This window comes from Cervus canadensis, chromosome 3 (genome assembly GCF_019320065.1).
Source record: "Cervus canadensis isolate Bull #8, Minnesota chromosome 3, ASM1932006v1, whole genome shotgun sequence".
NCBI lineage: Eukaryota > Metazoa > Chordata > Mammalia > Artiodactyla > Cervidae > Cervus > Cervus canadensis.
The window spans coordinates 1,025,026-1,097,114 of NC_057388.1; the positions used below are offsets into that span (position 1 = coordinate 1,025,026).

A 72,089-nucleotide genomic window follows, 5' to 3' on the forward strand; every position below is an offset into this window, starting at 1 on the left:
ATAAGAATACACAGCAGGAAAGGACAATCTCTTCAACAATTTGTGCTATCTCTAAATATAACTGAAGTGTATAGTGTATTGATATTTAATATATTGATACATTAAGATTCATGTTTATCATTCTGCTAAATGTTGGTATAATTTTGCTCCTCTTTTGTTGGATTTCCTGCCTTCTTCTGAGTCAATTATGCAGTTTCCTAGCATTTTAGTTTCTCTAAGTATCTTTTCTGTTTAAAATTTATTTTATAATTTAAAATATTTTATAAATAAATCTACTTTGTTTTCTGTGTGTTTTTAAAAATTCATAATGTTATAAACCAACCACTATGCTCAAAATACAATTTCATAAAAAAAAAATACAATTTCATCATTCTCCCTCAAACCTTTTATATTACATCTTTGTGTGTACCCTCTGTTAACCTCCATTATAACCTCTGATCTAGTCTTTATTTATCTTAATTGAATTATTTGTTTGTGTGATGTCGAGTTGCATGCACTGTATATTCTAATTTCTTTCTTCTACATGTATGTGCCTGTCCAGGTCTTTCAGCACCACTAATTGAATAGACTATCTTATCTCTACCTTATACTCTTGCCTCCTTTGTTGACCAGAGGTACACGAGTTTACTTCTGGCCCTCTATCCTGCTCCATTCCGTCTGTTTTTGTGCATGTGGCCGTTCCACACTGTTTTAATGATTACAGTTTTGTATTACCGTCTGAATTCAGGGAGCATGGTTATATGCAAATGATGTGATTGATAAGGGGTTAATAGCCAAATTATAGAGTCCATTCATTTCAATATCAAAATAAAACATCTGATTCAAGTCAATGTATGGCAAAACCAATACAATGTTGTAGAGTAAAATAGACAAATAATTTTTAAAAAATGAGCTGAAGAATTGAATAGACTTTTTTTTCCCAAAGAAGGACATGTAGATGGCCAACAGGTATATGAAAATATACTCAAGCATCAGAGAAGTGCAAATCAAAACCACAGTGTCACCTCCCACTTGTTAGAATGGCTCTCATCAAGAAGAACACAAATAACAAGCATAGGGGAGGTTGTGGAGAAAAGAAAACTCTTATGCACTGTTGGTGAGAAAGAAAATTGGCATAGCTACTGTGGGAAACACTGTGGGGGTGTTTCTCAAAAAAAAAAACTAAAAATAAAATTGCCATGTGATCCAGCAATTCTACTCCAGAGTATATGACCAAAAGAAACACATACAGTAATTTAATAAGATACATGCACCCCAATATTCATAGCAGCAGTAGTTACAATGGCAGAGATATAGGAACACCTAAGTGTCTGTCAACAAATGAATGGATAAAGAATATGTGGGGCATATATGTGTGTGTGTGTATATATACACACATATATATACACATATATGTGATGGAATATTACTTAGCCATAAAAAAGGCAGAGTTTTTATGTAACTGATTGCTAATCCAACTGAAAGAACTGAGATCTGTCATCTCATGAAAACTATACAAGCATTATTCTTACTCAGTGTTATTCCTTTAGCTGTCTAATCCCTTTCAATTTCTTAATGTGTTGTTAGCTTTCTAGCATTTTCATGTAGGTATTTTTCAAAAACACACAATTGATGTTAATTAGAAATAAGGCATATTTACCATAACATCTATTGTCAAATCTCAAAATAGAACCCCTGCTGCTAAAATTTACAAATCTAGGTTCAATTTTCAACCAGTCTGTTCTGTGTCTTTTTTGCTACTTTGCTTATGTGATCATCCCTATAGACTAAGTCTGATAGGCAGTTATAGACATCTTGGATCACATCTCATATTTCTGTGGGATTGTTTATTAATTGACCTATTTTTTTTCTTGAGACTAGACACCCAAATGAATACTAAGTTCTCTGTAATTTCCAAACCAGATTCACAGATGGAATAACCACTTGGAACTCTAAGCAGTACAAGTAGGAGCATGGCTATGCCTCCTTGAATCTACTTGCATCTAGACTCTCCTGTACTCTTTAAACTGCTTTATGCTACACAACAGGCACTTCAACTATGCAAACTTTCTCATACTGACCCTTAAAGCCAACTGGCATAGCTAATGGATAAAGGAATAACTTCAAATAAGAAAAAAATATATTAAAATGTTGTATCATTACTTTATCTTCTAATTATTACTGATATCCAATTCACAACTTTACATAATGGAAAACTGATGACAGAAATTGATTTCAGACATGTCACTTGAAATATAATTTATTAGAGGTAGAATGTATACAAAGCAATCCGTGTGAATGTGTGTGTGTGTATGTCACTTTTATTAAGGTATAGTGTAGTGGCCTGGTTATACCATTGGGACATTAACAAGACTATTGGTCCTGAAAATATACACAGAATAGATGCCAAAGCATGATGCATTTGAACTTTTGCACCAAGACATGATGCATTTGAAGTTATTTTTTCTTTGAATCTACCTAAAAATCATGTGGTTTTGAAATCCAATGTTAAAGGAGGTGCCATACCAGTCAAAATCTTTCTAGTATACTGTATAATAAAGAATTTCAGGGATAGGATGAGTCCCTTCTTCATGCTGATAGCATTTGGAAAATGGCTTAACATCAGAGCTGTTTTCTGTTTTCTAAGGTTCACTGAGTTATTAACCAACAAAATTCCTGGATGATTTATCATTATTGCTTTGTTATATAGTGAACTCGTCCCATGTGAAAACTACAAAAAAAAAAAAAAAAAAAGACTTCTTCAATAATATACACAGTATGCAGTTCCAGGGAGGATTTGTGCCTCCATAGATCACACAAGCCACCCTCAGAGCCACCTGAACTTGATTTCACTATGAGTGAGTGAGTGAGTGAAAATTGCTCAGTCGTGTCCAACTCTTTGCAACCTCATGGACTATACAGTTCACGGAATTCCCCAGGCCAGAATACTGGAGTGGGTAGCCTTTTCCTTCTCCAGGGGATCTTCCCAACCTAGGGATCGAACCCAGGACTCCCGCATTGTGGGTGGATTCTTTTGAGCCACAGGAAAGCCCTTCACTGTCTATATTGTTAGTGCACATTCTAAGCCTATACTTTCTTCTTCATTTAGTAAAACTGGAGAGTGATAAGACTATGAAATTTTGTAAACCAGCTGTTCATTTATGTTTATGAATTTTATTCAAGCATTTATGAGGGTGGTTAATCTGTGCTGTTTATAAAATGAAGCTTAAAGCATCTAACCACCCAAAAGCCGAAGCTAGACTTCCACCCACTCTTACTCACAGAAATACAAAGAAACAGTTAGTTATCTTTAATGGTTTTATTTTCTCCTGTCTAGAATAACCAATAACCTTGATGACTGCTTTTATTCTGGGAAAAATAGTTAATAGTACACAGAAGCAGTAGGGAACAAGAATTACTCAGGCAAACCCATCTTCTCAGAGGCTCTTAAGGGAATGAGTTTTCAAGTATCTCTCTGGTTATTTCAAAGGTCAAAGTTTTATGTGTGAAAACTCTTCTGCTACCTTTTTCTTACTGAAATAATTTTGCACAATTCCTGTCTACTTTTACCCATAGTAAAACTGTTTTGTCCATTCAAATATACTGATTTGAAATGCAGATAAAAATGCTATTACAACACTTAATTCCAAAATTAGTAAAAGGTATTGCAATTGTACATGATAATGCAATTATTTTGTAGAATAATTCTAAATTCTTATTTATACAGAAAATATTTTTTCTCTTTGATCATCTGTGACTTTGTAGCTTTAAACAAATAACCAAACAAGACATATACTTTTCCATTCTGATCATCTTTGACTTTTCAACTACTCTACTCAATGAGTGTGAAACATCTCAATGTTAGCCTTACTCTTCATAGCATATAGTATTTTTTTTTTTTTTGGCTTCTACCTTTTTGCATATGTCCAGCGCACATTTTGTGTACTATATCTCTATATTTTTTCCTTAGAAAGACATACTGTAATTATTTAATTTATCTATTGAGGACATTTAGAAATCAACCCCTCCTCTGTGTTTTACTTATTTCCTTCTTTTTGTCCTTCTTTCCCTCTGCACTTCTGACACACACACAAAAAGTTTTAATCAAGTCCAAATTCTTGTTCAGTTCACCCAAATTAATTTGGATGAAGAAAGCAAAGAAAATACACACTCACACAAACTTTCTCAAGAGCATGAAGGACAAAAAAGTAGTTTATTTAAGGTGGAAGGAAAAGTCACACACTTGGAGAAGAGTGCGAGCCATCTCATGAGGGTTGGTCAGTCAGCAAGATTTTTTTATCCTCCTTTAATCTTATTTTTAGCCCTTTGAATGGGTGGAGTCTTTCTAACTATAGACAATTAAGTTCACTGAGGGAAAGATTGAGGTGTGGTCTGCATTGCACCAGCTTTCAAATCCAGGTCATGTACATTTGGCTCCTGGAGCCACTTAGAGCTGTTTTTCCTTAAAATTTTCCCTTAATAGTTGAGTGCCACATTTGGCACTCAATAGTTGAGTGAAAGGTTATATAGAATCATCAACCTTCTGTGCATTCTTGTTGCACATGCTCCATTATTTTCATGGTCTGAGTTTCTTGTTCAGATGCTGCAAGGTTTGTTTTAGATGCCATCCCTCCATGCATCATGGCCTCATTAAATGCAAATCAAGGAAGTGGCTTTGGCTTCTGCCTAATGCCTATGCATGAAGAAGCTATTCTCTGGCCCAGCCCTTTCTTTTCTGCCTCACTTTATTTTATCTTCAAGGTTTATTTCCTTTCAGAAGAAATATGCTATGGGAAATATATTATGTTAAGGAAAGAGTAGAAACCACCCAAATCACCACTATTGGTAATGAAAAATTTGAAACTTGTAGGTATCCTTCTCTCTCACATCTGTATAATGGTACCTTATGTATAATATGACAGCAGATTGAAATCATAAAGGAGTAATCATAATTCAGGCATACAAATGGAGTCAGGTGGCTACTGAGGATTTGGTCTGACTGACATCCCTGCATCAGTGAGGACTTGATTTTTCTGAGAACTGTGCTAAATCCAAGTGAGATGGAAGATAGATTGGCCTCAGACTGAACAGCTACAACTGTTCTCCTACTGATACTTTGAAATAAGATAACAGCAGGAGCGCTGGAGCCTGATTAAGCAAAGACAAAGCAGCCATTGTGTCCTCATTCTTTTGGTCAAGGGAATTTCTCAGCCTGACAAATGTGCAGAACAGGTCTAGAAGGGAAAAAAGGAGGAAGGAGGTGCAGCCCATATTATGTCCTGCCAACTTCCTAGAAACCTTTGTCCTGAAATCCATCTTGGTTGAGAGAGACACGCACACCAAGAAGGACCCTAAGCCTGACCAAATATGGGCACAAGTGAGGTGGCTGTCCAGAGACAACCTGGGACTATCTCCCTTTTAAGCAACTTAAGCTACTCCCACTGCACACAACTCACTGTGAATTCACCTGTGTGCTCTTTCACATGCACTCATTACTAATAAGCCCTGTCTTTATTTCACAATCTTGGTCTCTTTGCTGAATTCTTTCTTCAAAGAAGATAAGGACCAAGGTCCTTCTCCCAGCTATTTCACTCCCAGAATCAAAAGAACGCCAGCTACTTTTAAAATAACAACTGCTAGCTGCCACCTAGCTTCTTGAACCTGTATCTCTCAGGCTACAGTCCTAACAAATCCCAAACAAATAACTTTACATTTCAATCAAGTCTTCAATTCTGAAATTTTTGTTTACACACAAATGCATACACACACAATGATATAAAATTATATTTATATTACAGCAGACTACAAAAAAGAAGAGGTTTATGAAGGAACAAGTCACAAGATTATTGTTACATGAGGTGTTTATCTAGAATTATAACTGGAACTGTAAGAAGGAAGGGCACTTATTAAGTAAGGATAGGTTGAATCAGAAACATTTGCATGGTTAAAAGGAGAACAGCCTTAAGACACAAAGTTGCAGTTAGCAGAGGTTGTTTTGAGTATGAGACGTGTCCTTGATTTAGGGATAATTAACAGGAAGCCCAAGTTCTCACTGGTGCAGAAACATGTCTGAGATCAGATCCTCAGTGGCTGCTAATTTCATTTCCACATGCCTGAAATACGATTACTCCAATGTACTTCTGATTTGCCATCAGTGGCTATGTTTAATACTGTATTGTGTTTTGAAAATTTACATAAATGGTGTGACATTGTATTACTATCTTCAAATAAAAATTAAAAAAAAAAAAAAGCTTAAAGGTATCTATTTGAGTCTCTTAACCTAGTTCTACCATTTTAGATGATGTCTATATTTATTGACTATTCCAAAGCATTTGACTGTGTGGATCACAATAAACTGTGAAAAATTCTGAAAGAGATGGGAATACCAGACCACCTGATCCACCTCTTGAGAAACCTATATGAAGGTCAGGAAGCAACAGTTAGAACTGGACATGGACCAAAAGACTGGTTCCAATTAGGAAAAGGAGTACGTCAAGGCTGTATATTGTCATCCTGCTTATTTAGCTTCTACGCAGAGTACATCATGAGAAACGCTGGGCTGGAAGAAGCACAAGCTGGAATCAAGATTGCCAGGAGAAATACCAAAAACCTCAGATATGCAGATGACACCACCCTTATGGCAGAAAGTGAAGAGGAACTAAAAAGCCTCTTGATGAAAATGAAAGAGGAGAGTGAAAAAGGTGGCTTAAAGCTCAACATTCAGAAAACTAAGATCATGGCATCCGGTCCCATCACTTCATGGGAAATAGATGGGGAGACAGTGGAAGCAGTGTCAGACTTTACTTTTGTGGCCTCCAAAATCACTGCAGAGGGTGACTGCAGCCATGAAATTAAAAGACGCTTGCTCCTTGGAGGGAGAGTTATCACCAACCTAGATAACATATTAAAAAGCAGAGACATTACTTTGCCAACAAAGGTCCATCTAGTCAAGCTATGGTTTTTCCAGTGGTTATGTATGGATGTGAGAGTTGGACTATAAACAAAGCTGAGCACAAAAGAATTGATGCTTTTGAACTGTGGTGTTGGAGAAGAGTCTTGAGAGTCCCTTGGACTGCAAGGAGATCCAACCAATCCATCCTAAAGGAGATCAGTCCTGGGCGTTCATTGGAAGGACAGATGCTGAAGCTGAAACTCCAATACTTTGGCCACATCATGCAAAGAGTTGACTCATTGGAAAAGACCCTGATGCTGGGAGGCATTGGGGCAGGAGGAGAAGGGGATGACAGAGAATGAGATGGCTAGATGGCATCATCGACTCGACAGACATGAGTTTGAGTAAACTCTGGGAGTTGGTGATGGACAGGGAGGCCTGGCGTGCTGCGATTCATGGGGTTGCAAATAGTCGGACACGACTGAGCGACTGAACTGAACTGATAAGCAGTGTTCAAACTGTGTTTTGTAGATAGCATCAAAGAAACATGTTTCCAGATCTTCAATATCATTGTATGTCCTTCTTAGAAGTAATCCTCTTACAAATAAGTCTTTGATTAAGGTCAAGGTGTTCTCTTTTTTTGGCCATTTTGCTCTTATTTTACAAGATTACACATGGTTATGTAGGAAAAAATATACTCGTTTGAATCAGCTTCATTTTTTGCTTTCAACAGCATTGAAAAAGTAACTAATCAAGCTGTCATGTATTCATTTGTTAAAAGTGATGAATGGTAATAAACCACATTGTCACTTTTGGCATATGACTCAGAAGAAATTCAAAAAATCAAATGGCAATACTCTCCACCTGCCAATATATTGCTCATTTATTAATTCATGTCAGCACAGATACAGTGTCTTTCTCTAAGGAATAATGATGAATCTTCAGTCAGTGCAGCACAAACAGTATTCACTAAGAGGCACAGCAACACAACTGAAACAAATTAAACAGCTGCCCATTGGGATATGCAGGTATAGTTAAGTGATGCTTCTATTTTTATGTTTAAGACATTAAAATTTACAATACATTTTTCCTCTAGTTTCTGGTCAACTTTTAATATTAGCATTGCAATAAATCAATCCAGATCATTTATTAACTTAGAGACATATAATTAAAGACTTTTTAAAAGTCAATTTTCACATATAACTTTATAGTACATATATGATGGGGAATTAATAACATAAATTCAAGTATATTGGGATAAAATTCTGTGAAATAAAGAAAATTGACTCTTTAGAGGAGAAAACATGCAATGTAAAGTTGTCAAGAATGTACATTGTAAAGAAATGTTTGCACATTATAGAGGGTAGCAAATCACTGTACTATCTAGATTTTTTTGGAAATATTTCAAAGAGCCATCTAACAGTTCTACTGATAAATGTTAATCAGGTTGCAAATTTCATCCATTGTGACTCTGTAAGCTTTGGATGAAATAATATTACCTTTTAACTGAACAAAAGCCCAAGAATAGAATAGAATATAAAATCATTTCTAAAAAACTGAGGAAATTTTATATAATATTCATTTTTATATTTTTAATATATGTCAAAGATTAGGATATAGTTTATCACTTTCCTGCTCATTATAAAATTATTTTCTATTATATTTCAAGTTCTCATATTGAAGTGATTTCTTTCTAGGCCCAGTAGTTTTATTTGGCCTATTTGTATATTTTGGTATCAAAATATGCTGTTTTATTTTTAAGTCTCACTACCTAATGGGTTAGACTCTCTTTATTCTTTTTTTGTAGCTTCAATTATACCTTCATGGTGACTGAAAACATTCAGAATGTTTTTTATAGTAATGTGGAAAAAATAGCTCTCAAATTTTGATTTAATTTTAAATATATTTTTAGAAAGAATGTAGCTCTGTTATTATACTTTTTTTTTTTTCCCTCAATGGGCATAATATACCTCTCTAAATTTTATATACTTAAATGATATTTAATATATATTTCCTTTAATGTTCTTTAACTTTATTTATCTGATTCATTCCTAAAAACCTTAGAGTTTGTTTGCAATTGCTAATAAGGCCTCCAAAATATTAATGCTACCTCGTCGATTTTTCTTGGTTACTGCAAAGTTGATTTTCATTTACTTTTGTACATCTAGCAATCTTGCTTAGCTAGTTAGTTTGAATTGCTTGATGTTTTTTTTTTTTTAGTTTCTCTTGCATTTTCCCTTTAAAAAAATATTATTAGGCAGAAAACTTTACTTTTTCTGTTTTTAGACATATCTTTCTTTTGATTGTGCTTCTTTTCCAGTTTCATTGAAAAAAAAAAAAAAAGATATTTGTTGTTGTTCAGTCACTAAGTCATGTCCAACTCTTTGCAACCCGATGGACTGTGGTATGCCATGCTTCCCTGTCCTTCACTATATCCCAGGGTTTGCTTAAACTCATGTCCATAGAATAGGTGATGCTATACATGATTGTATAAGATTAAGATGTACAGCATGAAAAAAAAGAAAAAAAAAAAAAGATGTACAGCATGATGTTTTAATTTACACATGTTGGTGAAATGATCACCATGATAGGTTTAGTGATCGTCTATCTTATTGTATAGGTACAAAGAAAAAAAAAAGAATAAAGGAAAAAATTCTTCTGATGAAAACTCTTCTGAAAGTTTATTTTCTTAACTACCTTTCTATACATGCAGCAGTTTTAGCTATAGCCTTTACAATGTACATACACCTTTAGTCCTTAAATACTTTATAACTGGAAGTTTTCACTTTTGACCACATTCTTCCAAATTCCCCTTTCCACCCTCTACCTCTGGTAACAACAGGCTATATCTTTTTATAAGAGATTTTCACAATTTTTAGACTCCACATATAAGTGAGATTGGGCTTCCCTGATGGCTCAGCCCTACTTGCCATTGCCCTTCTTTGGGACTGGAATGAAAACCGACCTTTTCCAATTCTGTGGCCATTGATGAGTTTTCCAAATTTGCTGACATATTGAGTTCAGCACTTTCAATTTTCTGCATTAATGTTTTTATTTCCTTTGGGCATATTCCTAGAAGTGGAATTCCTGGATCATGTAGTAATCTTATTTTTAATTTTTTGAGGATATGTGATTCTGTTTTCTAGGGCTCCCCTATTAGCTCAGCTGGTAAAGAATCCCCCTGCAATGCAGGAGACCCTGGTTCGATTCCTGGGTTGGAAAGAGCCCCTGGAGAAGGGATAGGCTATGCACTCCAGTATTCTTGGGCTTTCCTGGTGGCTCAGATGGTGAAGAATCTGCCTTCAGTGTGGGACACCTGCGTTTGATCCCTGTGTTGGGAAGATCCCCAGGAGAAAGGAATGGCTAGCCACTCCAGTATTCTGGCCTGAAGAATTCCACACACTGTATAGTCCATAGGGTCACAAAGAGTCGGACACGACTGAGCGACTTTCATTCACTCACTCATTCACTCACTCACTCATACTATTTTCCACAGTGGCTGTACCAATTTATACTCTAAACAATAGTGCACAAAGGTTCCTTTTTTTCCACATACACACTGTTTTCTTTTGGTTTTTGATGATAAACTTTAAGCAAGGTGAGAAGACAGACTTCAGAATGGGAGAAAATTATAGCAAATTAAGCAATGGACAAAGGATTAATCTCAAAAATATACAAGCAACTCCTGCAGCTCAATTCCAGAAAACTAAATGACCCAATCAAAAAATGGGCCAAAGAACTAAGCAGACATTTCTCCAAAGAAGACATACAGATAGCTAACAAACACATAAAAAGATGCTCAACATATTAGAGAAATGCAAATCAAAACCACAATGAGGTATCATTTCACGCCAGTCAGAATGGATGCTATCCAAAAGTCTACAAGCAGTAAATGCTATAGAGAGTGTGGGAAAAGGGAACCCTCTTACACTGTTGGTGGGAATGGAAACTAGTATAGCCACTATGGAGAAAAGTGTGGAGATTCCTTAAAAAACTGAAAATAGAACTGCCATGTGACCCAGCAATCCCACTGCTGGACATATACACCAAGGAAACCAGAATTGAAAGAGGCACGTGTACCCTAATGCTCATCTTAGCACTGTTTATAATAGTCAGGACATGGGAGCAACCTAGATGTCCATCAGCAGACAAATGGATAAGAAAGCTGTGGTACATATACACAATGGAATATTACTCAGCCATTAAAAAGAATACATTTGGATCAGTTCTAATGAGGTGGATGAAACTGGAGCCTATTATACAGAGTGAAGTAAGCCAGAAAGAAAAACACCAATACAGTATACTAACGCATATATATGGAATTTAAAAAGATGGTAACAATAGCCCTGTATGTGAGGCAGCAAAAGAGACACAGATGTATAGAACAGTCTTTTGGACTCTGTGGGAGAGGGTGAGGGTGGGATGGTTTGGGAGAATGGCATTGAAACATCTATATTATCATATGTGAAACGGATCACCAGTCCAGGTTCGATGCATGATACAAGTGCTTGGGGCTGGTGCACTGTGATGAGCCAGAGGGATGGGATGGGGAGGGAGGGGGGAGCGGGGGTTCAAGATGGAGAACACATGTACACCCGTGGTGGATTCATGTCAATGTATGGCAAAACCAATACAATATTGTAAATTAATTAGCCTCCAAAAAAAAAATGTCCTAAGTATTTTATCATTTTGATGCTATTATTAAAGGGATCAATTTCTTCATCTTTTTCATAAATGTTGTTACTAGTATATACAGTTATACCTTTTTTTGTGTGTGTTAATTTTTCATCAAGCAAATTTGTTGTTTTTCTGTTGCTCAGTCACACCTGACTCTGTGACCCCATGGACTGCAGCCCGCCAGCTTTCTCTGTCCTTCACCATCTCCTGGAAGTTGCTCAAACTCATGTTCATTGAGTCAGTGATGCCTTCCAAACATCTCATCCTCTGTCATCCCCTTCTCCTCCTGCACTCAATCTTTCCCAGCATCAGGGTCTTTTCTAAAGAGCTGTTTTTTCTGCATCAGGCAGCCAAAGTATTGGAGCTTCAGCTTCAGCATCAGTCCTTCCAAAGAATATTCAGGATTGATTTCCTTTAGGATGGGCTGGTTTGATCTCCTTGCAGTGCAAGGGTCTCTCAAGAGTCTTCTCCAACACCACAGTTCAAAAGCATCAATTCTTTGACATTCAGCCTTTTTTATGGTCCAACTCTCACATCCATACATCCATACAAATTTAATGAGATAATTTTTTCGATCTGAGAGTTTCTTGATTGAGTCTTTTGGATTTTCTATATATAAAATCATTTTGTTTTCAGTTGAAGACAATTTTTACTTTCCCTTTCCAATTCTGATAACATTTAATTATTTTTCTTGCTTAATTGCTCTAGCTAGGCCTTCCGGTACTATGCTGATTAGTAGTGGTTAGAGGGCACTCATGTCATATTTCTGATCTTAGAAGAAAAATTTTCACTTTCACCATTAAGTCTGATGTTAGCTGTGGGTTTGTCATATATGGACACTAACAAGTAGACCTAGGTTTTTTCTTTGCCACATTTGTTAATAATTTTCATCATATATGGAGGTTAGTTTTTTGCTGAGTGCTATTCTTCCATCTATTGAAATGAATGTATAATTGCTTTCTTTCATTCTGTTAATATCATGTATCATGTTGATTGATTTGTCTATGTTGCACTGGTCTTGCATACCAAGACAAATTCTATTTAATCATGGTGAATGATTTTTTTTAACTGGGCTACTGAATTTAGTTTGTGGTTAATTGATTGAGAATTTTTCCATCTGTATTTATCAGTGATACTGATCTGTAGTTTCCTTTTTTGGAATGAGCTTTTATGATTTTAATGCTGACCTTCTTAAACAAGCTTGGGTTTATCTCCCAGTTTTCTATTGTGTTCCATATTTCTGTTTTTGATCCAGACCATTCTTTTTGTTTGTTTGTTTTTACTTTTATTTATTTATTTTCAGTTGCACTGGGTCTTCACTGCTGCTTGGGCCTTTCTCTAGTTGTGGTGAGCAGGGGCTACTCTTCGTTGCAGTGTGTGATTTTCTCATTGGGCTGGTTTCTTTTGTTGTGAAACTCAGGCTCTAGGGCACATGAGCTTTGCATAGTTGCACATGAGTATTTGCAGCACATGAGCTCAACAGTTGTGGTTTCTGGCCTCTAGAGCACAGGCTCAGCAGTTGTGGGGCATGGGCTTAGTTGCTCCATGGAATGTGGGGTCTTCTCCCGACCAGTGATCAAACCTGTGTCTCTTCACTGGGAGGTGGCATATTTACCACCGAGTCACCAGGGAAGTCCATACTATACTGTCTTGATGACTGTAGCTTTATAGTATGGTCTGAATTCAGGAAGGTTTATTTCTCCAGCTCCGTTTTTCTTTCTTAAGATTGCTTTTGCTATTCATAATTTTTTGTGTTTCCAAACAAATTTTAAAATTTCTTGTTCTAGTTCTGTGAAAAATGCCATTGGTAATTTGATAAATATTGCATTGAATCTGTAGATTGCTTTGGATAGCATACTCATTTTAACAATAATGATTCTTCCAATTCAAGAACATGGTATATCCCTCCATCTGTTTGTGTTGTCTTTGATTTCTTTCATCAGGGACTTACAGTTTTCTGTACACAGATCTTTTATCTCCTTAGGTAGGTTTATTCTTAGGTATGGACACCTTATCTTTGACAAAGAAGGCAAGAATATACAGTGGAAACAATACAACCTCCTCAATAAATGTTACTGAGAAAACTGAACAGCTATGCGTAAGACAATGAAATTAGAACCCTGCCTAACAATAAAGAAAAATAAGCTCAAAATGGCTTAAAGACTTACATGTAAGGACACAAACTGTAAAATTCTTAGAAGAAAACAGGTAGAATAAACTTTGAAATAAATGAAAGCAAGATTCTCTTTGATTCACTTTCTAGAGTAATGGAAATAAAAACAAAAATAAACAAATGGGATCTAACTAAACTTGAAAGCTTTTGCACAGCAAAAGAAACTACAAACAAGATGAAAAGACAACCCTCAGAATAGGAGAGAATAACTACAAGGAGAAAAACTGACAAAAGATTAATCTCCAAAATCATCTCATACAATTCAACAAAATCAACTCATACAATTACAAATAACCCAATAATAAAAAATGGGCAGACACTTCTCCAGAGAAGAAAAACAGATGGCCAATAAACACATTAAGTGTTTATGCTTAACATCACTCATTATTAGAGAAATGCAACTCAAAACTAAAATGAGGTATCACTTCACACCAGTTAGAATGGTCATCACCAAAAAAAAATTTACAAATAATAAATTCTGAAGAAGATATGGAGAAGAGGGCACCCTCTTGCACTGTTGGTGGTAATGTAAACTGATACAGTCACTTTGGAGAACAGTATGGAGATTCCTCAAAAGTTAGGAATAAAATTGCCATATGACCTAGCAATCCCACTACTGGGTACATGCCCTGAGAAAACTACAATTCAAAAAGACATATGCACCCCAGTGTTCACTGCAGGACTATTTACAATAGCCAGGACATGGAAGCAACCTAGATGTCCATCAACAGATGGATAAAGAAGATGTGCAGCACATATACAATGGAATATTGCTGTCATTGTTCAGTTGCTAAGTCATGTCTGACTCTTTGTGACCTCATGGATTGCAGCATGTCAGATTCCTCAACTTTCTCTCAGAGTTTGCTCAAATTCATATCCATTGAGTTGACAATAATTATCTAATCATCTCATCTTCTACTGACTCCTCGTTTTGCCTTTAGTCTTTCCCAGCATCAAGGTCTTTTCCAGTGAGTCAGCTCTCCACATCAGGTGGCCAAACTATTGGAACTTCAGCTTTAGCATCAGTCCTTCCAATGAATATGCAGGGTTGATTTCCTTTAGGATTGATCTCCTCGCAGTCCAAGTGTCTCTAAAGAGCCTCCCCCAGCACCACAGCTTGAAAGCATCAGTTCTTTGGTGTTCAGCCTTTTTTATGAGTGAACCATCACAGGTGTATATAGATGGAATATTACTCAACCATAAAAAAAGAATGAATTTGAGTCAGTTGTAGTAAGGCAGATGAACCTAGAGCCTGTTGTATAGGGTGAAGTAAGTCAGAAAGAGAAAAACAAAAATAATATATTAAACCATATGCATGGAATCTAGAAAAATAGTACTGATGAACCTAACTTCAGGGAAGGAATGGAGACACAGGTGTACAGAATAGACTTGAGAACACAGTGGGGGATAGAGAATGTGGGATGAATTGAGAAACTAGCATTGACATATACACACTACTATGTGTAAAATAAATAGCTAGTAGAAAGCTGCTACATAACACAGAGAGTCCAGCCTGGTGCTCTTTGATGACCTAGAAGGGCAGGATGGAGGGAAGGCCCAAGAGAGAGCATATATATATATATATAATTATATATAATTTATATATATATGAGAGAGCATATATATATAAGCATATATATAAAGCATAAATTATATATATAATAAAGCATAAATTATATATAATCATAATTATATTATAATTATATAATTGTATAATTATATTTTAATTATATTATATTTATATATTATATATATTATAATTATATAATTATAAGCATAAATTATATATATATAATCAGTTATGACTGATTCAGAGTGTTGTACAGCAGAAAACTACACAACACTGTAAAGCAATTATCCTTCTTTTTTATTTCAAATAATGTGTTTGGGAGCCTTTCTTTTTCATTGACTTTTTGAAAGAGATTGAGAAGAAAAGGTGTTAATTCTTTTTTTCAAAATTTGGGTTAAAGTCACCATTTTTGGTCCTGGGATTTTTTCCTTGGGAAATTTTTAATTACAGATTCTGTTTTTATTCTAATAATTGGACTGTTGAGATTTCTTATTTAATTTTTATTCAGTTTTTGTAAATTGTATTTCTAAGAATTTTTCTATTTCTTCTATATTTTCCATTTGTTGGCATACAGTTGTTCATAATAACCTCTTATTTTCAATTGAATTTCTGTGCTATCAGTTGTAATATCTTTTTTTTATTTGTAATTTCATTGATTTGGCTCCTCTTTCTTTCTTGGTTAGTCTAACTATGGTTTTCTTTTTTTCTTTTCTTTTTTTTTTTTTTTAATCTTCTCAAAGTAGCAATTCTTACTTTGGTGAGTTTTATTCCCTTTTTTTTTCTATATTATTTATTTCTGTTCTAATCTATATTAATATATATATATTACATATAATATATATATATACATATATACATACACACACAATATATATTCTTTATCCATTCATCTGTAGATGGATATTTAGGTTGCTTCCATATCCTGACTATTGTAAATAGTGCCACAGTGAATATTGGGGTATATGTATCTTTTTGAATTATGATTTTTGGATTTATTCCCAAGAGTGAGATTGTTGGATCATATGGTAACTCTGTCTTTTGTTTTTTAAAGGCCCTTCATACTGTTCTCCATAGTGACTGTACTAATTCACATTCCCAAAAACAGTGTAGGAGAGTTCCCTTTTCTTCACATCCTCTCTAGAATTTATTGTTACAGATTTTTCAATGATGGCTACTCTGACTATTGTGGGGTGATACTGGCATAAAAACAGAAATATAGATCAATGGAACAGTATAGAAAGTCCAGATATAAACCCATATATCTATGGTCACCTAATCTATGACAAAGAAGGAAAGATTATACAATGGAGAAAAGACAGTCTTTTCAATAAGTGGTACTGGAAAAAACTGACAGCTACATGTAAAATAATGAAATCAGAACACTCCTTAACACCATACACAAAAAATAAACCAAAAATTGATTAAAGACCTAAATGTAAGGCTGGATACTGTTACTCTCTTAGAGGAAAACAGGTTGAATATTCTTTGACATAAATCTCACCAATATCTTTTTCAATCCACTTCCTAGAGTAATGACAATAAAAAATAAATAAATGGTAGCTAGTTAAACAAAAGCTTTTGTACAGCAAGGGAAACTTAAACAAAGCAAAAAGACGACCCTCAGAATGGGAGAAAATATTTGCAAATGAATCAACAGACAAGTGAGTGATCTCCTAAATATATAAACAGCTCATGCAGCTCAATAAAAACAAACAAAACCCAAGCCAGTCAGAAAGTGAGTGAAAGATCTAAAGAAACATTCCTCCAAAGAAGACAAACAGATGGCTAAGAAACCCATGATGAAATGCTCAACATGAGTAATTATCAGAGAAATGCAAGTCATTCAATGTCTTCTGACTAGATAATTTAATCCATTTAAAGTAGTTACTGAAAGATATGCCCTTTAATTGTCTTTCTGTTTACTGTCTCCTGGTTATTTTCTAGATATATATTTTTTTTTTCTTTTCTTCTTCTCTCTTTTCATCTTGGAGGTCTTTTGATGTCAGCATGTTTTGACTTCTTTATTATGTTCATTTTCATTATTACTACAAAATTTTCTCTTACTATTATCATGAGGCTTACATGAAATATCTTAAAATTATATCACACAATTTTAAGCTGAAGACAATTTAGTATAAATCAGATTTATATATTTTACACTTATACTTCTCCACCCCCTCATTATTTAGATTATTGCTGCCATAATTTACCTATTTTTATACCATGTTACTGATAACAGTTTATCATATTTATTATCTTTTTTTACTACATTTGTTTTTTAAGGTCTAATATAGAATTGTGAGTTATGTACCACTAATATTATATTGCAGATGTTATGACTATGAACTTACCATTATCAGTGAGATTGATGTCACATTTTTTATGATGTTAATTAGTGTTCTTTTAAGAATCCCTTTTAGATTTCTTATAAGGAATGTCTGGTGGTAATGAATCCCTTCATCTGAATGCAGAGTTTCAGAGAAAAAGCAAGGTGAGATAAAAAAACAATTCTGAAGTGATCAATGAAAAGAAATAGAGAAAAACAATAGGATGGGAAAGACTAGAGATGTCTTGAAGAAAACTGGAAATATCAAGGGAACATTTCATGTAAGGATGGGCATGATAAAGGACAAAAATGACAAGGACTTAATAGAAGCAGAAAAGATAAAGAAGAATTTAAAAGAATACACAAAACTATACAAAAAAGATCTGAATGCCTCAGATAACCACTATGGTGTGGTCACTCACCTAGAACCAGACATCCTGGAGTGTGAAGTCAAGTGGCACTTAGAAGGGATTACTATGAACAAAGCTAGAGGAGGTGATGGAATTCCATCACCATTCCATGAGCTATTTGAAATCCTAAAAGATGATATTGTTAAAGTATTGCACAGAATATGTCAGCAAATTTGGAAAACTCAGAAGTCATCACAGGACTGGAAAAGGTCACTCTTCATTCCAATCCCAAAGAAGGGCAAGGCCAAAGAATGTTCAAACTACCATACAATTGTGCTCACTTCACATGCTATTAATAGCAAGATTATGCTCAAAATCCTCTAAGCTAGGCTTCTGCAGTCTGAGAACCAAGAACTTGCAGATGTAAAAGCTATTTTTAGAAAAGGCAGAGGAACAAGATATCAAATTGCCAACATCTACTGAATCATAGATAAAGCTAGATAATTCCAGAAGAAAAAAAGAACATCTATTTCTGCTTTATTGACTATGCTAAAGCCTTTGTGTGGATCACAAAAACTGTGAAAAATTCTTAAAGAGATGGGATTACAAGACCACCTTACTTGCCTGTCAGAAAACTGTATGCAAGTCAAGGAGCAACAATTAGAACCAGACATGGGAAAAAGGACTGGTTCAAAATTGCCAAAGGAATACATCAAGGCTGTATAACATAACACTGCTTATTTGACTTATATGCAAAGTACATCATGTGAAATGCTGGGCTGGGTGATTCACAGGCTGGAATCAAATTTACCAGGAGAAATATCAACAACCTCAGATACACAGATGATACTACTCTAATGGAAGAGGGTGAAGAGTAACTAAAAAGTCTCTTGATGAGGGTGAAAGAGGAGAATGGAAACGCTGACTCAATATTCAAAAACTAAGATCATGGCGTCTGGTGTCATCACTTGATGGCAAACAGAAGGGGTAAAAGTGGAAAGAGAGACAGATTTTATTTTGTTGGGCTCCAAAATCACTGGGTGGTGACTACAGCCAAGAAATTAATAAAACACAAGCTTCTTGGAAGGAAAGCAATGACAGACCTAGATAGCATAATAAAAAGCAGAGATATCACATGCTGACAAAGATCCATACAGTCAAAACTATGTTTTTTCCAGTAGTCATGTACAGATGTGAGAGTTGAACAATAAAGAAGGCTGAACACTGAAGAATTGATTCTTTTGAATTGTAGTGCTGAAGAAGGCTCTTGGTAGTCCCTTTTACAGCAAGGAAATTAAACCAGTCAATCCTAAAGGAAATCAATGTGGAACATTCATTGGAAGGACTGGTGCTAAAGTTGAAGCTCCAATACTTTGGCCACCTGATGTGATGAGCCAACTAACTGAAAAAGACCCTGATGTTGTAAAGATTGAGGGCAGGAGGAGAAGGGAGAGACACTTGAGATGGTTGGATGGCATCACTGACTCAATGTGTATGAGTTTGAGCAAATCCAGGAGACAGTGAGGGATAGGGAAGCCTGACAGGTTGCAGTCCCTGGAGTTTCAAAGAATCAAACACTACTTAGCAACTGAACAACAATGAAAACATGTCAATGCTGACTTTTATTTTGCTGCTTTCAAAATTCTTTGTCTTGAAGTTTGGTAAGTATAACGTGTCTCAGTGTAGCCTTGTTCAGGGTCAACTTATTTGGGTTCTTTGGCCCTCATACTTTTCGAGGTCCATTTGTGTCCCCATATTCAGGAAGAGTTCAGCCATTATGGCTTTAAAACTATTTTCTGTCCTTTATCTTTCTCTTTCCCCATTTGGAATCTCCATAAGGTGAACATCTTTTCTCTTCCTTGTGTCTCACAATCCCCATTAGCTTTCTTAATTGTTTTCCTTTTTTTCCCCATTTTCCATCTTCTGAATAGGCAATTTCTAACATTCTGTCTTCTTTTTCTTTATGGTAGACTCTACTTTTGGAGCTTTCTTTTAAATTCTTTAGTTCAGTTATTATATTTTTTGCCTTTAGGGATTCTGTTTTTATTGGTGGTGGTATTGCTGTTTTCTTATCAAACTTATTTTATTCATATATTGTTGTTTTCTTAATTTCATTTTGTTGTCTGTCTTTTAATTCACTGAACTCCTTTAAAAATTATTCTGAATCTTTGTGTGTTTGTAGATTTTCATTTCTTTAAGGTCAGTTTTATCAGATTTATTTTCACGTTGTCACATTTATTTTTCCTGACTTGATTTCTCCTGTTGGTGTCTGTGTATTTGAGTAATCAGGGTCCTCTTTCAGACTTCCAGAGGGTTGCTTCAGCAGAGACTGCTCTGCCTCAGTAAGCTCAGTTTGGGTTTCTGAGTTGTAATCTGGTCATGCATTTGGGCAGTTGGGGACTGCGATTAGGTATAATTCTGAATCAGGCAACTGATAAAGCTCTGAGAATGGGGACCAGTGGGGTTGAAGCTTGAACCAATGGATGAGAATAGTTGGGTGGAATTGCCAGCTTGGTTTCCTACCAAAGCGAGGCTTTATGATGTCTGGATTCTTAGTAGATGGTTAGGACTGGATGCTATACTCAGTAGGAGACAGGGTGTAAATGAATCCTTCCCTGATGGGACTGTAGGATATGACCTACAGTCTGCATGGCTTATTATTTGGAGGCCCAGATCAGGCCTAAGTGTCTACTCAGTTCTCTGGTTAGGTGAAGCCACTGCTTATGTTCTGAAGATGGAGGAGACACAGGTTGTATTATGTGTTCGAATGTCACTGTATGAAGGGCTGTTGGGACAAACAGAATCCATGTACTCTGGTTAGGTTCCTTTATGAGATAGGCTAAAGGCAATATTCAGTGATGAGTGGGACTAAGAATTAGAGTCCCTGCTCAGCAACAGCAGAAACAGCTCTAAAGCTGGTAAGTCTTCTTGTATTAATTCGAGCTGACCTGCATCCCAACTTCCTTGGCCAAATAGGGTTGCTTGCTTTAATCTTCAAACTATTGACTCTGTTGGCCCTTCTCTTGGCTCCCCCAATGACTCAGTGAAATGACTCAAAGAATCTGCCTGGAATGCAGTGATACAGGTTCAGTCCTTGGGTTAGGAAGATCCCCTGGAGGAGAAAATGGCAACCCACTTCAGTATTCTTGCCTGAAAAAAATCCCATGGACAGAGGAGTCTGGCAGGCTACAGTTCAAAGTGTTACAAAGAGTTGGACATAACTGAATGACTAAACAAGCCCATTTCTTAGCTCAAGCATCTCTGGGCCCACACTCAACCAGGAGTTGTTGTCAGCTCTGGTCAGATTGGTCTGGGAGGCATTCTCCGGAGCAGATGGGGCTATGATTCAGCTCCTTGCCTAGGCATAGGCTAACTGGGTTTTAGGGCCAGCATAATTACTTATTTGAGGACCCAGCAAAGCAGATCTGTACCCCTCCTAGCTCCATGATCAGAATCCACTCCTTACTTGGTTCTGCAGATGAACAAAGCTTCTGGTTAGGATTAATACTTGGGCACTGCAGGTGTGAAATCAGTGTGTTGAGATTACTATGACACTTTTGAAAGCCCCTCACCACTTTTCTGTCACAATCAGTTTCCTAGTAACTGAGCCTTGCAGAGTCCCCAGCAATTCTTGCAGTGCAAGGTCAGAAATAGGGGCTTATGCAGAGTGATCCACAAAGCTGGTGTGCTGCTTCCCTGGGGTCTCTTTTCCAACTGGGGGCTCAGGGGTGACCTTTCCACATGGTTCTGTGCTGTCCTGGGGAAGGGAAAATGGAGTCAATATGTAACAGATTCTCTGACTTTCTAGTAACATTTTTGTCTCTGTGGTGCATGCGTTGCTTTTGTCTCATCCTTCTTTAAGATTCTCAGTGGTGACTTATTCTTGAATAGTTGTTAGCTGTTCTTCATATGAGGGGGAATAAAATCAGAAATGACTGGTAATTGCCATTTACAGCACAAATTTATTTATTTATTTTTTTAATGTCTGGACTGAGTAATTGGAAAGAAAACCCTTTGAAATACCAAACATGAGATTTTTGAGGAGATGTGATAAGCAGAAGCAGGATCAGCCTTCTATGTCATCACACTAAAGACAAATTTCTTGCCCAATCCCAGCCTTTCTCCCCTGCCTTCAAATCATTTTTATCCAGAAACATGGAGAAGTCTTGGTTTTGGCCATGTGACTCTAATTAGGATGTGGATGCATGGACAACTTGTCAAGCTGCAGAGGTACATGCTGTGACTTTAGTTTACAGAAACCATAGAGCAGCATGCTACCAGCTGAGACTGAGGATTCTGGCAGCCTTTTACAATGTTAAGGGATTTGAGAAGATCTTGAAAAAAAATTACCAAGAGTTGGTAAAATATATGATGAATCAACCACAGAGATGAAACAAGACCTCTTGAGGGAAAAATAATCACCAGAAATGTGATGAGTCTCTAGAACCCCAGGTTAAAAAAAAAAAAAAAAAAAGTCAGAGTAAATGCTTATTTCTGGAATTGTTCATGTAGATAAAAAGATTAAAAGTGATATAAGGCCAACCTTTATTATTTTCTCAGATTGAAAGAGGAAAACTACGAAAGAACTGAGAAATAATATTAAAAAAAAAACAAAACACTAAATCCAAATGATCCAATAACGAGTAAATAAGGTTTTGGTAAGAAAGAAGAGAATATGGGAAAGTATTGATCATCTGAAAGAAATTTCAGCTAGTTGAATAAAGACTTTGATTCAAGAAGGTAAACTAACTTATGGACACAGTGTTTGAAACAAAACAGCCATAATAACATACATCCATGACATTTCTAAATATCATGATAAAAACTCATGATGCTTAAGTACATTTAAGGAGAATCACATTTACAATATTTTCATGTAAAAAATAACAATGCTATAATAAATTAGAGCAGCATATACAGAAAGCAGAAACATTTTGCAATGTTTGAATTATAATTCCAGTATACTTTTATATTTTAGGAAGACAGAAGTATGTTTTTAGGTAAATGAACACTAAGACAGTATTACTGTTATAATACTTTAACTTACAAATAAAAATAAGACAATACTGTTTATGTTAAACAAAAGAGTATTCTTAAAAGTTAAAGAGGAACTATTAAATGTCTTTTCTTTAAACTGGGAAAAAAATTCAGGGTAATTAATATAACCACTTCTAGTCAGAATTGTTTTAGATGTCTGAATAAGAAAATAAAGCAATCAAAAATAGCAAAAAGGATAATACAAAATTGTCACTGATGGTGGATGATGTAACTGTATATCAATAACATCCAAAAATAAACTACTGAAATAAATTATTAGAATGAATAAAAATTATAGCAATTTTGTTATATGGAGTGTCAGTAAAATAAGTCAATTGCAATTCAGTAAATGAGTAAAAAAGAATTAATGCTTTTTAAAGAAGTTATTTATAATAGCAGCAAATTAAATATTTTGAAACAGATATAATAAAATATGTAAAAGATCTGTATGTAATAAGCTACAATATAGTATTGGCATATACTGAAAAAGGCAATACATAGAAAACATTATATTTACATGGATTAGGAAACTCAAGTTAATTTTCTCCACATTAATCCAGATTAGTGACAAATAGTTGAAATTCCAAATGAATAGTTTTTCAAAAATTGGACTAGCTAATTTTGAAGCTTACATGGAAAAATCAAAGGGAAAAGAATAGACAAACTCTGTTAAAAAGACAAAAATGTAGAAGTAGCTACAATATACCAAATTTATTTCAAACACTACATTTAAGACTTCTAGTTCTGCCGAGATGTGGTAATTCCATTCTTCTTAGGTTCTCCCCTACAGCTAAAGGGCCCTGGAGGTAAGACAATAAAGACACAAGTCTCTGAATCATGGAAAGAAGGAAGAGAGCTATCTAGGGATCTTGAACCTTGAAGATTTATGTTCTTGTTCCTCTAATATATCCTGAGAAGTTTCTCCAGAGGCTTCTGGACTCTCCAGCAGGAACAGACTGGAAGACTAAAAAAAAGCCTGATCATTGAACCAAAGGGTGAGGAAAAGAATGGCCTGATGACAAAATTTTTATGGCAATGCCAGCCATCTTTTATTCAATCACCAATGGAAGAACTACCCCTCTCAAAGGTTTCAGAGAAACCTTGTGGGAAACTGACTTAGCACCATGTGTCACTGATCCTGTTCCCAGTGCCAATTCTCTTGCTGTTCACACTGTTTGCTGAATCCAGGGTGGGCAAGGCACAAACTAAGAGGCTGGAAGAAGATGAGGAGCCAGAGGAACTGCAGGCCTGTTTATTGTCTCCTGGCTGGAGCAGCAGCCATACCATAACCTAACGAACACAACATCTCTCCTGGCTGGCACAGCAGCCGTAACAGCATTCTCTCCCAGCTGGTGCAGCGGCCATAGCAGCAGAAACACTATATTCTCTCCTCTCCTGGCTGACACAGTGGACACAGCCATGATGCAGCAGTAACACTGCCACTTTTCTAGGTGGAGCTCATACAGGCGTACCATACACAGTAGCCTGTGACCAAGCGAGTGCCTTGTGATGCACATGTGTGGTGCTATAAGTCATCTCAGCTGTTATACAATCATTATTTACAAAACATGAGGCACGAGCGAGAGGCAGTGGGGTAAGAGAGCCTGACTGTGCCATCTTGGCTAATTTGCTTTCTGTACACACCAACTCCCCACCTGCCATTCCACCCCATCCTGAAGGAAGCAGTCAGTGGTGCTCTGTCCTGCAGGTGGTGTCAGCTAGAGAGTAGACAGCTGATCTTCCAACTCCTATCCAGTGGAAACAGGAAGTGCACCAGTTGTCTGCCTGGGACAACGTTGGTGGGTCTAGCAAGAAGTTGATTTTCCACCTAAATGTGAAGGAAGCAGATGGCTCTCTGATTATCCCAGAAGGAAAGTATTAGCAGAATCCAGTCTCAAGCTGGACTTCCAGCTCCAATTAGTTACAAGGAGACTCGCCTCAGGAAGAGTAAGCTCACTCTAATTGCCATGAGGATTCCCTACACCCCTCCCAGCCCACTGAATGTCATCCAGTTCTTATGGATAAGAGCCTCAGCATACATGGCATCAGCAACACTGAACAAGGTGCTGCAAGTCAGGACTAGAAAACATTCCAATATCCCACCCAATTCTATCCTTCATGTCACTGAGACTCCATGAAGCTGAATGTCTACCTCCTGCTGACAGCAATGACTAAAGAAGGCAACACAAAACAATGGGTGCTGTTTCTCTGTCCTCTCCTTCAACCCTTGAGTTTAGCAGGGCCATAAAGGAAGCTAAGAACCTAACCCAATCTGTTTTAAATCAAACATAATGAGGTGGACAATAGTGAGATAATCAACATTCAGCTTCCAAGCTTCCTTCATGGGAGCAGGGCCCAAAATGAAGATGTGCCTGACCTCCAACCTGCATTAATGAGATTGATGTGGTGGATGGGGGCACTTGTCGTTTTGGGGAGTCAGAAGGATACAAAGGGTAGCTAAGCTTCTGGTACCACATTAGAGCAACAAATCAGTTGAGTACTTCCTATGATTTACCCTCCCTTGTGACACTGGGATCCAGAAAAGTACTGGTCTTACCATCTCAATTGGAGGAGAAGAGATGGAACTAAGTCAGTGTTCTACATTTGAGATGCTGTTTGTGGGGCCCAGAGAGAAACTCATAAGCTCACACATACACATGACCCACATGCTACATCTCAACAGAGATTCCAAATTCTTATAAGATAGCCTGAATGTCTAGGATACAATTAAAAATTACTTATCATATCAAAAACCATACAAAATGAAAGAATGAGAAAAAGACAATTAACAGATGTCAGCACAGAAATCTATTAAATGCTGGGATGATCTGAGGTAGACTTTGAAGCAATTGTCGTAATAGTGTTTCAGGAAGCAATAATGAATTACCTTGAAATATAAAATACTCAAAATTACTAACCCACAACTCTCAAATGTACTAACACTTAACAAATGTACAATACTCACAGTTATGCAGGGTGTGCTTTTTCACCGAAATATAATCAAATTTAAAATCAGTAACAGAAAAATAAGAAAATCTTCAGAATCTTGGAGATTAAGAAATATCCTTCTAAGCAGTCATGCATCAAAGAGGAAGTTAGAGAGAACATTGAAAAACACATAAAAGTGAATGAAAAAATCAAAATACAAAATACATCAGATGTAGCTAAAGCAGTATTGGGAGGAAAATTTATCACACAGAATGCTTACATTAGGGCTGGAGCCCGGATGCGGCGTCGTGAGACAGGCCCGGGGGCACGACGCGGATGGATCCAACATGGCGGTGCCGAATCTGAGCCGAGAGAAGAGACCCGGGCAATTAAGTTTCCTGCAGAGTACAGTGGGGACTGTGGCTGCTGAGCGGGGATTCTGGGAAGCACTGTGTGCCTGAGCCCCCAGCATGGCGGGCCTGAAGCGGAGGGCAAGCCAGGTGTGGCCCGAAGTGCACGGTGAGCAGGCGCACGGGCTCTACAGCCTGCACCGCATGTTCGACATCGTGGGCACCCACCTGACGCACAGGGAGGGGACGTGTGCGTTTTCTCCTTCCTCTTTGTCGACGTCATCGACGACCACGAGCGTGGCCTCATCCGGAACGGACGTGACGTCTTACTGGCGCTGGAGCGCCAGGACCGCTGTGAGGAGAGCAACTTCCGCCAGGTGCTGCAGCTGCTGCGCATCATCACCCGCCACGACCTGATGCCCTACGTCACTCTCAAGCGGAGACGGGCTGTGTGCCCTGATCTTGTAGACAAATACCTGGAGGAGACATCAGTTCGCTATGTGACACCCAGAGCCCTCAGCGACCCAGAACCGAGGCCTCCCCACCCCCCTAAAACAGTGCCTCCCCGCTATCCTGTGGTGTGCTGCCCTACTTCGGGCCCTCAGACGTGTAGCAAGCGGCCAGCTCGAGGGAGAGCCACACTTGGGAGCCAGCGAAAACACCAGATCCCAAGGAAAAGCAGACATGCGACATCAGACTGCGGGTTCGGGCTGAATCCTGCCAGCAGGAGACTGCTCTGCAGGGCAACGTCTTTTCTAACAAGCAGGACCCACTTGAGCGCCAGTTTGAGCGCTTTAACCAGGCCAACACCATCCTCAAGTCCCGGGACCTGGGCTCCATCATCTGTGACATCAAGTTCTCTGAGCTCACCTACCTCGATGAATTCTGGCGCGACTACATCAATGGCTCGTTACTAGAGGCGCTTAAAGGTGTCTTTATCACAGACTCCCTCAAGCAGGCTGTGGGCCACGAGGCCATCAAGCTGCTGGTGAACGTGGATGAGGAGGACTATGAGCTGGGCCGGCAGAAACTCCTGAGGAACTTGATGCTTCAAGCCCTGACCTTTTCCCTCTCACTTCTCTGGGGACTTCTCACCACCCACCTCTGGAGCTTACATGCTGTGCTGGGGTTTGTTCTCTACCCTTCCAACCAATCACACCCCTGCCTTTGTTTTTTTTTTTTTTTTTAAAGGGAAAGACAAAAGAAAAATGGAGGGGTGTCCCCCACCCCTCCCTGCACCCATGTGCCTGGGCTTCCCCTTTTCCACTCACCCCCTCATGTGTCTCTACAGTCATCTTGCCTCTGAGCCATAAGACAAATGTGTAGGGAGAAGCAAAGGCTGCAGACCATAGTCTTTGTAAGGGATTGAAGTCATCACTGCTTTTGGGTGCATTGAGGGGTTATCAGTACTTCTGGCTTTATGAGGGCTCTTAAGCTCTGTCTGAGAAACCAAAGGGCTGTCAGTAGGGAGCTGTGTGGAAGGTGGGACTCTGAAGTGTATTTTGGAAATTAATCACCACCCTCTCCCAAATTATAGAATTTTTAAAAAACAAAGAAGCTGTGGCCCTTTCCACTCTCTCCTGGCCTCTGGTGCTGCTCCTCTCTGCCTCGCTTCCTCCATTCCATGGCTTGAAACCTCTGGCTGGTGTGGCTCCTTCCTTTTCCCTCTCTGTCAAACCCTCTTCAAAGGAACAATAGGTAAGAGGACTAGGTCAGCCTAGTCACTGTCCCAACTGTGGTGTGTGTGTACACACACACACACACACACACACACACACACTCACTCTCTCTCTCTCTCTGGATGGAGAAGCGGTTGCTGATTAAAATACACTCCCCCTGAAAAGGGGAAGGGGGAGTGTGACACTTCTTTCCATGTTCAAGTGAAAATAAATAATGTACCCTGCAGCCCTTTCCCCTTTTGCTTTCTTCTGGTTTGGGCAAAGGGCATCATAGGTGAGAGTGAAGTGATTCGGTATCAATGCCTGCCTTCTTTTTCTTTCCCCATCTTCTGCCCTCACGCCCACTCCCACACTTGGGAGCAGGGCTGGGGCGTGCACTGGTAGAATTTTTAAAAAACAAAGAAGCTGTGGCCCTTTCTTTAGGTAGGGAGGCGTGTTGAATAAGCCAGGAGGCCTAGAGCTGGAGCCTAGTCCAGCTGGTACAATACCACCTCCCCTTTCAGCTCGGAAAAGAGAGATTCAGACACAGACTTTATGATTATTATATTTTTTTCAATGCCAGTGCTGCTCAGCCCTCAGCATAACTTCAGTTTTCATGAAATAAACAGTGACTATATTAAATTCCACCTTTCTGAAACTGAAAAAAAAAAAAGAATGCTTACATTAGAAAAGAGGGAATGTCAAAAACAGATCATTGAATTTTCCTAGAGAAACTAGAAAAAAATACAACCCATAAATCTTTAGCAAGACTAATAAAGATTAAAAGAGAGGGAAAAATCATCAAGCTTTTTTTTGGAATGAAATAAGGGAATCCAGCACAGATCCTGTAGTCTTAATAAAGTTAATATGCAAGCAACTTTATGCTCAAATTTGAAATTTTAGAGTATATGGATCAATTTCATGAGAACAAAGTACCAAAACTCATTTTTGTTAGAAGAGACAACATGCCTAGTTCTATAAACATTAAAGAATTACTTTTGTAATGAAGATTTCCCATGAAAGACATAGCTAGGCCAAAATTATCTAATTGAAGAATTTAAATATTTAAAGAAGAATTAATGCCAGTTTTACACAATATTTTCAAAAGTAGAGGAAGAAACATTCCCACCTAATTTTTTAAAAGCTAATATTACCAGAAGTACCCCAGAAAAGAAAACCAAAGACCAATATCCTTCATGAACTTAGAAAATCAAATCCAACACTACATAAAACAATTATATACAATGACCAATGCCTTTTTCTTCAAGGTTATGAGACTGATTAGCCATTTGAAAGTAAATAGGTCTAATCCAACATATCAACGAGATTAAAAATCACATCAATTAATAAAATGTTGCAGGAAAATCATTTGACAAAATGCAAGAATTATAAAAACTCTCAACATAGGAATAGAGTGGAATTTCATAAACTTCATATGCAACATTTAAAAACAAATAGAAAGCTACCATTAATACCACATTTAACAGTAAAAGACAAGATAAAAAAGTGAACGTGGTGACTTCCCCTGTGGTTCAGGGGCTAAGACTGCACTCCCAATGCAGGGGGTCTAGATTTGATCCCTGGTCAGGTAATTAGCTCCTCCATGAGGCAACTAAGTCCTGGTTGTTTTTGTTCAGTCACTCGGTCGTGTCCAAAACTTTGTGATGCCATGGACTACAGCAAGCCAGATCTCCCTGTCCTTCACTATCTCCCTGAGTTTGCTCAAATTTATGGCCACTGAAACAGTGATGCCATACAACCATCTCATCCTCTCTTGTCCCATTCTCCTCCTGCCTTCAATCTTTTCCAGCATCAGGGTCTTTTCCAATTAGTCAGCTCTTCCTATCAGGTGACCAAAGTATTGGAGCTTCAGCTTCAGCATCAGTTCTTCAATGAATATTCAGGGTCAGTTTCCTTTAGGATTGACTGGTTTGATCTCCTTGCTGTCCAAGGGACTCTCAAGAGTCTTCAGCCCACACTTCAAAGGCATTTGTTCTTTGGTGCTCAGCCTTTTTTATTGTCCAACACTCTCTTACATCCATACATGATTACTGGAAAAAACATAGCTTTAACTATATGGACCTTTGTAGGCAAAATAATGTCTCTGCTTTTTAATATGCTGTCTAGGTTGTCCTTGCTTTTCTTCGAAGGAGTAAATGTCTTTTAATTTCATGGCTGTAGTCACTATCCACAGTGATTTTGGAGCCCAAGAAAATAAAGTCTGTCACTGTTTCCATTGTTTCTCCATCTATTTGCCATGAAGTGATGGGACCAGCTATCATGATCTTAGCCAAATAAATAATATATTTTTTAAAGTTAAAGTGGTTTTGGTATATATGATAAATGTTATGTATAGTACATATATATACACACACACACTGTGTGTGTGTGTGTGTGTGTGTGTGTGTGTGTGTGTATGGAATAGCATCCAGAACTATTAAGACAAAAGACTTAAAATCAACCTTAACTTAAGGGCAGGGCTGTAAGTTATCGGCTAGAATTCACCCAACATGAACTTAGATTCTGTAGGACATAAAGCAGGAAAAAGCACAAATTTGGAATCCAAGAAGTTCATACCTAGATTTCAACTGTAAACAGGCAAAGACTTTTTTTTCTTATTCTTACATACTAGTTTTCTTCTTAGATAAGATGAATGTATTCCAAGTATTAAAGTCAATCCCTGTAAAGAATAAAGATGCTTATAATTACTAAGACTATATAAAACCAGAAGGTTTTTCCGTCTTAACCAAGTCCTCGTTTCTTGACACCACACAAAGCAGAATATACAAAACAAAATTATCAACTTGGTTAAGAACTTTTAGTACTAGACTTACAAATAGACACTAAATTTGTAGCTTTGATTTAACAAAACTTTAGAGAACCTGTTTCAAAAGCATCCAATGGGAGTGAATCTAATTTTAAGCAAATAATTCAGAAATATAGGCCATCCAGTGGATCATATTGATGAGGTAAAAGTTACACTTCTAGTCAGATAATACTCTGATTATATGTATTTAATTTAATGCACAAAAACTATATGACATAGTATACCAGGTATAAGTGTTAGAAAGACATAAATTCTTCCTCCCTATATGCAATTCAGAGATGATCTCAAAAGCAAAGCAGTTGTTACTTGACTGCATGAATTCTTACGTGGCCAATAGCAGGGTCTTTTAATCTTCTCTTGAATTGGCATCTCAGCACTGATATTTGTAAGAGCATCTTCTCCAAACATAGAATGATGTTATCTGCCATAAAACTACAACAACTAGAGAGGACCTAGTAGAAATTATTGTTAAATATAATAAGTTGTTAGAGAAATGTTTGCAAGCAAACCAAGCAGTGCAAATGAATTATCACTTAAAATAGTGTCTATATACTACTATAGTACCATATGGGAGTGGTTGTATAGCTATGAATTTGTCAAAAGTCATAGAACCAAATGTGTAAAAGTGTGAATTTTATCTTGTGTCTATTACTTCAATAAACTTGATTTTAAATAAATAGCACTTATCCCAATTTGTATTTTTTTACACTCTTTGATTACTTACAGTTTTTTGACTCATTACAGTGTATCCAGCAGCCTACAGAGTACTGGGCATATAATATTTGTTCATATATTTCTTTGTTGGACTCTGTTGAATAAACCAATATATGAATTAGAACTTACTTGTTTGGCAGTAGATATTCTCTTTTGATCAAATTGATATTACAACATTAGCAGAAACATTAGAAAGAGGAAAAAAAATCCCTCAGAGCCTCACTTTATTTTTTTGCAATTCTTTCTTGTATTTTTCACACATGCACAAGCATAGCAGAAAGCCAGTGTATATCAACAATTCTGTATTTGAGCAGATGTTTATGACCCACACTCAGAAGTAACAGAAGAAGTCAGGGACATTTTCTAATCCAGTGTCACAAAACATATTGGAATAAGCCTTTAGTTGAAAAACACAGTTAACTATTCAATTGCATCACTACCATAGGGAAAAGCAGGTTGGTATATTCTAGTAGAGATAGGTGACTTCATTTATTCTATGGTATAGCTTCTTTTAGCTTTTTCAGAATGACACTGCTTTTCTCATGATGAATAATAGCAAAAATACACTATAATAAATGACAGGAAAACCAGGAATCTACCAAACTACTCTCTATCAGATTGAAGAATTTCTCAGTCAAGTATTACCATCTTTGGAGTGAGAGGCATGCTAATTGATTTTAATATGTGTTGTAATAATTATTTAAATAAATTTTACTTGAATTAATTGTTACCTGTACAGAGGGAGAGAAAAGTGAAGGCAATTATAATTCTTAGTAGGAGAACCTTGTGAATTCCTTACCAAGCATTTGAGAAACCAATCACCCTTATGGAATATTAGAACCTCTGTTCAGCCTATTTTAGAGTGAGAGGCAGGCAGAAAAAAATAAAAGACACCTTCAGAATCCAACAAAATGAAAGTGAGTGTCAGAACTCTCAGATATAGAAAACTTTATAGAAGATCAACAAGCTGTATATAAAATATTTCTTTAAAAATACAAAAAAAAAAAGGCAGTAAAAGATTAAATGCTTTCCCTGTTAGATTGGGAATGAGGTGAGATATCCACTCACAATGCTATTCTTCAAGATAATGCTAGAACTTTCAGCCACTTAATAAAGGCAAGACTAAGAAATAACTGACAGATTAAAAAGGAGGATATAAAAAATGTCACTGTTTTTCCTTCTGTTTGCAAATGCACGATTGTATATGTAGAAAATTCTAAAACATCTGAATTAGGTTACTTCTGCTTCTATAACAAAGCGCTACAGACTAGGTGGCTAAAACACCAGACATTTATTTCCTCATGATTCTGGAGGCTAGATGTCCAAGCAGGGTAAGTTTCTTCTAAGGCCTCTTTTCTTGTCTTGTTGATGGCTGTTTGCTCAAATAATCCAACTGTGTACCTGTGTTCTGCTCTCTTCTTACAAGGACATTGGTAACATAGGATTAGGGCATATTCTAATGACCACATTTTTACCTTAATCCCCCCAATTTAAAGGCTCTATCTTTAAATACAGTCACATTCTGAGGCACCTGAAGTTAGGACTTCAAAATATGAATTGAGAGAAAGTCACATTTCAGCCCATAACAACATCTCAAGTAAAAAAAATCTTAGAACTAATACACATGTGCAAAGAGTTCAGAATACAAAAAAAACAAAAAAACAAAAACTCAATAATCAACCATATTTCTGTATACTAACTTTGAGGATATAAAAACAAAAATTAGAATCACAATACAATTTAAAACCATTCCACAGATTGTGAAAGACAATAATAAAACATGTAGAGGATTGGCATGGAGAAAGTTATAAAAAGTAGATGAAAAAATAAAAGCCATTAATAAATGGAGAGTCATACTGTGATCATGGATTTGAAGAATCAACATAGAAAAGACTGTTGTTACAGTTTATTGCAACCTTTATTAAAGTTTTTTTTTTTTTTTAACATAGGCAGAGGATTATTCTATGATTTATATAGAAAGCAAAGTGGCTGGAATAGGTTTTTTTTTTTTTCTTTCTAAATACCAATAGAGAATCACTCTACTTGATTTTATCACTTATCATATGGCTTCACTGGTTAAGACTGTGTGTAATTGCAGAGAGACTAAGATCAATAGGGTAGAAAAAAGAACCCAGAAGACACAAGTAAAACGTCCAGTTGGTTTTGTACAAAGATAAAAGGCAAACAAACAAACAAACAAAAAAAACAATTGAAAGGATGAAAGATAGCCTTTTCACCAAATGGTGCTGGACTAATTGGATAACCACATGGGAAAGAAAAGAATTTTGCCCTGTAACCTGTACTCTATACAGAAATTATCTCAAAATGAGGCAGTTCTGTGATGTTTAATTTTGTGTGTCAACTTGACAGGACCATGGTGCTCAAATATTTGATATTTCACCAAATATTCTGGGGATGAGAAGTTACATAGAAGTTGAGTAAAGCAGACTGATTTCCACAATGTAAGCCAGTTGCATTTAATCAGTTGAAGATCTAAATTGAATAAAAGATTGACCCACTCTGAGCAAGGGGGGATTCTGCAGCAGATGTCTTCAGACTTGAATTGCAATGTCAGCTTTGTCCTGAGTCTCCAAGGTGTTGGGCCACCACACAGATTTTGGACTATCCAGCCATTGTAATGGAAGGAATTGATTCTCCAAAATATGTCCTTATTTGTATATCCATATTCTACTGACAACATTTCTTAGGAGAATCATGGACCTACACACAAAACTGAATTTGTAAGCTTTCACTCCAAAAAAAAAAAAAAAAAGAAAAGAAAAATTAGAGAAAATCTTCAGGATCTAGAGCTAGGAAAAAGAGCTCACAGACCTGGCACTAAAACTATGATTCCTAAAAGGAAAGAAAGGATAAATCAGACCTGATTAAATTAAAATACCACTAAGAGGATAAAAATACAAGTCACAAACTGAGAGAACATATTTTCAAACCACTTATCTGACAAAGAAATAGTATTTAGGATATATTAAGAACTCTCAAAAATCAACAGTAAAAAAAAAAAAATCTAAAATAAAAAAATAGCATCAATACTGATGACGATATGAAAAATGCCAGATCGCTCATGCATTGCTAGTGAAACTGTGAAATTGAACACACATTCTGGAAAAGTTTGGAAGTTTCTTTGCAATTAAACATTCAACTACTACATGACCAAACAGTTGAATATTTGAATATTTATCTCAGAGAAATAAAAAATTTTGTTTACATAAAAGCCTATATAAGGATATTCACTTTAGATTTTTTTTAAATAATACTTTAAAACTGGAGGCTTCAGAATTCACTCAAAAGGTGAATGATCAAAGAAGCTGTTGTATATCAAATCTTGGAACTCTTTTTGTTTTGTTGCTCAATTGTGTCCAATTCTTCTGTGACTCCATGAACTATAGCCCACCAGTCTCCCCTGTCTATGGGATTTCCCAGGCAAGATTATTGGAGTGGGTTGACATTTCCTTCTCCGGGGTATCTTCCCAACCCAGAGATTGGACCAATGTCTCCTGCATTGGCCGGTGGATTCTTTACTCCTGAGTCTCCAGGGAAGCCCTATCATGGAATACTACCTAGCAATAAAATGAATACCTCACTTATACATGCCTTAATGAAGTCGTGGAAAGATATATTCAGGGAAAAAAGGCAATCCCCAAAGAGCATATATTGAGTTATCCCATTTATATGGCACTTTGAAATATGAAAGATTTAGAAATGGAGAACATTAATACTCACTGGGTGGTAGAAATGTGGTGGAGAAGGGAAGGTATTTGTGGCTGAGGTAGACAAGAGCAGGAATCCTTGTGGTAACAAAAATGTCATCTTCAATATATCAATGTAAGTTTCCTGATTGTGATACTGTAATATAGTTTTGAAAGTTGTTACTTCAGATGTAACTGGGTAAATGAAGGTATATGGTAGCTTTATTATTTTTATAACTGCATGTGAATACTCAACTGTATCAAAATTAAAGTTTTAATTAAAATGCTACATTAATTAAGACAAAACTGCTATTTTTCCAAGATTATATTTTCCAACATATTGAAATTTGGTTTATGATAAAGATGCTACAGAGGAATATTAAGGAGAAGACAATCATTGGTGCTAGCACATTTGCAAAAGTATAGGGTAAAATAAAACTTGGCCCATTCTTCACCACATAAATAAAGTGAATTTTAGATGCTTTATGGTTATTACTATGAAAAGTAGCACAATAATAATTTTGGAAGATAATATAAGATTATATCTTCATGATTTTGGGAGTAGAACATAATTTCATTTTTAAAAATATTTTGTTAAAGTATAGTTGATATACAATGTGTTAATTTCTGCTGGACAACAAATTTTTTCAGTTATATATTCTTTTCCATTATGTTTGATCACATGATATTGAGTACAGTTCCCTGTACTATTCAGTAGTTTTTGTTTATCCATTCCATGTATATTAGTACTCATTCCAAACTCTCAATTCTTCTTTCCTCCACTCCTCTTCTCAAGAATTTTTTCAACGAGATACAAAAGCTGTAAACTCAATAGAAAAGTGATGCAATCTAATGCATTAAAATTGCAAACTCCTGTTTATCAAAGTACAATTTTAAAATAGTAAAAACAAGTGACAAAAGTGGTAAAGATGTATATTCTAACAATGAGATCATACAATCTATGAAGAATCATCTACAAATCAGTAAGATAAAAAGATACATAGCAATGTAGAAAAAAGAGATTAAAAGAGATATTTCATAAGGCAAACAAACAGAAAGTTGTTATAAAATAGATGCTCAGAATCATTATAATCAGAGGAAAACAAACTAAAACTAAAATGAAATAGCTGCCTCTATGCAGCATACAGAATATTCACTATGAAAAAGACTGAAGTATTATGTGCTGGTGGGCATTTCTATGGATGCAATCATTTTGGGAATGAACTTATACCTATTAAAGTAGGAGCCATACATTTCACATATTTATATTTCTGGTCTTTGGTGTATATATACACACAACAGAAATATGTATATGTGTGCCCCAAAATATGTGTACTTAAATTTTTGGGTAGAATTGTATTTAAAGTACGAAACCAGGAAATAACCAAAATATTCATCAATGTGTAATGCGTGAAGAAATTATGGTATATTCATACAAAAATGCCATTAGGCAATAGAAGTGAATAAAATATTGCTTCCTGCAAAACACTGAAATTTAAGACATCATGTTGAGTGAAAGAGGCCAGATACACCAGAATATCCTGAATATTTCCAATTCCCAGTTTATAAATAGAACTTTAAACTATAGTGTATAGGTATGAACACAATGATTAAGTTCCAAAAAACAACTTCTAAAAAAGTTAAGATAATGATTGCCTTAAGGAAGTGAGAGAGCTATGATGTCAAAGTAAAACAACGTGGGTTTTTGATGTGCTGCTAAATTCTAGTTCTTGACTTGAAGAGTTATTATATGGGTCATTTATGGTAATTCTTTAAGTTAAGTGTTTTTGTTTTAGGTATATTTAAAACTTATGAAGTTAAAGGAATCAGTAAATAAAAATATAGTAAGCCATGAGAAATAACTGTGGGAGCTCAGTCGTGTCTAACTCTTAGCGACCCCTTGGACTATAGTCCACCAGGCTCCTCTGTCCATGGGATTATCCTGGCAAGAATACCAGAGTGGGTTGCTATTTCCTACTCCAGGGAAATGAACCCACATCTCCTATGGCTCCTGCATAGGGAGGAGGATTCTTTACCACTGAGCCAATTGTGAAGCCCAAGAAATAGTCAGGGAGGCTAAACAAAACAGTTATATGTACTTTTAAAAAGAAACTAATCAAAAAGATCACTCCATTTTTTTTTTTCAATACTTGTATATTACTGCATTTTGTGTGTCTGTGTCTTTGTGTAATTATTTGTTTGTCTTCTACTGGGGCGTTATTCAGGTAGTCTTCAACTCTCCCTGTGGTAAGGATTAAATTACCCTTGCCTGTGTCTCTGTCTTCCTCCCTGATACAGTTTTTCCCATTTGTAAGGCTCACCCTCCTAAGTCACAGTAGGAAACAATGCTGCTTTATGACTCTGTAGAATATTTCCTTAGTCTTTATGTCTTTGAACCAAATACTCAGATTGAGTTGAAAACAGAATAATGTGGAAGAAGGAAATATGTGTTTATCACAAAAGCATTTATACTTTAAATAATTGACAGTAATCAAAATATATGAATTGCTATTACTTTCTGAGGTTATCATAATTTATGACCTCATGAAAGTATGTATAACCTCTTTAACACATATAAAGTTATACCAAATTTGAGATGTGCCTTATTGGACTAGGATGTCTTCTTTCATGATAAAAATCTATATCACTTTTCACTAAATGTCAAGAGGTGCTGAATATACCATGATGTGATATGTTAAAAATATGGAGCAATTTTTACTTCAGAATTTTTCCTTGTAGTTTTCTTTGTAAGTTTTAGAGTCATTTTGAGATTTTTGAAACTATATTGAGATTTTGATTGGAATTTCCCTTCATCGTGTGCTATTATTTGTATACTGTTGATATTTTAAACCTATATTCTGGTTTGCAGCTGTTCTGAATCAGATTTACCTTTTTTCATTATAGTTCTTACACTTAATTTTTACTTGGAAAGCTTTCGGTGTCTTCAGTCTGTCTGTTACTCCACCTCAATTCTCATTCCTGACTTTTCTTTCTCTGCTCCTGCTCTCTTGCATGTACCCAGTCTGGATAAGCTGTGTGAGTGCCTTTCACACTATCCTTCCTTGTGCGGTGTGCTCAGTTGCTCGCTCAGTCGTGTCCTGCTCTGAGTGACCCCGCGGACTGTAGCCCGCCAGGCTTCTCTGTCCCTGGGGATTCTCCAGGCAAGAACACTGGAGTGGGTGGCCAGGCCCTCTTCCAGGGGGTCTCCTCAACCAGGGATGGAACCCAGTTCTCCCACATTGCAGGCTGATTCTTTACCATCTGAGCCACCTGGCAAGCACGTATAAAAAGGTAACTACATTGACCAGACCAGTGTCAACCTTAGACTGGTCAATCCTGTCACCTTTATCCTATCTGCATCCTGCTGCACAAATGCTCCTCACATGATCTAGCTTCCTGTGATCTAGCTATGAAACTAGTGCTTGTTTTTTCAGTCGATACTGATGAAATCTATTATACGACTGTGTTTGCTTACCTTACTTTTGTTTATGTGGATATTTCCATAATTGTGTTTTAAGTCCTTTTATTACCTTTAAAGAGTCTGCAAACAGATGAGAGGGAACTTCTGCTTTGATATTGAGTGTTTATCCTTCTGACATAGAGATTAGGGGAGGACCAGTTTCCAACGGTAGTGGTGGTGGTTTAGACGCTAAGTCGTGTCCGATTCTTGCAACCCCATGGACTGGAGCCTGCCAGTCTCCTCTGTCCATGGGATTTTCCAGGCAAAAATACTGGAGTGGGTTGCCAGTGACTAATACCTTTGCTAAATCCTCATGGAGTTGAAGGTCTGAGGCATCATCATGTCCACCCTTAGCAGTCTTGAAAAATTTGGAGCCATTTCCAGAAAGCCAGTTTCAACAAATCCAATTAACATTCCTCTCCGTCCAAGATTCCTCAACTAAGTACTGCTTTTTGGAAACGTACTTCTGTCCTTGTTGTAGGAGGATTTGTAATTTTGCATATGAAGGGAGTAGTAAACTATTTTAAGAACAAGTACATATGCAACAAAAATGTACTTATCTTATTTTCTGGTTTACTGAATGGAACACGCCCTGATTTCTGAACTTAGAGGTAGAATGCTGGTGAAAAGAGCAATGAAAAAGTAAGTGTTCATTGTGTGTACTTCTGAGTAGTGGTGATTTTGTCAGCACTGGTTGTTGATATGATTTTAAGTTAAATATGCCATGCATATAAGGGGAGTTTATAAATTGTCTGCTGCTTTGTTTTGCTGTAAGGGTCTTTCATCTCCTCCACACAAATTTTAAAGTGTTTTAGTAGGAATTTGGAAAATGATAAGCCAAGACCTCAGATACCATCTTAACCAGGTAGTTTGCATGGAGTTCAAATCCAGAAAACATCAATATAGAGAAATCCTTTAAATCAAGATTATTTTTAATCTTTAGTTTTACTGCAGTAAAGACTTGAAAACATTTTATATGTTACTCTATTAATTTGAAAAGACACTACAAGCATTTATACAACTTATAAGATAATTAAGAGATAGCCATTATTGACTTCTCTGTAGCTTAAACAGTAAAGAATCTGCCTGCAATGCAGGAGACCAGGGTTCGATCTCTGGAGTTCCTCTGGAGAAGGGAATGGCAACCCATTCCAGTATTCTTGACTGGAGAATTCCATGAACAAAGAAGCCTGACAGGCTACAATCTGCGGGATGGCAAAGAGTCGGACACGACTGAGCAATTAATGCAGGAAAGCAATGAATATAACATTTTTATCTCTGTTTGGTGTAAACAATTCAAAGATAATTACACAGTTGTCCACCCTTAATTCTATCATTACTGTTATATTTTTATTAATGTATGGTAAACTGCTCAGTTTAGCTTCTAATACAGAGTTTAATTATTATTGGAGCCATAGAGAATCGAAGACCTGGAAGTCAGACGCTAAATGACTGTGGGCAAAAATGCCATGTTGTTTAATGAGTTCATGTTACAAAATAGTTTATTTAGACCCATTCTATACAGAGATAAATTTGTTACAAATTTATTTGGTTTTCTAAAAGTTGTATTTATAAAAAGATGTGTTTCAAAATTATTTCTTAGTAGTATAGTTGCTGAAGCACCAAATAGAATCTAGAAAACCAACATATTTCACTAACTGAGAAATTTATCCTTGGAGCAGCACTGGTTGATGTCAGTAAGGCATTCATAAGATTCTGAATATGGGGAGATGTAAGGAAATAAAGAAGATCATAATGCCTCTAAAATGTTAAAAAAAAAAAAGAAAGAAAGAAAAAGCTGTCTAGTTGAATATATACAATTGCTTAAATTTTATTTTGAAAGACTTGTAAATTTGCATGCTGTTGTAAGAAATTATATGTATATAGACTTCCCAGGTGGCGCTAATGGTAAAGAACCCACCTGACAATGCAGGAGACATAAAAGATGTGGGTTTGATCCCTGGGTTGGGAAGATCCCCTGGAAGAGGGAATGACAACTCACTCCAGTATTCTTACCTGGAGAATCCCATGGGCAGAGGAGCTCGGCAGGCTGCAGTCCACAGGGTTGCAAAGAATTGAACTCAACTGAAGTGACTTAGCATGCATATGTGTGTGTGTGTGTGTGTGTGTGTGTGTGTGTGTGTGCGCCATGCATCATTTTCCCAACTTCCTCCAACAACTTGCAAAATGATACTAAAACATCACAAGCAGGATGCTGACACTGATACACTGCAGATACAAAATGCTTTCCCCATCCCAGGCCTGACTCTTGGTAATCATTAACATTCTCTATAGTTTTGACACTTTAAGAATGTTATATAAATAGAAACATTCAGTTTATGACATTTCGTGATTGGATTTTTTTTAACTCACCATGATTCTTTGGAGATTCACTGAGATTGTTGTGTGTATCAATAATTTATCAATATTTATTAACTTCACTTCATGTATTTCATTACATGAATGTGCCATAATATGTCCAGTCGTTCACCCATTGATGGACACTTGGATTTTTCTCCAGTTTTTGCTATTACAAGAAAAGTTGCTATGTACATTTATGTACAGATTTTATTAGGATATACCTTTTATTCCTCCAGGATAATTACCCAGGAGTACGATTTCTGGGAAACGTGGTTGTTATATATTTAGTTTTATGAAAAACCACAAAAATGTTTTCAAGTGTGTCTGTATCATTTTACATTCCTACCAGCAATGTGTAAGTCATTCAACTTTTTTACATCATTGCCAGAATTTGGTGTTGCCACTATTTTTATTTTAGACATCCTGATTAAGTTTATAGTAAAACCTCTTTGGGGTTTTAATTTGTATTCCCTAATGATGAATTGTGTTCAACATCTTTTCATGTGCTTATTTGTCATCTACTCAGATCTTCTTCAACAAAATATCTGATCTTGTATTTTGCCCTTTTGGTAACTTTATTTTTTTAACTCTTGAATTTTGAGAGTTCTTCACATATTCTGGGGCTTCCCTCATAGCTCAGTCGGTAAGGAATCTGCCTGAAATGCAGGAGACCTAGGCTCTACTCCTGGGTCAGGAATATCCCCTGGAGGAGGAAATGGCAATCCACTCCAGTATTCTTGCCTGGAAAATCCCATGGACAGAGGAGACTGGTGGGCTATAGCCCATGGGGTCACAAGAGTCAGACAGAACTTGGCAACTAAACCACCACCACCACGTATTCTAGGCACTGGCCACTTGTCAAATATGTGGTTTGCAAACATTTCCTCCCAGTGTACATTTTCATCTTCTCAATAGGGTATTGGTAGAACAAAAGTTTGCAAAGTTTAGGACATTCAATTTATCAACTTTTCCCTTTTTGTTTCAGAAGGCATGGGTTTGATACTGGATGAGGAAGATCCTCTGGAGGAAGAAATGGCAACCTACTCCAGTATTCTTGTCTGGAAAATCCCATGGACAGATGAATCCGGCAGGTTACAATCCATGGGGTTGCAAAGAGTCGTATACAACTGAGCATGCATGCACAGCCCTTTTGCTTTATGTATTGATGTCAGGTGTAAGAATTCTTTATCAGACCTATCTATATCCTAATAAATATTTGGTTGAAAATGTTTTAGGATTAAGTTTTTAAGTTAAGCATGTGATTCATTTGAGTTAATTTTCATATAAATTGTGAAGTTCAGAGCAGGGTCATTATTCGCCTACAAATGTCTGATTGGTCCAGCACCACTGTTGAAAGGCTATCCTCCCTTCATTGAAATGCCTTTGTTCTTTCCTCAAAAATCACGTGGGCATATTTGTGTGTTTCTATTTCTGTGTTCTTTAATATCTTTCATTGATCTAGTGTTTACCTCTCTGTGAATACCACAGAACCTTGATTGTGCAGTTATTAATGCAGAGTAATTCTTGAAATTCAGTAGAATTACTTTTCTAAATTTGTTTTCTTTTTCCAAAAATTATTTTACTACTGTTCCTTTTTCTTTTCTTATAAGTTTTAAAAAAATCTTCTTTATATGTACAAAACATCATTCTGAGGTTTTCATAGGAGTTTTTTTTTTTTTTTAACCTAAATATCCATTTAGGGTGGATTGACATCCTTATTATGTTGAGCTTCAATAACTATGGTAGTTTTTAATTGTAGCATCCATTCACATTTTCTTAGATTTACTCTGAAGTATTTTATTTACTAATTTTAGATGGTACCACAGTTTACATTATTGCACCATTGTATTCTTTGTTAGTTTATCTAAAAAGGATTATTTTTATATGTTCACTTTGTATTCTATGGGCTTTTACAAAATTATTAGTTCTAGGAAACTTTTTGCAGATTCTTTGATTCCTCTGGAGAAAATCATGCTATATGTAAATATAGATAATTTTCTACATTCCCTTTCAATCCATGTGACTTTTACTTTCTTTCTTTATTACAAAGTGGTAACATCTTTACCACTATACTTTGTGACCCTGTTTATCTAGCTTATATGCAGAGTACATCATGCAAAATGCCAGGCTGGATGAATCACAAGCTGCAATGAAGATAGCCAGGAGAAATATCAATAACTTCAGATATGTAGATGATACTACACTAGTGGCAGGAAGTGAAGGAACTAAAGAGTCTCTTGATGAGGGTGAAAGATGAGAGTGAAAAATCTGGATTAAAACTTAGCATTCAAAAAATGAAGACCATTGCATTTGGTATCATCACTTTATGGCAAGTAGATGGTGAAAAAATGGAAACAGTGACTTTATTTTCTTGAGCTCCAAAATCACTGTGGATGGTGACTGCAGCCATGAAATTAAAAGACCGTTCTTCCTTTCAAGAAAAGCTATAACAAAACTAGACAGAGTATTAAAAATCAGAGACATTACTTTGTTGGCAAAGGTCTGTCTAAGACAAAGTTATGGTTTTCCCAGTAGTCGAGTATGGATGTGAGAGTTGGACCAAAAAGAAGGCTGAGCATCGAAGAATTGATACTTTCAAACTGTGGGTCTGGAGGAGACTCTTGTCACTCTTAAAGAAAATCAGCCCTGAACATTCATTGGAAGGACTGATGCTAAAGCTGAAGCTCCAATATTTTGGCCACCTGATGGGAAGAGTCGACTCATTGGAAAAGACTGTGACGCTGGGAAAGATTGGAGGCAGGAGGAGAAGGGAGTGACAGAGGATGAGATGGTTGGATAGTATCCTCAAGTTAGTGGACATGAATTTGAGCAAACTTCAGGAGATAGTGAAGGACAGGGAAGCCTGGTGTGCTGCAGTCCGTGGGGTGACAAAGAGTCGGACACAACTTAGTGACTGAACAACAACAATACTGAATATGAGTAAAATACTTTGTAAAATACATTTACCTCAATCAATATGATTATTTGAGTTTTCTGCTATAGTTTGTTAATATGGTACATTCACTTTAATCGATTTTCAAGTGTGAACCAATTTTGCATCTTTGGGATAAACCCCACTTTATCAGATTCATAGCTCAGTGGTTGAGGCAGTTTGACATTTAAGAACCATTTAAAATGAAAAAAAAAAAAAAAAAGAAAGAAAATCTGTATGTACATAGCCCAAAATACAGAAACATTAATGAAACATGATTTAATAATACAGCATGATCATTTTAAGTTTAGGAAAGGAGATAAATTAGTTTTTTTTTTCATCTTTCTGAAGATCTATTTAAAATATTTTTTAAATAATTGTTTTAAAAATAGAATTAATTCAGAGTACACAATTATTAACTCCAGTGATATTTCAAAATAAGAATAAATCAACTTATACATAATTCTTTCCTGAGGACTGGTATGGAAGTAGTTTTTTCCTTTGTAGGTTATTTATGCATACATTATAATATTTTAATTTTATTAGTGCTTGACAATAAGTTCAAAAGAATATTTACTTGGGTTAATCTTGATATTTAATGATAGCAACTTGAAAGTGAATACTGTAAAATTCTCTTGTATAAAATATTTATGGAATTATAAAATAGGTCTTATACATTTATGAGCATTCAAATGTTCCTGTTCAGTTGTTATACTAAAGATAACTAGAGAATGTCATTCTTATTCCAGGGGATTATATGCATACTATCTTCAATACAAAGTCACACTTCAACAAACTAGATCATTTCAGACCTTTAGAAGTTGTGACATTTGCATATAAATTTAAACTCTGCCCCTGAGCTATAAGAACACATTAATAATCCAATTTAAATATTTGACAGATATGTCTTATAAGAATATGATTTTAAAAGATATATTAAAGTAGGAATATAGTATAAAAGACATTCTTCCTGATAGCAATTAATTTACTTTCATGAAAATAAGGTGTATAGAATCCATGCAATTTGTATTATATATCTAAAATATACATCTTTAAGCAAAAAAATGGCCCTGACACAGAATTAATACTCTCATTGGCAATTAAGGTTACTTCATAAAGTTAGTGATAGAGAAAGAGAATGATTTTATTTTAAGGAGAAAATTAAGTAAAAAGTTAAATTAACAGGAAAAACTGTACTAGCAACAATGTCTCTTTCGATAGCAATATTTTAATATGTACATGCCTTGGTACAATTTTAATTTGGTAGAGACCTTTCTGGCTTAGGAAGTTAAAGCTTAGTGTTCAGTTTTTAGTCACCGTCTAGGATGAGTGGCACCAAACCTTGGAATTACCTTACTCCTCCTTTAGTTTTCTCAAAATGAATCTGGTTGCAAAAATAGTATGCTGTTGTATTGTTTATTTTCAAATATATGTCAAGAAATGTGTTGATAGCACACATGCATTATAAGAAATACTTAACTCATGTATTAATATGGTAGCAAATCAATTTCCACATTGATAAATTTGCTCACACTGAATTTGGGTCACTCAGTTAATGAACCACTGGAGGAATCTCATATGTATAATTCCTCTGAAATAAAATTGTAGTCACATTAGTTTATTGAGATTTGATTTACATTTAATTGAAAAATCATTGTTCAGTTTTGCATAATCATAACATCACACCTAACCAAAAAGAGGAAAGAGGAGAAAAGGAAGTGCTTACATAAAATACATACATACGTTTACATAAAATACATAAATTTACATAAAATACATATGTTTACATAAAATACATACACACGCTAAGTCGTGTCTGACTCTTGCGATCCCATGGACTGCATCCCACCAGGCTCCTCTGTCCATGGGATTCTCCGGACAAGAATACTGGAGTGGATTGCCATTTTCTTCTCCAGGGGATCTTCCTGACCAAGTGATCAAACCCAAGTCTCCTGCATTGTAGGCAGATTCTTTACCTGTTTATTGACTGAGCTACAAGGGAACTCCACTTACATAAAATACTGGAATATTATTTAAAATTCTCCATAATTCCCTTATATACTCCTGAGTAACAGAGATGGTATCTATGTATCTTCCCTCTGTCAACCTCAACTTCTTTATCTAGCCCTGTTTAGTAATGCTTTTCATGTTTGTTATTTTGTGTTTGCTGGGAGACTTGCCTATGTGATAATAATGTTGATCAATGCTTATACTTTATTTTCTCTGTGTGGAGGCAAACTGACTGTGAGTTTTTTTTTTTTTTTTTTCCTTTTATTTGAAGGAGAATTTATTGACATAGATTTATCCTAGACAAAAATATATCACTATTCAAAATTATTCTCCAAATGCCTGCTATTCAAAATTTGAGTGAATTACTTTCTTCTGTAAATAAAATAAAATAATATAGTTATTTTATTCTTGTTGTCTATCTTTACAAAAATAATCACACTGACCACATCACAGAGCACTCAGTGAATATACCACTGTATGGAATGGACGGTCATTAATCAAATTGATGTCAAGACTAGTATGGAATCAATGATACATTATGGCTAACACACATACTCATAGGAGTAACTCACAGTTACATTTTCAGAAAAAGTTATGTGCTTGCTTTAAACATAGACTTATTGGAAATTAGATTTCAAACAAATAACAATTCTAAAACAAATCAGTACATATTCAGATTATTTTCTTCCTAGTTACGCTATACTTTTACTATTATCTATGCTGCTGACATTATGTATTTATTGAACCAGTGTGGTGGAAATAATATACCACAGAGTGTGACTGCATATCATGATAGCAGTCTGAAATTAGTCACAATAGGAATAGATGCACTGTGGAAATAAAAAATACTTTCCAAATCAAGGTTTTATATAAAATATCGTTGACTGTCTAATCTTAGAAAAAGTGATGGAAAAATGTAATTAGAAAGATTTACCTTAAATGTTTCTTCCCTGGTGGCTCAGATGATAAACTGTCTGCCTGCAATGCAGGAGACCTGGGTTCAATCCCTGGCTTGGGAAGATCCCATGAAGAAGGAAATGGCAACCGACTCCAGTGGGTTGCCTGGAAAATCCAATGGAGAGGACCCTGGTAGGCTACAGTCCATGGGGTTGCAAAGAGTCAGACATGACTGAGTGACTTCACTTTCTTTCTTTCACTTTTATCTTAAATGTGTAATATATCTGTAGCATCACTCATAAATGATGTAGAAATGTTGAAGAAGATTTTCAAAATTAGAAAACTTATATCTACTTTAATAGAGAACCCACTGTTATCAAAGATGTATGTCACAACATGTGTTTGTCTTTATTTTCTCAACTTCTTTCTCATTAGTATACAAAAAAGGCATCAACTAACATTTATGTCAGAACTACACTCATGGCAATTCAACCCCAATCTGGCTACAGATAAAAGAGCTTGAAAAAAATCAGTGAATGCTTTCTGTGAGAATCAAATGAATAAATGAAATAATCAAATATTTTGTTAGTATTTGCAAACTGTGTGATCAGTCAGTTCAATTCAGTCGCTGAGTCATGTCCGACTTTTTGCAACCCCATGGACCGCAGCATGCCAGGCTTCCTTGTTCATTGCCAACTCCCAGAGCTTATTTAGACTCATGTCCATTCAGTCGGTGATGCCATCCAGCCATTTCATCTTCTGTCGCCCCTTCTCTGCCTGCCTTCAATCTTTCCAAGCATCAGGGTCTTTTCTAATGAGTCAGTTCTTCAAATCAGGTGGCCAAACTATTAGAGTTTCATATTCCAATGAATATTCAGGACTTATTCCCTTTAGGATTGAGTGGTTGGATCTCCTTGCAGTCCAAGGACTCTCAAGAGTCTTCTCCAAAACCACAGTTCAAAAGCATCAATTCTTATATGCTCAGCATTCTTTATAGTCCAACTCTCACATCCATACATGACTACTGGAAAAGCCATTGCTTTGACTAGACAGACCTTTGTTGGCAAAGCAACATCTTTGCTTTTTAATATGTGTCTAGGTTGGTCATAACTTTTCTTCCAAGGAGCAAGTGTCTTTTAATTTTATGGCTGCAATCACCATCTTCAGTGATTTTGGAGCCCAAAAAAGTAAAGTCTGTCACTGTTTCCACTGCTTCCCCATCTATTTGCCCTGAAGTGATGGGACCAGATGTCATGATCTTAGTTTTCTGAATGTTGAGCTTTAAGCCAACTTTTTCACTCTCCTCTTTCACTTTCATCAAGAGACTCTTTAGTTCTTCTTCACTTCCTGCCATAAGGGTAGGGTTATCTACATATTTGAAGTTATTGATATTTCTCCTGTCAAACTTGATTCCAGCTTGTGCTTCATCCAGCCCAGCATTTCTTATGATGTACTCTGCATAGAAGTTAAATAAGCAGAGTGATAATATACAGCCTTGATGTACTCCTCTCCCAATTTGGAACCAGCTGGTTGTTCCATGTCCAGTTCTAACTGTTGCTTCCTGACTTGTATACAGATTTCTCAAGAGGCAGGTCAGGTGGTCTGGTATTCCCATCTCTTTCAGAATTTTCAGAGTTTATTGTGGTCCACATAGTCAAAGGCTTTGGCATACTCAATAAAGCAGATGTAGATATTTTTCTGGAACTCTCTTGCTTTTTCAATGATCCAATGGATATTGACAACCAGATGAATCTCTGGTTCATCTGCCTTTGCTAAATCCAACTTGAACATCTGGAAGTTCTCAGTTCACATCCTGTTGAAGCCTGGCTTGGAGAATTTTGAGCATTACTTTACTAGCATGTGAGATGAGTGCAATTGTGCAGTAGTTTGAATATTCTTTGGCATTGCCTTTCTTTGAGATTGGAATGAAAACATACCTTTTCTAGTCCTGTGGTCACGGCTGAGTTTTCCAAAGTTGCTAGCATTTGAGACCTTTCAGAACTAACACCCCAAAAGATGTCTTTTTTCATTATAGTGGACTGGAATGCAAAAGTATGAAGTCAAGAAATGCCTGGGGTAACAGGCAAATTTGGCCTTGGAATACAGAATGAAGCAGGGCAAAGGGTAACAGAGTTTTGCCAAGAGAACACACTGGTCATAGCAAACACCTTCTTCCAAAAACACAAGAGAAGATTCCACACATGGACATCACCAGATGGTCAATACAGAAATCAGATTGACTATATTCTTTGCACCCAAAGATGAAGAAGTTTTATACAGTCAGCAAAAACAAGACCAGGAGTTGGCTGTGGCACAGACCAGGGACTCTTTATTGAGAAATTCAGACTTAAATTGAAGAAAGTAGAGAAAACCACTAGATCATTCAGGTATGACTGAAATCAAATCCCTTATGATTATACAGTGGAAGTGATAAATAGATTCAAGGGATTAGATTTGATAGACAGAGTGACTGAAAAACTATGGATGGAGATTCATGACATTGTACAGGAGGCAGGGATCAAGACCATCCCCAAGGAAAAGAAATGCAACAAGGCAAAATAGTTGTCTGAGGAGGCCTTACAAATATCTATGGAATGAAAAGAAGCAAAAAGTAAAGGAGAAAAGTAAAGATACGCCCATTTGAATGCAGAGTTTAAAGAATAGCAAGGAGAGATAAGAAAGCCTTCCTCAGTGATCAATGCAAAGAAATAGAGGAAAACAATAGACTGGGAAAGACTAGAGATCTCTTTAAGAAAATTAAAGATACCAAGGGAAATTTTCATGCAAAGATGGGCACAATAAAGGACAGAAATGGTATGGACCTAACAAAAACAGAAGATATTAAGAAGATGTGGCAAGAATACACAGAAGAACTATATAAAAACATCTTCAGCCCAATGTTGTGATCAGCACCCTAGAGCCAGACATCCCGGAATGCAAAGTCAAGTGGGCCTTAGGAAGCATCACTATGAACAAAGCTAGTGGAGGTGATGGAATTTTAGTTGAGCTATTTCAACTCCTAAAAATTGTTTGATATTCATCCTTTATAAAAGTAAAATGTATAACAAACATACATACATATAAATGTAAGTCTATGCAAATTAAACTTAAAAGTAAGTATATGTTTTAAATGTATACTTAAATATGTGTATATTTATTTAAAAAGTATACATATATTTTTTCAACAATCTTTTGTTAAATATTTGTCAGAACTCCACTAAATGGAAAGCAAAAGAAGGCATATTTCAATTTATCTCAGTGTCCCCAATCCAGATAAGTATGGACTTATTAACAATATTATTTGTTCAGACTTTTATCTCTCTGACCAGTTCAAAGCCTTTCTCAAGTAAGGAATCAGAAAAATAATAACAAGATACCCTATATCATAAACTTTAATAAGTAACATTGACTCCATATATATCATAAGACTTAAAAACATTATCCAGAAGATAGTTGGAATGCAAGTTTGGATAATTGTGTGGCATTGACTCATCTTGTTAAATTTTCTTTAAAATTAGCACTCATCAAAAAAGAGAAAAAAGAAAAAGAGAATGTTGGAGTAAGATTGTCTTTTTTGAATGATATACGAGACGTCACAAATGATTACTGCTAGTTTCAGAAAACTGGGCCACAGAAAATAATATTTGGTAACAAACTCACTTCTAAACATTTGAAATAAAGAAACTTTACTGGATGGGGAAACAGCTTGTACCTTCCACACACCTATCTTTTTCAAGCCTTATATCAGAAAATTAGACTTCATAGTGGAACAGAAAACACTACATTTATTTCCCACAGAGTAGTTTACAAAGAAAGCTTACTTCATTTCCTACATCCACTCAGAAGACTGTAGCTTCATGCAACACAATAGTTTCAAGATAAAAAGAACAGAATGTTCTATATATAAATAGTGGTAAGTAAGAGAACTTTAGAAACACAAAAACACTGGAGTCTTCAATGCACAATTTTTGCCATAATAGTAATGCAATTTATTTAATACTATTATAAGCAAATGTAACTCTTCATATTCAATGGACAAATCAGAGTAAAATATGAGAAATTATATTCAGTAAAGGTTGTATAAAAGAAAAAGTTATGATACAAGTAGCTTTCATAGTTAAAAAATAAAACAAATGCATTACAGGGTTAGTTAAGAAGGTTTGGAAATCTAAAATACAGTAATTTGAAAACTGGGAGCAGTAACAGATTTTTTTTTTAATTACAAAAGTGAAAATCTGTTGTTAATAAGTGATCAAATCAAATACTCTTTATTAACATAAATAAATAGCATGGGTAAACTTCAAAACACTGAGTGAAGGAAACTATAGAATAGCTAAGAAGGGCTTCCCTGGTGGTCCAGTGGTTAAGACTCCATGCTATCACTGCCAGGGACTTGTGTTAAATCCATGGTCAGGAAACTAAGATCCCACAAGCTTGTGGCATGCTCAAAAAAAGAAAAAATAATAATATATGAGAATAATCAATTGTCAAGACTTAAAAAATTACAAAATTTTGGCTTGCACATTTCTGTTTGTAGGTTTTGATTTTCTGTAGTAAGTTTCCATAAAAATTAATGGCTCCTAAATTTATCTCAAGATGTTGAAACAACTGAACATACCAAAAAAACTTACAAAACTAACAAAATAGTACTGGCCAGATGGTGACCAGTCAAAAAATTTTAGTTTTTCATGACCAGATAACTTCCATTATAATAAATTTCAGTGGATTGTTTTGATTTTATGGACACACAAAAAAGAAAAATTTGTTTCAATTCATTTTATGAGGCTAACACAGTCCTAATGACTACAGAAAAAGAAAGAATCACAAAAAGAACATGATGGCCCTTAATCACAAAATGTATAAAGTATAATGAAGGATTTCCTATAACAAAATAATAATAAATGATGATATTATTAATTAAAAGACTGAGCCATAGAGTAATAAGAAATTAAAACATTTAAAACAGCAATAATTCTTAAAACTTCTTAGTTTACTGTGAATAGAAAGTCATTGAAAATTTAACTTCTCATTATAAAAAAAATAATGTAAAAACCTTATTTACTTTTTACTTCCTTAATGTGGTATATTATCAATAACAAGCATATAAAATGCTGAATCACTACAGGTTTCACCATTAAACTCTTTAAAAAGACAAGTTTATTCATTGTTATCCCCACTACAGAACATTTTTTTCTTAGATTCCAGCCTTTGTAATAGAGTATGAAAAGTAATTAAAGGTACTCAATAAAACTGAGTAAGCACCTTTATCGTTATTTGCTACAGGAATGATTTTGCAACCAAAGATTTAAACAAATCTACTGAACCACTGGGGCTTCCCAAGTCGTGCCGTGGTAAAGAAGCCATCTACTAATGCAGGAGACACAAGAGACCTCTGGGTTAGGAAGATCCCCTGGAGTAGGAAACGGCAACCCACTCCTGTATTCTTACCTGGAAAATTTGATGGACAGAGGAGCATGGCAGGCTACAGTCCATGGGGTTGCAAAGAGTCAGACATGACTAAGCACAGCTTAATTGCTTACTGAAACACATTGGAAGCAAAAAAGAAATTAAATTGGAAAATGACAAAATGAAGATTAAAAATGATAACCTTTATAGCACATTTGGAAAAGCAGATTAAATATTAAGAATATCATTCACAGTAGTATAAAATTAAAAAAAATAGGAACAAATGTTTACTGTGTAAGACCTATGTGAAAATATTACTAATTTTCATTGGGAGACATAAATAATTCAGGAATAAAATGAGAGATTGCCTCACTCTTTCATTCTCATTCATACTAAGAATGGATAAATTCTCCCCAAATTAATCTTTAGAAAAACTAAAGTTTCAGTCAAAACTCTACTTTTCTTTACTGTGGTTAATCATTTAAGAAGTCACCTTATAACATAGACATTGTAACAGACATCTTGAAGAGAATGACTCTTGTTCTTGTCATCTCTTATTAGAAATAATGTCCAAGTTTACCCTCACCTGAGTTTGCCATTTTTCTATCTATTTGAGTGACAGCCTACTTGACTGCTGAGAAACTCCTTATCCTCTTCATCAGGAGATTTACAAGGAAAACTTACACGCCTGTATTACCAGATCTGATCTTTGTTCAGACTGTGGCTTCAGGCTTCTGCAGACCCCCTCAGGTATTTCAGCTGCTTTGCGCTATATGTATGTGTATATATACACACACACACACATATATATATGTAGATATATGTATGTACATATACACACAATATGTATACACACTATATATATATATATATATATAGAATTAATAAAGAACCAGCATTAATGACATTGAATAATAAAATTGTCAGAAGAATTCAGGGAGTTAGAAGGGATTTAACTAGAAAAATAAGCTTTAGGAGTGCATTACTGGCCACCACCAACGTTCTCCAGCAAATGGAGCTCTTACTAGCAACCTACTAACTTGAGACACAGCCTGCTCCTCTGTCTTGCTGGTGGGACTTGCCTTTTACATGCAGATGCTTTTTAGCATCCCAATCAGCATTCTCCCTTATCATTTTTGGGCATAAATCCCTACTTATTGGATTACCAGAAGTAACCTTAAACTTCAACATTATCTCTCTACTTTTCTACAGAAATGATCATCCCTCTTCTTTCATTTAAAAATAGCTGTTTAGATAACTTATATCCCTTACTTCTTTAAAATGTTCCTTCATACTAGATCCCAAGCCTTTTTTATGTTTGAAAGGTTGGGAAGAGTAAGTTCCTAAAGGAAAGCGCACTGTTTCCAAAAACACAAATAGTATTATCATCCCTTAAACTACAGCAAATGCTGCTGCATGATGCATTCAAATAGAAATGAAATGTGAAAAAATGCAAAAACCTGAATAAAAAAACATGAAAATTTATATAGTTTAATATGACTGAGGGCTTCCTATGCCTGACTCCAAGAGTAATTCTTTAATTAAAATATGGACAAATCTGACAACTTAAAATGTTACTCTTGTAATAGAAGGAAGCAATAAATAAAACAACAGCAACAAATGTGATGAGAAAAAGGGAAGGAAACTAAAGAAACATTTGTAGTAAAGAAGAAAATAAAATAAGAATTATGAAAAAAAACAGTTCTAAAATGAAAACTCAGAAAAAATATTTCCAAAGTGTATCAGTTCAGTTCAGTCACTCAGTTGTGTCTGACTCTTTGCAACCCCATGGACCGCAATACGCCAGGCCTGCCTGCCCATCAGCAACTCACAGAGTTTACTCAAACTCATGTCCATTGAGATGGCGATGCCATCCAACCATCTCTGTTGTCCCCTTCTCCTCTTGCCTTCAATCTTTCCCAAAGTTAGGATCTTTTCAAAGAAGTCAGTTATTTGCATCAGGTGGCCAAAGTTTCAGCTTCAGCATCAGTCCTTCCAGTAAATATTCACGACTGATTTCCTTTAGGATGGACTGGTTTGATCTCCTTGCTGTCCAAGGGATTTTCAAGAGTCTTCTCCAACACCATAGTTCAAAAACATCAATTCTACTGTGCTCAGCTTTCTTTATAGTCCAACTCTCACATCCATATGTGACTACTGGAAAAACCATGTCTTTCACTAGACGGAACTTTGTTGGCAAAGTAATGTCTATGTTTTTGAATATGCTCTCTAGGTTGGTCATAACTTTTCTTCCAAGGAACAAGTGTCTTTTAATTTCATGGCTGCAGTCACCACCTGCAGTGATTTTGGAGCTGCCAAAAATAAAGTCTGTCACTGTTTCCACTGTTTCCCCATCTATTTTCCATGAAGTGATGGGACCGGATGCCATGATCTTAGTTTTCTGAATGTTGAGTTTTAAGCCAACTCTTTCACTCTCCTCTTTAGCTTTCATCACAAAGCTCTTTAGTTCTTCACTTTCTGCCATAAGAGTGGTGTCATCTGCACATCTGATGTTACTGATATTTCTCCCAGCAATCTTGATTTCAGCTTGTGCTTCATCCAGTTCAGCATTTCTCAAGATGTACTCTGCATGTAAGTTAAGTAAGCAGAGTGACAACATACAGCCTTGACATACTCCTTTGACTGGCATTACATAAACACTCTAATCATTTGGAAAGAACTGATATCTATGATACTGTCTTGCAAACTATGACTGCAGTACTTACCTCTCACAATGTCTATAGTAAATCTTGTGGTTAGTTTTTGGGGGTATTGTGTTTGTTTTTGGTCAACTTCCCTGGTGGATCAGATGGTAAGGAGTCTGCCTGAAATTCAGGAGACATGGGTTCTCTGCCTGGGTTGGGAAGATCCCCTGGAGAAGGAAATTGCAACTCACTCCAGTATTCTTGCCTTGAAAATCCCATGGACAAAGAGCCTGGCAGCCCCCAGTCCACGGAGTCACAAAGAGCCGGACACAACTGAATAGCTTCACTTTCTTTGTATTTGTTTATTCTGGGATTTGGAATACAAATAACAAATAACAAAAGATTGTTATATATTGATATTCTACCCAAGGATTTCACTAAATTCACTATTACAATTCTAATATTTTATAGGTACTTTTGGAATTTCTACATATATATTTATATTATTAAAAAATAAAGACAGTTTAATTTTTGCATCCCTGTCATTATGCTCTTTATTTTCCTTACAGAAACCATATGGAATAAAGCTATCAGTAAAATGATATATTGATGTGATGACAATAATTTCCCTTGTGTGATTTCTGATCTTGGTGGAAAACTTTAAATATTTTGCCATTAATATTTCAGCAAGATACTTACTTTATTGTTTTTAATATACTCAGGAGTTTAATTTTCTTTCAACTCATGTTTCATTAAGATATATTTTTGAGGAAAAAAAAAACCCAAAGATATACCACTTTATAAAAAGTCTTTGTATTGAGTTTATTGCCTTTTTTTCCTAAATATGCTTCATAAGTTTTTTCTAGAAATATTTTCTGTCAATTCAACGAGTTACATAAATTGACTTTGACTGTTAATGCATTTATTTTTTTCCTGGAAAAACTTACCAATGCTAAATTTTCAAGAAAGAGATTTTGGCTGTAATGTACCTTTTAGAAATATTCTCTCACGTTTTAGCCTCAAGACTATAGTGATCTCATACAGGATTTAGGATATATTATCTCTCTAGTTTCTGTAAGAGATAGGGTAAGGTTGAAAATATTTCTTCTATATATTACTGGAAATATTGACAAACTAAACTTGGCAATGGGCTTCCCAGGTGGCTTAGCAGTAAAGAAACCGCCTGCCAATGCAGCAGACACAAAAGCACTGGGGACTGGTTCAGTGCCTGGGTTGGGAAGATCCATGAGAGGAGGAAATGTCAGCCCGCTCCAGTGTTCTTGCATGGGGAATCCCACAAACGGAAGAGTCTGGTGGGCTGTAGTCCATAGGGTTGAGAAGAGTCACAACTGAGGGACTGAGCATGTATGCAAACAAACTTGGCTGTAGTTTTACTTGTAGTAGGTGTTTAATAATAAAATGTATTCCTTTATTAACTACTTTTTTTAATTGTTTATTTTAAGTTTGATAGGTTATATTTATTTTCTAAAAAGCATCTGTATATTCTGAAAGTGAAAGTCATCCAGTTGTGTCTGCCTCTTTGTGACCCCATTGACTATACAGTCCATGGAATTCTCCAGGCCAGCATACTGGAGTGGGTAGCTTTTCTCTTCTCCCAGAGATCTTCCTAACCCAGGGACTGACCAAAGTCTCCTGCATTGCAAGTGGATTCTTTACCAGCTGAGCCACAAAGGAAGATCCCTGTATCATGTATTTTGTCAAAGCAACTGTTACAAAAATATTTATACTATGTTCTTATTTACCTTATTTCCTTTTTAATACAGGTTGCATATTTTGTATTCATGATATTGGTAATTATGATTTTTCTAAACTTTTTCTCAAACATTTTGAAAGGAGTATATCAATTTTATTAATCTTTTCAAAGATTCAGCTTTTCATTTATTAATTTTCTTTGTCTTATTTTTATGCAGTTAATTTCTGGTATTATATCTATTATTTCATTTTATCTACTTAATTTTAAGGTTTCAATTCAGTTCAGTCACTCAGTCATGTCTGACTATTTGAGACCCCAGCGGCACTCCAGGCCTCCCTGTCCATCACCAACTCCCAGAGCTTACTCAAACTCAGGTATATCGAGCTGGTGATGCCATCCAACCCTCTCCTCCTCTGTCATCACCTTCTTCTCCCACCTTCAATCTTTCTCATCATCAGGGTCTTTTCCAACGAGTCAGTTCTTTGCATCTGGTGGCCAAAGTATTGGAGCTTCAGCATCAGTCCTTCCAATGAACACCCAGGACTGATCTCCTTTAGGATGGATTGGTTGGATCTCCTTGCAGTCCAAGGGACTCTCAAGAGTCTTCTCCAACACCACAATTCAAAAGCGTCAATTCTTTGGTGCTAAGCTTTTTTTATATTCCAACTCTCACATCCATACATAACTACTGAAAAAACCATAGCTTTAACTAGAAGTACCTTTGTTGTCAAAGTAATGTCTCTGCTTTTTGATATACTGTCTTGTTGGGTTACAGCTTTTCTTCCAAGGAGCAAGTATCTTTTAATTTCATGGCTGCAAGTCACCATTTACAGTGATTTGGGAGCCCAAAGAAATAAAGTCTCTCACTGTTTCCATTGTTTCCACATCTATTTGCCATGAAGTGATGGGACTAGATGTCATGATCTTAGTTTTCTGAATCTTGAGTTTTAAGCCAACTTTTTTACTCTCCTCTTTCACTTTCATCAAGAGGCTCTTTAGTTCTTCGTTTTCTGCCATAAGTGTGGTGTCATCTGCATATTTGAGGTTATTGGTATTTCTCCCCACAATCTTGATTCCAGTTTGTGTTCCATCCAGCCCAGCATCTCCCATGATGTACTCTGCATATAAGTTAAATGATCACGGTGACAATATACAACCCTGATCTACTCCTTTCCTGAATATCCCGTTCTAACTGTTGCTTCCTGACCTGCATACAAATTTCTCAGGAGGCAGGTCAGGTGGTTGGTATTCCCTTCTGTTTAAGAATTTTCCACAGTTTGTTGTGATCCACAGTCAAAGGCTTTGGCATTAGTCAACAAAGCAGAAGTAAATCTTTTTCTGGAACTCTCTTGCTGTTTTAGTGATCCTATGGATGTTGGCAATTTGATCTCTGGTTCCTCTGCCTTTTCTAAATATAGCTTGAGCATCTGGAACCTCATGATTCATGTACTGTTAAAGCCTGGCTTGGAGAGTTTTGAGCATTGCTTTACTAGCGTGTGAGATGAGTGCAATTGTGTGGTAGTTTGAGCATTCTTTGGCATTGCCTTTCTTTGGGTTAGACTGTGGACACTACTGAGTTTTCCAAATTTACTGGCATATTAAGTACAACATTTTAACAATATCATCTTTTAGGATTTGAAAGAGATCAACTGGAATTCCATCACCTCCACTAACTTTGTTGTCAGTGATGCTTCCAAAGGCCCCCTTGACTTCACATCCCAGGATGTCTGGATCTAGGTGAGTGACCACACCATCATGATTATCTGGATAATGAAGATCTTTTCTGTATAGTTCTGTATATTCTTGCCACCTCTTCTTAATATCTTCTTTTTCTGTTAAATCCATACCATTTCTGTCCTTTATTGTGCCCATCTTTGCATGAAATGTTCCCTTAGTATCTCTAATTTTCTTTTTTTTTTAATTTCTAATTTTCTTGAAGAGACCTCTAGTCTTTTCCATTTTATTTCTTTCATTTGTTTCTTTGCATTAATCACTGAGGAAGGCTTTCTTATCTCTCCAAGCTATTCTTTGGACCTCTACATTCAAATGGCTATATCTTTCCTTTTCTCCTTTGCGTTTAGCTTCTCTTCTTTTCTGAGATATTTCTAAGGCCTTCTCAGACAACCATTTTGCCTTGTTGCATTTCTTTTTCTTGGGGATGGTTTTGATCACTGCCTCCTGTACAATGTCACGAACCTCTGTTCATAGTTCTTCAGGCACTCTGTCAGATAGAATCTCTTAAATCTATTTGTCACTTCCACTGTATAACAATAAAGGATTTGATTTAGGTCATACCTGAATGGTCTAGTGTTTTCCCTACTTTCTTCAATTTAAGTCTGAATTTGGCAATAAGGAATTCATGATCTCAGCCACAGTCATCTCCCAGTCTTGTTTTTGCTGATTGTGCAGAGTTTCTCCATCTTTGGCTGCAAGGAATATAGTCAATCTGATTTCAGTACTGATCATCTGGTGATGTCTATGTGTAGAGTCTTCTCTTGTGTTGGTCCTGGTGGAGTAGAAGGACGTGTGCTTATCTTATCCTGCAAGAACTCTAAAATTAAAACTCGCTGCTGAACAACGATGCACAGGAGAATGTTGGATTCCACCAAAAAAAAAAAAAACAAAAGAAACAAAAAACAGATACCCCATGTCCAGGGGCAAAAGAGATGCCACAGCAACATGGTAGGAGGGGTGAAATTGCATTTAGAATCAAACCCCTCACCCACCAGAGATGCTCTGAAGGCTCTAACAAAGCTTTTGGGCACCAGGACCCAGAGACCCTACAGAGACTGAGAGAGAACTGTGTTTGAGTGTCTCTTCAGAGGTACTGGCCATCAATGCACTACTACAAGGGTAGGGGCTCTGGGTGCAGCATACTTGGATATGGCATATGCCCTCTTGGAAGAGGGTACCATTGCCCCACCATAGAGCCGGAAAAACTTACACAGACTCCTGGAGGGCACAGACAAAATCTTTCGTGCACCAGAACCCAAGAGAAAGGAGCAGTGGCCCACAAAAGATTGACTTATCCTTGTCCGTGAGTGTCCAGGAGTCTCCGATGGAGGTGTTGGTGGGCGGCGGCCTGCTTCAGGGTGGGGGGCAATGAGTGCAGCAGAGCATGCACAGGATTTTTTGAAGGAGGTGCATTATCTTCATTACCTCCTCCATAGTCTGGCCTCAGGCCAAACAACAGGGAGGGAACACAGCCCTGCCTATCAACAGAAAATTGGGATAAAGATTAACTGACCATGGCAGGGAGAAATATCAAAAACCTCAGGTATGCAGATGACACCTCACTTATGGCAGAAAGAGAACTAAAGAGCCTCTTGATGAAAGTGAAAGAGGAACGTGGAAAAAATTGGCTTAAAGCTCAACATTCAGAAAACTAAGATCATGGCATCCAGTCCCATCACTTCATGGAAGATAGATGGGGAAACAGTGGAAACAGTGTCTGACTTTTTTTTTCTGGGCTCCAAAATCACTAGAGATGGTCATTACAGCCATGAAATTAAAAGATGTTTACTCCTTGGAAGGAAAGTGATGACCAACCTAGACAGCATATTAAAAAGCAGAGGCATTACTTTGTCAACAAAGGTCTATATTGTCAAGGCTATGGTTTTTCCAGTGGTCATGTGTGGATGTGAGAGTTGGACCATAAAGAAAGCTGAGTGCTGAAGAATTGATGCTTTTCAACTATGGTGTTGGAGAACACTCTTGAGAGTCCCTTGGACTGCAAGTAGATCCAACCAGTCCATCATAAAGGAGATCAGTCCTGGGTGTTCATTGGAAGGACTGATGTTGAAGCTGAAACTCCAATACTTTGGCCACCTGATGCGAAGAGCTGACTCATTTGAAAAGACCCTGATGCTGGGAAAGATTGAGGGCAGGAGGAGAGGGGGATGATGAAGGATGAGATGGCTGGATAGCATCACTGACTTGATGGAAATGAGTTTGGGTAGACTCCAGGACTTGATAATGGACAGGGAGGCCTGGCGTGAGTCCATGGGGTTGCAAAGAGTCAGTCACGACTGAACGACTGAATGGAACTGAACCAATATTTAACTCTTAAAAGCAGTGTTTCTAAACTATTCTGAAAGAAGATTATAGTCAAGGAACCAATAATTCAGTTCAATCGCCATTAATGTCAGCATATGTTCCTCTGTGTGTGTGTGTGCGTGCTTAGTTATGTCTGACTCTTTGTGACCTCATGGAATGTAGCCCCCTGGCATCACTCTCCATGGAATTTTTTTAGGCAAGTTTGCTATATTGGGTTGTCGTTTCCTACTCCAGGAGATCTTCCCCTCCCAGGTACCAAACTCATGTCTCCTGTATCGTGGGCAGATTCTTTACCACTGTGACGTGTGGGAAGCCCATGTTCCTATATTCCATGGTAATCTTCAAGTTCATTACAATTTCCTAAGTAAGTAATATATTTAGGGATTTTTTTTTTTAATTTAACATAATTGATGCTGATATAACTTTTGGTAAGAATTCACTAAGAGCCTTGGGGATGTGAACACCTCTTTTGTATCATATCTGGCCATAAGCTCCATGTCTATGGAAAGATTAATACTTTTCTTCACTTTGGAAATTACCCATCTTGCAATTTCATCTCTGTAGTTTTGATGTTAGTTGATTGTACCTTTGTGTTTCTGGTTCCTGCTTTTCAGATTCCTGGAAGTTATAATAACTTACAAATGTGGCCTTTATTCATTTGATTTGGAAACTTCAGGTAGTTTAATGTGGATTTCTAAAACCTGCACCTGAAAGCATTCTGAGTTATACATAATGTTGAGCTAGGTATGAGATATGGGCACAAACACTAAAATACAGAATAAGGCAATTTGAAGTCTTCTCTGAAGTGTTTCCTTGGACCTTAACTGAGGGTCTTTTCACAAATGTACATCATGATATAGACTATCTCAGTTCCTTGATCTGATAACATTTTTACCACCTCAGTATTTAGGGTTCTCCCCAATTATAATGCTGTTATTATTGACCCTGTGAAGGAATCTTTAATTCATACTTTTCAGGCTTCTATACAATGAGAAAGAAATGCATTTCATTTCCTGATCCATTGTGATTTGGCAGCTGGACTCTTAATCAGCGAAAAGATGGCTCTGGCCATATCTCTCCCTCTCACATTCTTCTTACTGTTGTCAAGGCTAATGTTCCTTCTACCAGAAACTTTTAAAGTTATGGATTAAGATCTTGTTTAACCTAGAAATATGAATGTGAAATCCAAAATTTCCATATATAATTTTGAAGACGGAAAAATCTGTTAAATCTTTTCTTCTGAGAAAATAGAATTTTTTCTATATTTTTGAGGAAAATGAATCTACTGAATTAGTTTAAAAAGAATCATTTAGCATAAAGAAAAATAACACACTAAATAAATTTCAGTGCAACAGTATTTTCTACAATAAAATACCTAAAAATCATGAACACAATGAAGGTCACAGAAATTATTATAAAATGTATTCTGGAGATATACTCAGCTCTTGCAAATTTCCTCCAGTTACCCTCTTCTGTAAACTAAGAGAATTAGGTCAGCAGGCGTCAGTGGAAGTCTATGCTTTCATAATCACTCATTGTAGCCACAAGGCAATTCTGTCCTGGAATCTATATTTATTAACAGATTTAGTAAGTAAGCCAAGAGACTCCCACTGGGATTTGTTTTACTCAAGATGCCTTGACGTAAGGAGTTTTAAATTATTTAATTGAATATATTTCTGAATAGCTTTCTTGTGGCTTATTTGACATGCTGCCATTACCATCAGCATGGCTTGATTAGTTTTTTTTTTTTTTTTTTACCTGTCAGAAATGCATGGACATGCCTCAGGTCAGTGAGTCTGCTATTAGAAAGATTAGAAAGCCTGTCCATCGAAAAGTGTAAATAGTGCTAAGAACTCTTCCTTTGTCTTATATTTAAAGCTGATATAATAAGGAAGCTATTTTTTCTTTCTCTTTTGAATGTAACACATAATTCAAAAGTAGTAAAAATTAATAATTGACTTAAATGAAATTAAGAAAGAAAGATCCACATCAAGAATGGTGAAGAAAACACCACTAAATATTGACTAATTTGAGCTGGAGTCCAGGAGGAAAGTTAGCTGATACACACTATCTTGAACCTCAGGAGAAATACCCACTGTCCTAAGATAAGCATCATTGCTTTAAAAGGTCTATCCAACAATTTGTTAATGGAAGAAATAAATATATGAGTCTAACAAAGGAAAAATAGAGAATGCTTTGAAACAGAAAGATAAAAAGTTCAATGCCTATTTTTATTTATCATGAGCACCAGATGGCAGAGGTGAAGTAGAATAAAAGAGGTAGAATTCATGATACAATCACCATATCTGCACAGAAACAGGTTTCATGGGCCTTAAGGTGGGGCTACTGGTAAAGAACCTGCTTGCCAATGCAAGAGACTTATGAGACACAGGTTCCATCCCTGGGTCCAGAAGATCCCCTGGAGAAGGAAATGACAATCCACTCCAGTATTCTTGCCTAGAAAACCCCATGGACAGAAGAGCCTGGTGGGCTACGGTCTATGGGGTCACAAAGAGTTGGACATAACTGAAACGATTTAGCATTCACACAATGAAGAAAGAAAATGTTAACATACGGAGGAAAAATAAAAGAAGGAAAAGGAAAAGAGGACAATGAAAAAGTGTCACTTAAAGAAGAGGACAGAGAAAATGCAATTTGAAGTTTAGCTAAATTCACATTGACCCAGATCACGATCTGTCTTACCTGTAATATTCTTCATTAGTTGCTTGGTTTTCTACAAGTGTGAATCACAGTCAAAAAAGTATGAAACAAAGAACTGTCTGCTATTCCTTCCCAAAGAATGGCATTAGCTATGAGTTAGTGACTTCTGAGAGAGTTTTCACTCTTCCAGTTTTCCAAATGAAGCTATCATAGTGTTTATATTGTTTATTCTCAACCACATTATATTAGATGTGTCTGGAAGAGATTTTAAAAAGTCAGGATCAAGAGCTATAAACAGATAAGAAGTCTTTACATTACCCAGAAATTCTGGACTTCTTCTCAAAGATAAATGCAAAAATTTGGTGAGGCTTTGGGGTTATTAATTTTGGAGAAGGGGAAATTGTCATATGTGAAATGTGTCACATATATGAAAAAGCTGTGCATGACAATTTGAAAATTTCAGTGGAGGGAGTGAAAAGTCCAACAAAGATTAGTATTTTATTTTTGTTTACCTCTTCTTACTTAATAGGATTGCTATGCTGATGGGAGTGATATTATGCTTGGATTTTTAAAATTTTATTTGCCTGGCTCTCTCAAAGAGAAGAGCAGTCAACTACATGTAAGTTATACTTTTTGTATGAGATTTTCAAGAAAGTTAAAATTTGTATTTATATAATGTAAATCATCATTTTCACCTTCTTTTTGTTCCTAACTGCAAAGGAACTAGGTGATGTTGACAGTAAAAGTCCGTGTTAGGAATGCTAAGTTCAGAGCATGTTCTGGGACCTCTATCTCTAGGGTATGGACTGCCTAACTAGTTACTATCAACTGCCTATTTTACACATAATTTTATTTATTTACACACACACACACACACACACACACACTGAAATCTATTTATGGAGAAATCTATGCATTAATGGGCTTCCCAGGTGGCACTAGTGGCAAAGAATCTGCCTGCCAATGCAGGAGACACAGAAGATGTGGATTCCATCCCTGGGTCAGGAAGGTCTGCTGGAGGAAGGAATGGCAACTCATTCCAGTATTCTTGCCTGTAAAATCCCATGAACAGAGGAATCTGGTAGGATACAGTCCTTGAGTCATAGGAGTCAGACACTACTGAAGTGACTTAGCATGCAGGCAGGCATGCATTAATAAATCTCAAGTGCACAATTTGATGAGTTTTCATAAATGTGTACACTTATGTAGCCACCACACTACAATCAAGATACTGAATATTTCCACCACCCAGAAAACTCACTCATGCCATCCTCCAGTTAATCTTGCCCCTTGCTCTGATTCCTAACACCATAGGTTATCTTTACCACTGTTGGACTCCATATAACTGAAACTGTGAAGTATAAAATCTTTGTGTCTAACTTTTTAAAAACAATAAAATGTTCTTTGGAAGATTAGCCTACATTATTGTATCAATTGCTTATGTTTATTTTTGAGCTGTATTCCAGTGTATGAATACATCACACTTTGTTTATCCATTGTCTTCTTGGTTAATATTTAAGATGTTTCCAATGTTTGGACATTTTGGATACTATGAATAAACTTTTATGAACAATTATTTACAAATCTTTGTGTGGATATGTAATCTTATTTCTCTTAAATATTTAGTTGTAGGATACTTAGGAAACTAATTATCAAGCCATGTGGTTTACATGTATTTATCAATATGAGGATCCAAATATTTCTACAAATTGGTTGGTCCATCTTACTGACCCTCCAACAATGGACTTTGATTAATCCCACATCCTTGTCAATATTTGGAATTTTCATAAATTTTAATTTTAGCCTTCTTTCTGGGTTTGTAGGAGTATATCTACGTGATACTAGCTTGTATTTTCCTAATGAGTCATGATGTTGAGAATCTTTTCATGTGTTACTTATGTATTTATTATTATTCATGTCTTCCTTTGTAATGTGGCTGTCAAGTTGCTTGCCCTTTTTAATAGATTCTTTGACTTCTTAGTATTGAGTTGCAAGAATTCTTTGTATACTGGGGACAAAAGTGCTTTAATCAAATATCTATCTGTGCAATTAAATATACCTCTTTGTATGTGGGTGTACTATATACTCTGAGCATGTGGCTTGCATTTTTAGCTGTTCAGTGGTTATTTTAGATGAATGGATGTTTTCAATATTTATGAAATCAAATTTATCATTCAAATTTTTTTGATGTTAATGCTTCTTATGTTTACTGTAAGAAATCTTTGCATTCACAAACACTGTGAAAATATTTTCTAATTTGTCTTATAGAAACTTTGTATATTACATGTAAAAAAGGACAGTTTTGCTGATGATTAATGTGCAGTGAGAGAATGAAGGATAGAGAAGCATAACTTATTTTTTCCAAGGCCCTAACAAGAGGAACTGAGTAGATAAGTTTGCTATTTGTTAAAATGAAGGATGGAAAATAGTAATTTTAGAAAAGGAAAATAAGTGTTGGGTTCAGGAATACTTGGTTTTAAATTCCCGAAGGCATTTTGTATAAAAATCACATAGATATTTGTACTAGTTAAAAAAAAAAAAATTAGATCCATATATATATATATATATATATATGATGACTGAAGTTAAAGGATGCTTAAGAATACCTAAGAATATACTATAGGGTGAGAAACAAAGAGAATTCAATAACAAACTCTAGAAAATTGTTAATAATCAAAGATTATTAAGGGAGGGACTTGAAAAGTACTAAATAGAACAACCAGCAGTAAAAGAAAACTAGGAGATACTGGAAAAGAGGCATATGAAAATACATTTGGGAAGTAAGATAATGACTCCTTGTACCAATTGCCGGTGCATGACCCATGAAATGAAAGCATTGAAGACATTGAACTTGACAATTTGAAGGATACGATGACTATGATAGCTCCAGTGAAGTGATATGGGTGGAAGCAGAGCCATGTGGGTTGGAGAATCGATGAGAATACTTCAGGTTCAGGAAAAATGGGGCAAGGCCATGCAGAACTTTTGCTGTGCAAGTCTTTGAAACGTTGTGCAACTGAAGGTTTTTTAAAAGGGCGCTTTGGAGCTGCAAAGAAGAAAAAGATATGCCTACTATCAGAAACAAAGCGACAATCTAGAGCTACAAAGGAAGGATAGAGCTGTGTCATACAGAGTAATGGACTTAAATACTCATGGTAGGAAATACAGAGCTTGAGGTTAGAACTGAGACACCTGTATAACAGATAGAAACATTAAAGTAATCCAGACAAAAGTCCGCTTAATGGCTAAAAAAGACAATGAAGAGTCATATGTTATTCTCAAGACCATAAGTTAAAAAGTAATAAAGTTTAACATGGATAATCTAAATTCTAGTCTTAATCATGAAGTTGGTGTGGCATCTGAATTTATATTGCTTATCTGAATGTAAAATTTAAAATTTAAGGGTTTTATATAAAACTTAAAACCTGGCAATTGCAAAACTGAAGAAACTCCTGAAGTTAAGCTGTAAAAGATCCTATAAACACACACATAAAACCATTTCACTGAATAAAATCTTATCCTAAATAACAACAATAAGAAAAGAAAAAACACCATGGGGAAATGTCCATAAAAATTAAAGAACTAATATACCAAGCACTTAGACATATTACAAGAAGTACTTTAAATTATTAAAGATACAGAAATCCTTTATATAACATCATTGAACATCTAAAAAGGTAACATAAAAAGTAAAAATTGGAAATTTCATAGTGAAACGTTAATATAATTGGCCCTTTTACAAAACAAGCATAAGCTGGTAAACTTTTATAGAATCAACATTTTTAAAACTCTGAAATCTAATCCAAAATGTCCAGCAACCATAGAGTTTCTTTGTAGAGTAGAGGGTGACTGAATTTTAATAAGAGAGAGTTCCGGCAGTTTCATTCACCTGTGTAGCATCTATTATTTTCCAGTGTAGTGTCCACAATCCCCAGATAGCATCCTGAGTTCCTGCAGCAGCTTGCTAATGCCAGGTCATTAGTATGCATGAGATTTCTTTTTTTTTTCTCAAGTTATTGTAGTTGTGCATTTTGACTTGCCTAGTGTAATGCTTGAGGGACTGAGGCCGATGCTGGGGCTTGTTTTATTGACTCTTCCTCCCTACCTTGGGCTGATGCAGCTGTCTGAGTAGTGGTGGTATCTGCCAAAAGATTCAAAGGCCCACTTCTGTCCCCACCTGGGCCAGGAGATAGCAGATGGAACAAGTGGTATGCAGTCTTAATTTATTCAGGAGAAGGCAGAGAGAAAAAAAAGAAGAAGAAGAAGGCAGGGGAGGAAATATCTTATGGAATAAGGACTTGGAAAAGGAAGTGTAATGGATTTACCCAGGCCTGGACACCTGCTCAAAAATTATCTAAGATAAACTTAAATTTGTACCTCTGGCATATCTGTGAACTCTCTGCAAGTGGGAGATGAAGACAAAAGAAGAGCTGTAGGGAGTCCATTTAATACTGAGTCAGTGTCCCGGCCAGGTGATAAGCAGGGCATGCTGCAAAGAACAGGAGAGTAATCTTTCTTTTTCTCTATTTGGCTCCATGTACATAAGGAAATCTCTTAGGTGACCTGATGATCACTGACATAAAAGGACAGATACTCTGGTGATCACACATGAGAGACATAGAATAAATTTCTTGCAAAAAGAGTTTGGAAATGTCTCAAAGAAAATAAGGCAATCAAAGATTTCATCTACTGCCACCAACAAATCCAGGGGAAGAGGAACTGTCTTCTTGTGTTATCACATTGTATTATTCAAATATCCAATTTTGTTTCTAAACAACAAAATTTAAGTCACACAAAGAAACAATACAGTATTTTCCACTCAAAGGACAAAAGATGAATTGACAGAACTTATCCGTGAAGAGAGTAGACATTTAACTCACTAGACAAAAATCATTAAATGAGCTTTCTTAATATGCCAAAGAGTTAGAGAAACTATGGACAAATAATTAAAGCAAATAAGTAAAATTATGTGTAAATATAATGAGAATATCTATAAAAAAGTAGACATGATTAAAAGCAACCAAAGAAGAACCACAGAGCTGAAAGTACAGTACATGAAACGAACAAACTCTCTAGAGGAATTCAATACCAGATTTGAGGGGACAAAAGAAAAAAAAAAATCAGTGAACTTGAAAACTAGACAGTAGAGATCATTTATGAGGAACAGGAAAAAAAAATGAACAAAAAGTAAAGAGTAAGAAAGATCCCTGGAATACCAAAAAGCATACTAACATACACATTGTTAAAATCCCAGAAAAGAGAGAAAAGAAAAAAAAAAAAAAAAGAAAAATTATGGTTGAAAATGCCACAATTGATGAAGGACATGAATCTTCAGATCTGAGAAACTCAATAGACTCCAAGTAAGATAAATTCAAAGATCCTCACACTAAGACTGATCAAAATCAAAGACAAAGACAGAGAGAGATAATCTGGAGAGCAACAAGAGAGGTAATTTTATGTTTAAACTCATATTAGAAGTGAGGAATTTACTAAAAAATATAGAAATAGCCAATATAGTACCTGCAGAAATATATAAGGATCAAAATATTAAATCTAAATAATAGAAATGAACAAAATTGAAAATTAAAAAAGATAATAAAGAGATTTATCAAAACCACAAGCTTGTTTTTTGAAAATTCTACACTGACCACAGACAGGACAACACACTTAGAAAATTCTTCCACATGAAAAACTGAGTCTGGCATGCATGGACATCTCTGTTATAGAAGAATATTCATCAGTAGACTTATATGTTCTCTATATAAGATAATCTTTCTGGTTGATGTTTGCAAACTGGGGTGGAGATAGGAGGGCCAGTAAGGAGATAAAAATGGCCACTTTGATTTTAAATGAGGACATAAAGTCAACAGGAATTAGTGATAGATTATATGCAGTTTATGATAAAAATTAAGGTATACCAGTTTTCATGATTGGACAATGGGTGGCATTTTCATAAATAGGGAACAATGGTGTAAGGTCTTTAATAAAATGTCATTGCCTGGCCTTTTAAGTTTGTGATTATAGTAGTAGTGACAAGCACATTGGGAAGAAAAGCTGTCAGTCTGGCATTGAAGACCACTGTGGGTATGAAGAACCATGGGTATCCTGAGACTGTTAAGGATGAAATTTTGGAATTTACTCTCCAGTGTTCTTCCTAGGAGTAGATCTGCCCTGAAGGTTCACTTTCCAGAAGTTGCTGGTTTTAGTCAAATAACAGAATCTCCAGAAAGACTTTTCTCTCCATCTTTCAAATCTCAAATGTCTTTAATCTTCCCATCAACTCTGGAGTCCTGAGTGGAACTCACACAAGGAACTTGACCAATGAAATTTGGCACAATTTAAAATAACACTTCAGAAAAAGACACTTGAAGCAAATTTCTATAATGAGGGGCCAGTGACTGACACCTCAAATTTCACCTCCATTTATCTGCCTCCTTGAAGTTGTTGTGTCCTCTTGAAAGAAACAAACCAGATTCTGGAAGGGGTCTCTTGGTTGCTATCTTGTTTATGCAAATAGAAAAGTTTAAAATATTCTTACTGCCTCCACTTTTTAAAATATTTCTTTTATTGAAAAGGAGTACCATGGTATAAATCAACCCATTTATGTGATTTTCCCACCAAGAATTCAACCTCTTATTCCTGACTATAAAATTTAGGGGAAGCTTCTGAGGTGGACTTGATTCATATCTGGTATCAGAACAGGGTCCACACGTATTATCCAGGACAGCAGATCATGAAAACAAGGTTCAGAGGTTAGGGACAGAAGTATAGAGGAGAAAAAAACAAAGCCTTTATCTTCTAATTTCCTAGGTTCTCTGGCAGGGAACTTGTATACCACAGTAAGAAAAGAGAGATTAACAAGGAAAAAAAAAAAGCAATCATAGCTTGTTAACATGTGCAGTAATATATGTGGGAGAACTTAATGATGAGTAACTCAAAAGGGGTGGCTAGAGCTTAGGCTTTTATAGCATCTCAACACAGGGATAAAGTGTGGAGAAGTGATAGGACAAAGGAAAACAGGTTTAGACTTTCAGAGGTGGCAAACTGCGAGAAGATATATTTATGTAGGGGAGGATAAATGATAAGGCCTAATCTAGTAAGAGCTTGTTTATGCAGGTCTATTTGTCTATCTAGTCTATCTTCAGTCATAAAATTCACCTAGAAGAGGGGATTTATACATGTTCTTGCTTAAGTCTCTATTTTTAGTCAGAAAAAAAGAGCTCCAAGAAAGGCTTCTTCCTGTGTCTGTTGATTCTCAGTCTGCATTCAGCTCAGAATAATCATTTTGCCAAAAAGGAATATTTTGTGGTGGAATGATATAATCTCCTTCAGGAGAAACTTTGGAGATTTATATTTTTAGCCATATTTTCACATAAACTTGGAATTTTTTGATACTTACTCCTCAGAAATCAAAGATTCTCTGTCTTTATTTAGTAACTTTTTTTTTTTTTTTTGATTTGTTCTCTTGTTTTGACAAAGTTTCCTGCAGCTTAATCCTTAAATGGGTTAATATAACACATAAACACAAAATAGCTGATGGCACGTTTTCTCAAGGAACATAAAGCATTTTGACCAACTTAATTGAAAGTCAAAAGGATTACAATGTTTTCCAAATATAATAAATATTTCTGAGTTGATGCAAAAAGTTGATGCTTTTGTATTTTATTTTACAACAAGAAATATGTAGTCTCTCAATATTTATGTAAGTGCATGCCCTTGCCACTAAGGAAAAACAACTCAACAAAAAATTGATACTTTTAAATAGAATTATCATCCAAGTGTCTCAGCTGTCAATAATCTTCCTTAACTTTGTATGGCAGTCGTTTAATAATTCTCCCAGATGTATTTAATATGTTCCACCTCCCAATGAATTGGCAGTTAATTGACTGCAAATTATAAAGAGAAAATGTTTATAATGAAACAAGACGAATCCTCATTTGGAGATCCCTTTGAAATGTAATTAAGCAGGAAGTTGTCTATGGGAGGGCAGGGGCCTAACTTCTAAAAGTGCCATTTAGTAATGAGGATGTTTTATTCATATGACCAACCTCCCTCACTTACCTCTTCAGTGCATTTCCCTTGCCAAATCTGTGTTTGAAAATCTTGGGTTCATTATTCCTTACTGACTGAATTTACAGGATTCTATAGAATAAACCAACACTTCAATCCAGATGTAATTGGATAATTACATTAAGAACAATGTAATTGTTCTTAAAAAGGGAATACTAAACCCAACAGTGATTCAGAGGTCAGCAGAGCTGCTACTGCCTCCAGGCATCCAGGGGTGACGCTGTCATCTGCTCCTTTCCAAGAGGACTGGGAGCAGCCCTGCTGGACCCTGGGGGCAAGACCATACCAGGGAGCTGGGACAACAGAGCTTGGAGACAAAGAGGATTATTTTAGAGCCTTAAAAGAAAATAGAATTTTTCTTGTTTGTTTTCAGACATGGGTAGGTCTGCAGAGCTCTTCCATCTTATCGTTCCCTTTTGAATGTGAGTGCTTATGCTAGGCCTATTCCAGCACTGTAGTTTAGAATTAGATAACTTATTTTCCTGTTACCCAAGTTCATGAAGAAGGAATTCATAGGGCCTGGACTCCATCTCAGGCCTGTCCCTGCTGATCGTGCTAGGCTGCCTTTCCAATGGACTCTGAACTCTGTGCTTAGCGCCTGTGGGAATGACAATGGAAGGATAAGACCCCCCTCTGGGCAGGGGAATCTTGAAGATCACATCCAGGTTATTCATTGCCTAAGAGAAAAC

General features: G+C 36.1%; 1 pseudogene; it reads left to right on the top strand.

Annotated features, from left to right (window-relative positions):
• The first annotated feature begins 26,272 nt into the window (after positions 1 to 26,272).
• On the top strand, positions 26,273 to 28,062 carry LOC122438045 (annotated as a pseudogene).
• The last annotated feature ends 44,027 nt before the right edge of the window (positions 28,063 to 72,089 follow it).